The sequence below is a fragment of the Vigna umbellata genome, chromosome 1 (genome assembly GCF_029865625.1).
Source record: "Vigna umbellata cultivar VRB3 chromosome 1, Vumbellata_1.0, whole genome shotgun sequence".
NCBI lineage: Eukaryota > Viridiplantae > Streptophyta > Magnoliopsida > Fabales > Fabaceae > Vigna > Vigna umbellata.
This window is the reverse complement of record NC_142165.1, coordinates 93,711,032-93,783,120: the sequence shown is the minus strand read 5'-3', so window position 1 is coordinate 93,783,120 and position 72,089 is coordinate 93,711,032. Positions and strand designations below refer to the sequence as shown.

The following is a 72,089-nucleotide window of genomic DNA, read 5'->3' as shown; positions in this document are numbered from 1 at the left end:
GAGTAACTAAGGATGTTAGTAAATGTTTGAGGGTTTTTTGTTTCTTTTAGTTTTGAGAATGAAAATTATTCAAATACCCTTGACCTTAAAACTTATAATCCATAATATATCAGAGTATTTTTGTCTACTAAAATTCAGTACACATTGTTAAAATGTATCAATATATATATAAAGATTAAATAATTGATTTAAATAAATTTATTTCCATAGAAATTCTACCTAACGAGTTAATTTAACTATTGGAATTTAAACATTGGAATTTAAACAAAACAGTAAAGTTACGAGAATGAGATAAAACAAAAATGTAAAACAACAATTCACAAAAGTCCTTACATATATTATAACAAAGTTAGCGAGACAAGGATATTAATGTTTTTATCATCAAATATTTTTTGTGCTAATCTTATTGAAAGTTTTAAATCAATATAAAATAAAATTCATAAATATTTAAATTGAAAAAATTCACTAGTAATATAAAATATATATATTTGTAACATTTGCATCTCTTCATGTGGAAGAACAAGAATGGGTGATGGGACAAAAGATGTGTTTTGAAAGATGTTTGTTTGCACCCTTTCAAATAATTTATACAGTGAAACAAGTTGTTCCAGAGTTTGGGAAGAAGGAGCCAAAGAACATCAGATTCAAACATGGCTACTTTGTGATGATTTGATTTGATTTATGTTTTGACATGAGAGTAATAATTGAAGGGTCGCAGGTACTCGTAAAGTTTATTTAGTCAGAAAAAAAAATGGAGACAAAGAAGAAAGTGACCCACAGCTGAAATGAAATGAATCTATAATTTGCTAATGAGATTAGTGAATATCCCTTTTCAACTTTCATCATCATTAAATTACCACTTTCTCCAAGTTAAGAATAGACATCTCTTTGTTTTTGCATACAAAATAATCATGTCTCTTTCTTTTCTTTTTCTTTTTTCATTTCAAAATTATTTAGCCCCTTTTTTCTGTCACAATAAATTAAAAAACCAAAAATATTACAAAAATAATTCAGCTAGACCCAACCCACTCCCTCACCCTGCAAGCACATAAAAAACAACAACCATAGAATATATTAAATTGAATTCAAATTACGTTTATGTTTATAAATACTTTATATACTGCATGGTCACTCGATCAACTAAGTCTGAGTGGTTAACTATCCAACGAGAAAATAAGTAATCTGAAAATTATTCTAAACAATAATAATCATTAATAAACAGTTAATGAAAATAATATTTATTTATTAATAATTAATAAAAATAAAATCATTTATTAGTAATATATGCAGGTAATTTTAAATTATGATTATTCATTTTTATTATAAATTTTTTTGAATAAATTATTTATTTGAACGTCTTGTCCTCCGGGACTTAAATAACAAAGAGAAGAGAAAAAAATAAGATAACTTGAAAAATCATAAAGAAACCTATCCAGTTTATAGAACAATTTCCTATCTAAAATACTTTATACATGATAATATAATATTGTAAATGAAACAAAATATAATTCATGCATTTAAAAATAATTACATGTATCCATCCCAATAAAAAGAACATCATAATGTACACTGACACTCTTTTTCATCCACTCCGTTATTTTCATCACCCATTTTCACTAACACTCGCTCATGTTTCAACTCCATCACTGCCCAACTTCATCACCATCACCAAAAATCCAATGAACATACACAATCGGATTACCCATTCACACGTCTACGAGCCACACTATTCTTTTCCATTTTCCCTCTGGAGAGGAAGAACAGAGTCAAACGACCAGTGAAAATCACGAACAGAAACAAAGAGAGAGGTTAAAAGCTTGGTCCGTGGCCGTGAGAGGAGGCTTGCGATTTGAGCCTGGAGGAAGGTGGACCCGAGCAGCGACGACGGAGGAGGTCGTGACGACCCTGGCATGGTCACGGCGGCGTCTCCGAGCTTCGAGTTGCGAGTGCGCAATGGTGTTTTGATGGTGTTGCGAGGGTGTTCAATCTAGGTTTTTCAAGAGGAAAAAATGAAGGATGGAAGGTGGATTGTGGTCGACTTCGTCCATAATATACCCACAAAGGTTACATATCCATAAAACATCACACGTTTCAGAAGAATCATCCATAATATCTCAATTAATTGAGAAATATACTTTTAAAGTAAAAAAAATTGTCTTTATTCCTCTCTTTTTCTTAGACTACAAGCTTTCACTTGAATTAAATTCCATCACTTAAACATCAAAGTTGTCACCTGAACTATAATAAATGATGAATGTAATTATCACATATAACTTGATCAGTGATTCACTGCTCAATATCTTTTATACATCTAAATAATTAGAATGATTTTTATATTTATTTAATGAAAAGCATAACAATAAAATAATTATAAAAATATGTTTTTATAAAAAAGAATAGTACTAAACAAAAATATAAAAATTTAAATATGTGAAAGAATATTTTCAAAAAATTAACTCATAAATAGATTGAAACATTAACTCTACTTATTCTTTGAGAGTCACAACCAATTTCTTTAAGTTTCCAAAAACCAAATCTTACACCGTCAACATTCACTCCTAATCAACCACACCACAAGAAAAATAAACTAATACAATTTTTAGCAAGAAATGATACAGTTGCACCCAAAAACTAAATATTGATTTGCCTATCTACTCTAGACGTAAAAAGAGTTAGAGAGAAAAAGGGCTTAAAAAATAAATTATGAAATAAAATATATAATAAACATTTATTTTCCATCTATTAAATTTCTATTTTTTATCTATTAACAATTTATTTATATTATCAGTATAGTATAATAGAAAAATAATCATTCAGCAAGTTTATAAAAATAAAATATTTGTCAACTGTTAATTAATATAATACTGTAAATTATTTATTTAAATTATCTTGTCATTTCATTGTATATGCTTCAATATTATATCTTTTTGTATACTATTGTTCAAGATAATATTAACTTATTTAAGTGAAAAATAATTTGAATTATTTAGACAATATTAATATATATAGATCAATTGTAACATATTAAAAAGAACATTACATTCATGATTTAGGTTAAGCATCATAATAGCCACAAAAAATGTAGGTTGTAATGTCTCTGTTATTAGGGACTTAGAAGGATAAACATGTAACATTGCTAAAAAAAAGGCATTACATGATTGTTGTACATAGGCTAAACATATAGGCTGTAATGTCTCCATTGTTAGGCTTAGATGAGCACCTTCTAGTATCTTGTCTGAATGTGTTCTCTTCCAATTTTTCATTTTGTCAACAAACATCGCATTATTTGAATCACTAAATTTACCTTAAATTTATGTAGTGACATAGAAGCACGTAAAATTTTGGCACCACCTTATTTTTCAGAGGTTTATGAATTCAAAGAAATATTGTTATAAATTTAAGTATGAAGTTAATATCTTATATTGACTGAGTGGGATAAATAATGTATGAGAAAAATAGACACATAAACATATTGTTTTAAATTTTTTGAAAAAATGGTGTCATATCTTTTATATGAAATAATTCATTACTTTATCCATTTTTTTTCAATAATATACCAATTATCTCCGGTGTGTATTTTGAGACAATTTTTTTATAAATAATTTTTTTAAAACGATTAATAAAAATATAAAATAAAATATCTCATAAATTAAAAATAGTTTAAACATACTAATAACAAAAAATTTATGCACAAAACTAATATATAAAAACTCATTATGTAACTTCCTAAATTACTATTTTTATCTTCTATATATAAGTTATTAACTTACTGAAAAAATTATATATTTATGTGTTTATTTTTCTTTTCAAGTATTTCTGAAAAAAGAAAAAAAATCCTTCTCTGCATAGAACATAAAACTAAATAAATACGCTTTTTTTGACCTTGAATTCCTTTTCAAAATTGATACACTAATTTATAATATTTTGAAATTAGAAAAAGTAAAAGCTCTTGTTCTATAAATAAAGAAAAAAAGAATACTAGAGTCTTCTTAATTCTCCTCCATTCATTTGAGGATTTTAAGAAGTTTTTATACCCTGCCCACTGGGTTACTATGTTTTGTCATACATCAACATTTTGGAGGCAAAGGCGTTTATGGTCTGACGCCAATTAAGTAAAACAATTTATTAAGAGTGTCTAATAATGCCTTAATTTTGTTTAGAAAAACTATAAGAATAGACCAACTAAAATAAAGGAAATCAATAAGCCGTATTGAAGTAATTTCTTAATATTCTTTCTAGAAAATAAAAACACACAGTATCAATTATAATATAATGATATAACTAAAAGTCATATATTCATTTATATTTATCTTCATTTATATATTAGAATTATTTATTTATTCATTTATATTTATTATTTACACATTAGTCTTATTTATTTATTTTTAATTGTATACTGGTACTATTTATTTATTCTTTTATATTCATAATCAGTTACTAGTTTTATTTATTTATTTAGTAATATTTATCTATAGTTAACTATGGATCATAAATATTATTGATTTCTAATTACGTACTATTTATTTATTTCAATTACACGCTAATCCTATTATTTATAGTTACATACTGAATTTATATAGTTACACTTAGTTATGCATTAATTGGTTCTAAATTAAATGTTAACTTTCATCTATCTTCGTTTATGTATTGGTCTCTGTCAATAATATATATATATAAATAAGTGATTTTACGGAATGTTTGTCTCACTTCTTTTGATTTATTGTTTGCATATAAAAAATAAAATCCGAAAATCTCAATGTAAATAAATGGATGCACTTACTGTGTGGAACCCTTTTTCAGTGGACATCATGGTTGTCTTCTGATAATCTAGAAAACAAATATTGTTAACAATTTGATCAAATTTCAAGAAACAAATTTTACACTTATCTTCGTTTCTAACTTTAGACCCACCCATCATTTTCGAAGGGTCAATTGTGATCATTTTCTATATGTCAAACTCTGTTATCAACTTATTTCCACCAACTATATGAAGAGCCGATAATATTAAATAAAGATAGAAGAGTGAACAAATAATATTGTTATATTCTTTCTTCTTTTCCTAATTAGGATTGTAAAATATACGATGTAAAATTTGTAATATATATATATATATATATATATATATATATATATAGAATATATGTATGTATATACATACACATATACTACAATAAAATACTTAAATAATAACAAATTAATCAATCAGTAACCAATTTAGAGACTAGTTATTTTGATAGTAAAAATTCAGGTAACTAAGATTATAAATCCATTTAGTGACAGAATCACAACTCAATTATGTTTTTTTATTATTTAAAATGAAAACTATTTTAGACACTAAAAACTTTTAGTTTATAAATTGATATTTAAATTAGTTATTATAGTAGTTAATTATTTTTTTAAAAAATTGGTTGCTATTTATACATTTTCTTGTAATGATATATATTTAAGATTATATCTCTGTTATCAAATTCAAATATAATGTAATTATCTCCTAAATAATAATTAAATAAAAAAAGACTATCACATTTGTAAATGGATTTCACCTGTTTTCAAAAATCAAAACAATTAGGAAATTAATAAGCTTTCAAAAAATAATTTCAAAAATACTTTAGTAATACAACTTCAGAGTAATTCAAATAATAATTTGAAATAATGATTTGATCAAACATCATCATTTGCTTATTTCAATCTAACTTTCATTATTCAAAGTCATTATGTACTTGGGGGTGTGTTTGAGAGAGAAAGAGAGAGAAAAGGAGTAACTAACACTAAATTGAGAACTTACAATAAAATTTCATTAATTAAACTATACAAATACTATCTCAAACATTAAAAATATGTTCAAAAAATACAAAACCATGCACAAAATTCCACATATTATGAGCTTCACATCCAAATCATTTATTCTAAGATATTATTAATAATATTTCTTAAGTAAACAACAAAATATAATCCATATCAAAATATTGAAGTCAAGACTTAGAGATTTATAACAAAATATTCAAATATAATATAATTTTAGTATGTGAAGCAAGTCAAGAAAATCATTTTTCTAACTGATTCCACCAAGATTGGTAATAAATTACAAGAAAAATAAGGGAAAAAAATCTAAAGGTTAAATAGAAACTTATTTTGCTTAAAAATTTGATTAAGTATAAATGTTTTTTAACTCCTCAACTATTGTATGTTACGATCAAATTTTGAAAAAGAAAATATTGGACATGAAAATTTGAAGGTAAACAAAGGAGGAAAAAGAATGCAAATTAAGAAAGGAGAAAAAGAAAGTGAGGTGAGTCTAACACAAATGATTGATGGACTTTAGGATATTAATATAACTAAGATATCAAAATTTATAATGATACTATGAATTTATTTGAAAAGAAATAGTCTTACAAAACATATTTTGAAAATTTAAAGTGAATTCCTAAAATGTATTTATTATAATTAACTAGGATTAATTTTTTCAATATGGTAAGATTTATCATAACACTCAGGTGTATTATGATACACCAAAATTATTTTCTAATATGAATTTAACACGTGGATGACTTATAACAAATGTTTTATGATGAAATATTTATTAATTATACAAAAGTTAATATTTAGTGAATATTTTTAGATTTTATACACAATACGTTGTTATAAAGTATTTTTACAACATGTGATAAAAAAATCGATTAACTGTAACATCCCAAATTTCTCACATTGGATAATTCATAATTTATATATTGTAACATTACATTTACGGTAACATCCCGTAATCTCACACTTAAAATTCACCGTTGATATATTTTAAACTCAGATTTCAACTATAAACTCCTAAATATAACTTGAATTCTTCTAACTTATTCTTCGATCTCTTTCTTCCTTGGTATTGTTTCAGACGACATTCCTTCATCTGCTCCCGTATAACGAATTATACGATCATCGCCCATACCCAAACACAAACAAGTAGGGTGAGCTAACATGCAACAAATCATTTATAAAACATATATAATTACCTTGATATAAACATCATATAATAATTATGTTCGACACTCTCATACCACAATTCCTATTAGACACTCGTCTCACAATACCCAATAGACACCACAATACCCAATAGACACTCATCCGGATGAAGTTGATGAGCAGTCACGGGAGGTTATGCACTTGTAATGACTTCTACTTCTTTTTACAAATACACTTTCAAAATACTTCATACCATTCACAAGGTTAATCCCCTCACTATGTCCAAAACCGGCACATAGACCAGGACCTCCTGCTCCTCTCACCACATAATTCATCCCTCTCTACTTGAGACTAGATGATTATTAGAGTATCAGGATAACCTCCAACTACGGGACCCTCAACATCAACATATACACAAATACCATAATATTACTGAATCTCTCCACGAGACTCATGCCATACTCATATTCCTCAACTCACATTATACCCCTACAAAATCTCCCCATAATACTCATAACATGTTCAGATGCATAAATTCAAATGCAATATAATAAAATACAATCATCGCATAAATCACACAAACTCAATATATTGCATAATAATTTAACAGTACTCAATCTGTTCAATAGGATTTAAGTTAAAAACTTGTCGAGTAGACTTCCAGGAAAGAGAGGTGCGTCACAATGGACAACTTAAGTACCAAGTCTTTCCTTAGCCAAAGTGTTCCTCAACTAGTTTTTAACAAATTTCTTATTTACAGATTCAAAACAACAGCATATAATATTAACACTGAATTTCAATATAGATTAACATACAGTAAGCATTAACAGTATTCACACAGCAGAATTTCAATATATGAATAGTAATAAAACAATCATAATATAAAAGCATAGAACTATTAAATCATAATATAAAAACATATAAAGGTTAGCTCCCCTACCTCTATTCCAGACTTAATCTCCTGCTCGAATTTGTTTCCCTGAAACCTTCAGAACCTCTACTCTTCTTGCAACTAAAAATTTCTCCTAACTCTTTCTTCTCTATTTCTCAGCTCTCACTTGATTCTTTTTCTTGGTGCAAAATACCCTTCCCTCCCATGGCTATTTATAGTAAAAAAAATTTACTATTCATTAATATTTTAATATTATTTATTATTTTAATATTATTTAAAAATAATATTTCAATCATTTTCTCACCAAATCTGATCCTAATTTCTACCTACTACTTTCTTCCATGCTAAGGAATCTTAATGCTGAAAATTTATTTTTACTATTACTTTTTACTATTTACTATTTACTTTTTACTATTCCATTTAAAAAATTTTACTAAATAAGTTACCAAAAATTTGAACCTCTCCTTCTAAAATTACTATAATTTTATATCCAAAATTTACAATTTTCTATCCATTAAAATTATTATTACTAATAAAATACTAAAATTTACTACTATAAATATATATATATATATATATATATATATATATATTTTTTTTTTATGGGTCTTACATTCTCCCCAACACAAAAAAATTTTCGTCCTCGAAAATTCAAAAATTCGAAATAAAGTTATGATTATTTCACCTTATCTCCTAGTTTCCTTGTAAATTCATTTACTCTACTTATTTTGTGCATCAAATTTCTAGCATGTCAAATTTGAAATGTATTCACGAAAAAATTAAAATCATAAACCTTCAAAACACTTTTACTTGACACTTTTAGCCCCATGAAAACCACCATTAAACATACCTCACTAGTCTCAAAATAATTCATTAATGTTTTAAAAGAACTCATCACTCATAAACTATTAATCACAAGATTTCATAAAACTTTTCATTCCTACTATAACAAGAAAGTAATTCTCCTTATAGATCCCTATTTAAGACTTCCATGACCCCATTAAACTCTAAGAATCATTTTTTTTTTTCCGTAACAACTTTCCATTATTTAATACAGTTTCTACTCCTAGAAATCGTACGCCTCCAAAAGCCACTTATGTTTACCAAAATTTTATACTAGATTGCTCCACCTTACCCTATACTTCTATTTTCCGTAAAATTTCTAATTACTCTGATGATTACACGGAGTCCAAAACACTATTACTAAACAATTCATCCTTATGTTTTCTTTTCTATACCCATTTAACAAGGACTTGTCCAAAAATAATACTTATATTGAGTATGCTTTATAACATCCATAGAAACTCTTCCACACTTAAGATTATGCATCATTTCCTTCACTCGTCCTTGATGAACTTATCTGATTCTCGATAATATTGCATTCACCCTTAACTACACTTAATGTTCAACAATCAACTCACAATTCTTGAAGACCATAAACTTCTAAAAACATATTGTAACATGACCAAACTATCCTTTCGATCATACCCTAGACTGCAATATCTATCCTTCACTTGCATTGGTCAGACATCCCTAAAATACTCATCCTCATCCTTTACATCACCATTGAGGTTTGAATACTACCACATAACTATACCTGATGAAATTTCTCCAATCACAACCTACAACTTCTTAATTATTCCAAATTCCCTAATCACATTGCAACCCTCCTTTTTATCTATTTCCAAACTCTTCTTCTTCCTTATCTTGTCATGTTCATAATAATATCAATTCAACCTACACTACCTCAACTAACTTTAATATTCCAAAATCAATAAAATTTACAACCATAAATCATGACATTTTAATCCTATCATAAAAATACCAAATATTTGCATAAGCCGAAAGCCAAAATTTTCGTACCTGGATTTTCTCCACTACTCCTCATACCAAATTCACATATTCTCAAATCTTATCTCTAATGCATTTACTGAAAAAATCTAACCATCTCCTTTTAATCATCCATTTAGCTTAGAATCCTTCCAATACTTCATTCTTCTCTAAAGACTCGTGTTCTCTTAACTTATAAATTTCTCCTCCTATTAAACTTTCTCTCAATCCTCTTTATGCCTTATACAACTTCTTATTTACTCTTCTTCGTCTAATATTTGATTTATTCTTAATCTACTTCAGTATTCCTATCCCTTTTTATTTTAAACTTTATCTTCAAATCTTCCACCATTTTCTTTCTTCAGATTCCAATCATCGCTGATACATCAATCCATGTTACCAATCTCACACAATGCCACTCTGTTTCTCATCAATACTTCCTTCTCTTCTGACTTCTAACGTTACTGATATACTAAACCAAACTGATTTCTCAAACCTTGCTACATTCATGCTTATCCAAAGCTCTCTTAATCTAGCCTTTGAACTCAACTCCTTTTTGTGAAACGTAAGATATCTCATCTATTAATTTGTTCTAGAAACTTCTAAAAAATTTACTTCTAAACACCAACATCTTCACTCATCCTTTGAAACTTAAACTCTAGTATTATATCTCCTATCAAGGCTTTAACTAATTCTAATATCTTTCCTAAACCCTCAGAATTAAGAAAGGAAAATCATCTATGGTAAAAGTCATGGTAGTTAGACACAATACTCTACTATCTAGATTTGGAGGAAATGGTAAATTATACCATTTAGACTCAATTCTTCACAGAGAAGACACGGAAGACCCACAACACAGAGGTCATCCTAAGGACGAACTGCTCTGATACCATTAATGTAACATCCCAATCTCACATGGATAATTCATAATTTATATATTGTAACATTACATTTACGGTAATATCCCGTAATCTCACACTTATAAATTCACCGTTGATATATTTTAAACTCAGATTTCAACTATAAACTCTAAATATAATTGAATTCTTCTAACTTATTCTTCGTCTTTCTTCCTTGGTATTGTTTCAGACGACATTCCTTCATCTGCTCCCGTATAACGAATTATACGATCATCGCCATACCCAAACACAAACAAGTAGGGTGAGCTAACATGCAACAAATCATTTATAAAACATATAATTACCTTGATATAAACATCATATAATAATTATGTTCGACACTCTCATACCACAATTCCTATTAGACACTCGTCTCACAATACCCAATAGACACCACAATACCCAATAGACACTCATCCGGATGATAGTTGATGAGCGGTCACGGGAGGTTATGCACTTGTAATGACTTCTACTTCTTTTTACAAATACACTTTCAAAATACTTCATACCATTCACAAGGTTAATCCCCTCACTATGTCCAAAACCGGCACATAGACCAGGACCTCCTGCTCCTCTCACCACATAATTCATCCCTCTCTACTTGAGACTAGATGATTATTAGAGTATCAGGATAACCTCCAACTACGGGACCCTCAACATCAACATATACACAAATACCATAATATTACTGAATCTCTCCACGAGACTCATGCCATACTCATATTCCTCAACTCACATTATACCCCTACAAAATCTCCCATAATACTCATAACATGTTCAGATGCATAAATTCAAATGCAATATAATAAAATACAATCATCGCATAAATCACACAAACTCAATATATTGCATAATAATTTAACAGTACTCAATCTGTTCAATAGGATTTAAGTTAAAAACTTGTCGAGTAGACTTCCAGGAAAGAGAGGTGCGTCACAATGGACAACTTAAGTACCAAGTCTTTCCTTAGCCAAAGTGTTCCTCAACTAGTTTTTAACAAATTTCTTATTTACAGATTCAAAACAACAGCATATAATATTAACACTGAATTTCAATATAGATTAACATACAGTAAGCATTAACAGTATTCACACAGCAGAATTTCAATATATGAATAGTAATAAAACCATCATAATATAAAAGCATAGAACTATTAAATCATAATATAAAAACATATAAAGGTTAGCTCCCCTACCTCTATTCCAGACTTAATCTCCTGCTCCGAATTTGTTTCCCTGAAACCTTCAGAACCTCTACTCTTCTTGCAACTAAAAATTTCTCCCTAACTCTTTCTTCTCTATTTCTCAAGCTCTCACTTGATTCCTCTTTTCTTGGTGCAAAATACCCTTCCCTCCCATGGCTATTTATAGTAAAAAAATTTACTATTCATTAATATTTTAATATTATTTATTATTTTAATATTATTTAAAAATAATATTTCAATCATTTTCTCACCAAATCTGATCCTAATTTCTACCTACTACTTTCTTCCATGCTAAGGAATCTTAATGCTGAAAATTTATTTTTACTATTTACTTTTTACTATTTACTATTTACTTTTTACTATTCCATTTAAAAAATTTTACTAAATAAGTTACCAAAATTTGAATCTCTCCTTCTAAAATTACTATAATTTTATATCCAAAATTTACAATTTTCTATCCATTAAAATTATTATTACTAATAAAATACTAAAATTTACTACTATAAAATATATATATATATATATATATATATATATATATTTTTTTTATGGGTCTTACATTAACAATTTATGATTTAACATTATAAATAATTAATATAATGATTGTATCTCACTTTAAACACCGTTTATAAATACTCCCCAAATATATATTTATAAATTATGAAACATTCTAAATTTCACAAGGAATTTGAGTTTTCTGTTAAATTTTTCTATACTATTATTTCACGACACACCTTTTGTGTACAAACGACAAAAGTATTCTGCAGTAGGGGTAGACAGTACTGCTTATTAAAGTGTGTTAACGGACTTTGAACAACCGTTCAACCCAACAAAATTTGAAGGGTGGTTTGGTTTACTTTTGTCAGATGCTATCGTGGTTGGGTTTAACTATGTAAATAATCTCTCAAACAACCTCGGTGATGCAAGACAAGGAAGCAGACGTCAGTTGACACAAACATATACTTTGTTACAATCTAAAAAGGTTTTTGTTTTGTTTTTTTCCCATTATTATGCCCAAACCTTGAATAACTTTTTGGTTATGATGGTTGGAACTTGGCAAAGGAGAGATAAAGAAGTTTTTGTATGGGGAAGTTAGAAAATAATAGTTTTATCTTTGAACTATTGTTGATGATGAAAAGACTCATAGTTCAATTTTCAGAGCATTGCCTAGGATACTTCCATGAGAGCAACAACGGTCAAGTTCATGAGAAATAACGTGTTTCTACTTTCATTGTTGCTTATTGGTTCGTGCCTGCAAATGAGATATTTGGTATCTTTCTACAACGATTGTGGGGACAACATATGTATCAAACTGTAGACAGTGAACCAATAATTGGCACCGTTTTTAAATACCATTTTCCTTCTTTCCCAATCTATCACTATGGGCTTTTTGGTCAATATAAGTCAACAGTGGACACGTGTCAGCACCACCATCTTTGGGAATTGCCCAAAACCTCATGCGGCAAATTTCTCCCTCTTCAGTACAAAAAAATATATTAATTGTTATAAATACGAAAGTGATGTTAACATTGACAGGAGTCCTGGGTTATATTCACATTCATTTTCATGATTTTATATTTATAAATATTTCAATCGGTCCCTCGTTTCTTGTGATGTGAGGTAGTCTTACACTAAGAAGAATTATTCCCAGTCGTTATAGTCTTTTCTAATATTAACATAAGTAATTAAATTTAACTAGTTCTTTTTCATAATTATAAAATTTTAAGATTTTTTATACTTGTAAGCATTGGCTGGATCCATGAACAAATAATAGTTATCCCGAACTTCAAACCGTACGCTACACGTACCAAAACCAGTACAATAATTTTTTTCGTTTGAGTGATTCACATATAAATTATGGCACACTCCTATCTGAGAAAAAAATTACTTTGGTAAAAGTGAGAATGGTGTTTCTCAACGTCTTTTTCTTTTCTACTATTTCAGTGTTTTGCAAAAAAAAAGTGATAATAAGAGAAACTTTTTTAAGGTTTTTTTTCATTGTTGTTTTATTTTTCAAGAAGATCTTAAAAAAAAGTACATTCATTAACCATTTTTCTAAAATTTAGGGAACCACTTTCTATTTTACAAATATTATCAGTTCCAAGAAGAAGAAAAAAAATCTATTATACAAGTAACATACATTAATCACTGAAATAAATGAGAGAAATATCTAGATTATATACAATTACATATATTACAAAAAGTCAAATACTAAAACACTGGATGATAACTCACTTTTATAAATAAACTTTAACTATTATATACGGAAATATCTAATATGATTAAATATATTTAAATGCTCTGGTCAACTTATTCTATAGATTTTAACTAGAATATGAAACATATTAAATTTCTTACACATTATAAATATAAAGAATTTTTAGTATAATAGTAGATCTCAGTAATATTTTATTCTATTCTAGGAATGTAAGCGTCTGAGCGTGCTATATAACTTAATTCATATGAATATTTTTTGTACAGAAACGACAAAATGAAAAGTTTGGCAATTGATTACAAGTGGAACAAAATGTATGTTAATGCTTTAAAATAATTATAAGAAAGTATACAGTGTTAGTTTTGATATTGGTAGTGTGAATTTACTTCACATCAATAAAATCATATACACCTTAATTTACTTTGCATGTCTAAGTTATAAATTGACTTGAAGTCAAGTCTTTTCAGATGAAATAAAAAGAATTAAAAGAAGAGACTTCCTTAAAAACAATTTATCAGTTTCTCTGCAAACATCTGACAAGACAGTGACCGAGATTTTTTTACTTTTACTGAGAAAACTCTTTCGAACCATTAAATTAAGCAAGTAATACTGAAGCATGTGCTTTTTCTTTAATTTTTTTGAAGGATGAATGTAACCCATTTTGCAAGAAATGGTAGATATGCTTTATGTGTGCGTTATCACAGTGGTAGCAACTTGACCTGTGTCATAGGTATCTTTATTCTGGTTGAAAGAAAAAGTTATATATTCTGCATGCCAAACCATGCTTCTTCGTGAGCAACATTAACTTGGGTCAATACAAGTATGTGTAACAAAGGAAAAGGAAAAGTAAAAGGTTAAATTTTAAGAAGCAAGTTGGCATAATATTATATCATCGTCTCATGATGTGCCTCTTCTGCCACTCCCAGTTCTATAAAGCAGGTGAACTGAATTGCAAATAAATAAACATTAAATCTAGAAAGGGTGCCACAAAATTAGGACATAGAGACAAAAAGGGTAGTCAATAAAAAACCATAAAATATACATAAAAAAAAAATAATACCCAGCTGAACTTTATTCCACATTCACCCATACATGATTGAACTAAAATTAGACAAACAGGAGAAAAAGATATACAGATGACAGGTGAAGGAAATTTACGACAAATTGAGGAATACGAACGTAGCTTAGCTACCTCCTCTGAAAATGAAAGATGGGTTTTTAAGTATTTACAGAAATTCTTGCATAAAAACCTTTGGAGTGGGTTTATTGAAACTTGATTATTTACTGAAGTTTGACACCCCCACGTCATGCTGCCATATTCGACGGATACTTCAATCCATTCTTTCAAGGATGTAGTAGCAAGTAGCCCAAAAGCGAAAGGAACAAAGGAAAAAAGAGAAAGAAACATCAAAAGAAAGAAAATTGGCCTACTTGTCTTCTGTAACGTAACTTAATATGATTCCCAAAGAAAAGGCTCTTCAAGCCGAAACCCCAGTTCGCTTCCGGCTACGAGCCAAGCCGAGGAATAATGAAACTTATCAACTCCATGGCTCAAGTCCAGAGAGAGATCGGGGAGGTCCATGAATGTGTCATCCTCACTCTTCAACGAAGAATTCGACGAAGAATTGGAAATGGAGCCGCCTCGGCTCAGCTCGGACTCGGCTTCATGGCTTCGAGGGCGGAAATCCAAGGCGGCGGCTTTGGCGGCGGCCACTTGGATATCCTTGGGGGAGTTCGTGGTCGGGCGGGGCAGCTCGGCGGCTAATTCGGGGAAATTGAGGAAGGCGGAGCTGCCTTTGATGGTGAGAGCCGCCACGTCGTGGGCTCGCGCCGCCATGTCCGGCGTGGGAAAAGTTCCGAGCCAAATTCTTGACTTCTTCCTGGGCTCTCTGATTTCGGAGACCCATTTGCCCCATTGGCGCATGCGCACTCCTCTGTACGTGGGGTGGTTGCCATGATTGGTGTTAACGTTGGTTTTCTTGGTTTTTTTGTCCTTGGTGTTTGAGGGTTGTTGGTCTACGGAGGAAGAGGAGGAGGAGGTGGAGGTGGAGGCAGTAATGGAGAAAGAGGATGATGAAGAGGTTGGTTGAAGTTGTGTTTCCATAGGGTTTGATTCTTCCATGTCCATTGGGGAAGAGAAATTATTGTTGATGGAGTGTTTGAAGAGAAAATGTGATGAATTGAGAGGTTTGAAATAGAGGTGGGTTGAGCTGTGAACTACTAAGTACTTATAATTCTTTCCCATATTAAAGAAATGGGTCCAAGTGAAAAAGATAAACAGTTGCATTGCATTGTTTGCACTTTTCATTATCTTCTTCTACCTCTCTCTCTCTCTCTCTCTCTTTCTTTCTTTCTCGCATTTTCGCGCAATACAGGCAGTAGAATTATACATGGTTAAGTCCAATCATAGTCTTTTGCGCCACTCTCGTAACCCTAAGTATCGTTCTATTAATTATTATTATTTGGTTTTGTTTTTAACCCTGTTTTATCTGATGCTAATTATTAAAGCTACTTTTTGTGGAATGATTTAATTTTAATTAATTTGCTGGCGGAATGTCATTTCACGCTAATCGAACGGCTGGATCGATGAGGGGGCGATTTTAATCCCCGAATGGTGGGCTCTTGGATCATAAGTGGCATGTTTATGCATCATCATCATCATCATAACATAATTGATCATTATGTGGAGATTAGGTGTCACTCTGTCCGCATCTGTGTAGTTATCTTTAATCCAAAATCAAAAAGTGGAGAAAAATATATAATAAAAAATGGACCGCAATGGTCCTAATATATTCAATTCAATTTAACCACATTTTGTTTTCACTCACAAAAGACGATATTTTTGGTACGTACCAAAGTTGGTGGACCCATCTAATTTTGTTCTTCGCAAAAACAGACCATGTCCTCAAGCTTATAATGTCCTTTATACGAGCCAAACCCTTTTCAAATCAACCCAGAACAAAAACAAAGAATTCAACCAGGTCTCATTTTTATTTCAACGGCAACTTTTTAATTCATTATAGATCATTAACCAGATTATAATATTTTTTATAAACTAATCATCGAAAAAGTTAATAAGAAGAAAAAACACTGAATTATATATGTTTTAGTTGCCTTCGTTACTTCGTTTTTCACATTCCTCCTGTAATGGTGAAGCAGGTGGACGTGTGTGTCAGTGGTGACTGCAAATGACGACATCATTCAATTTCATATTCTTCCACGATGTCTCTGCTTGTAGAACATTCTCTTGCTTTTTTGTTGCTTTTTCATTTTTAATCTTTATGGGCTTTTTATTATTTTTAATCTGGTGGTGGTGTGTTAAATAAGCGTAGCAGGCAAGTATGCAGTCCAATTTGTTTTTTTAATCATTTTCATAGTTAAAATTGTACTTAAATAAATTAATAGCTAGGTTAAAATCTAAGTGATATTAAGGATGTGCTTAAATATGTCTTTCACGTATCTCTATTTGAATCTAAAATGACCCTACATCATTTAATCTTATAGATTATGTGGCACTTACATGACAATACTTCCAAATTTATTGTCTAAAATAGCAATCGATTATATTTTTTTATTGTTGTATGTATACTGAATTTATTTATCTTGTATAATAAAAATGTTAGCTATTTATTTTAAACAATGTATTAAAAAATGTATATAGTTATAGGTAATTGTTATTAAAATATGGATAATTTAGATTACATTTTTAAAATTATTGGTAATTTAAACAATATATTTAAAAGTATGGATAATTTAGATCATACATTAAAAATTGTTGATCATTTAACTTTAAATATTTTGGATTACCATCACGTGATCCAATAATAATTAAAATTTTACATAATGCCTCAATTATTTCATGACAAAAGTTATATGAATCAAGTCATAATTAATTCATGATATTTGACTAAGTAAAGAAGTTACACTCTAAATATCAATTATAACTTTTGGTCTGACAATAAACAATCAATTCCATAATTAGTACCAAAACCATGGTTTATAAATTTGATTTTCAATAGAACAAATATTCAGGAAAAGATTATTATGGGTTGTATAATTATTCCGACAATCTAAAATTCTGTAATGTGAGTTCAATATTTTCCTTATTATATTGTTTTGTTTGAAAAAATATTTCACATTTTTCAGTTAAATCTCGTTATTTAAAAGTAACCTTTTGGTCCAATTGAGTTATGGCATTTGTTAAATATGTATTATTCTTGCAACTTTGTCGTCTGATAAATTTGGTTAATCATGCGGTATTAATTTAATATATTCATTATATGATAACTGATTAATCCACCATTAAATAAATAGCACATGGTGATATTTTTCCCGATTATATAATGTTTATGTTTTCCTCTATTAATTAAAGTCTAATGTATATGTTTTGAAAGACTTTGGATGAATTGGAGGAGGGTATTGCTTTATCTTATAAATATATTGTTGGCGTATATATATCACAGCATGATATGTAATGAAATCACTCAACGTATACATAATAAATCGTTAAATATAATAGCTTATAAATCCAATTTACAATTCCAATAACTTAAACAGCACCTAATTCCTACGTCAATTTACTTGGTTAAAATGAATTATTAATGGCCATTAAAAAAATAATTTTTCAATTCAAAAGATATTTTTATTAGAAAACTAATCATATCCATTTAAGCTTCATTTAAGTCATATCTTTCACTGACTCGAGATCCCAAAATTTTGTATTTAATTTTATGTGTGAACACAACACAATGTATTTAGGTTTGCTTTAATTAAATTAGTTCATTAACTATTTAATTAAATATTTTTTAATTTAAAAAATAACATTTATCTTATATCTATTTGATACTAATATTTAATCTATACAAGAAATTATATTTATCTCGTATTAATATTTATATATATATATCATATTATTATCATTTTGATATCTCTTTTTGTAAGTGAACTTTTATTTAATGTCCAAATATAACACCTACTATAATTCATTAAAAAAATTCATTACTTTTAAAGAATGTTTTACTCTTTTTAATAATGTATTAGAAAATGTTTTATATTTTATCAAGAATATTTGACGTGCACAATGAATTATATAATATTTCTTAAACCACGTGAATTAGGAGTCCACGCTCTAAAATCCATCTTATAATGAATCTTTTATATAGTTCTCTCTTCTCAACAAATATTTTTTTTTCTAGTTCATGTCTATATGCATAAAGTATTTCACATTCTACATAAAAACAACGTCATGATGCCAAATGAATTTTGATTCATGATTTTCAAGAAAAATATTAAAAATAATTGTTGGTTATAAAAGTTGGAGTTATCTAGTGGCTGCTTAAATCAATATATATATATATATATATATATAATTATATATATATATTATATATATCTATATATATATATATAATATATATATATATAATACAAGATAAAATGTCACACTCACCACCAATTATTAAATTTGTTTACATATATTCGATTTAAATTTATAATTATAAACTTAACATTTGAAGAAAATTGAATTATATATTCTCTAGTTTTAGTGACTATCGTGTGATCCAATTTTAATTATGCCGATGATATAAGGGCCACTCCACAATAATACATTCTCTTTGAGACAGTTTTAAAATATTCTTATTATTAAATAAATAATCTTCACGACTGTACTTGATTGTCATTCGTCAATTTCCTGCAATGATTAGGTGAATTGCATCAGTCATTCTTCTATTTTATCTTTATTGATGCTTTGGTTTATAAATGAATATTCTATTCATAAGAAAATTAATTAATTTTTTAATTTATATTTCATTCTCTTATTCTAATAAATTAAAAGAGGTAGAGATATAATATACTTCCTTTATCTCTTTCTGGATGTCATCTTGTGTGAAAAACGTATGTGGTTTTAATAAACAATATCTAAAATTGGTCAACATTAGAACATCACTTGTATGGTCGGAAACCTAACACAACTTTTGTGACATTGATTCTAAGCATTTGGAATTCACCATTCAATAAGACAATGGAAAATGGTCAATCTTTAATAAAAAAAGGTAAAAAAATAATTGTTAATTTAACTATGAAAATTCTATGTCCTCACATCATACTCTTAATAATTCTAATATAATACTTTCTGTTTAAGATTTCTTTTTTTCTTATCACTAACAATGTAAAGATACTATCTAATTATACATTTGTTAATCTGTGAATCTTCGTAAAAAAAGGTTTATAAAAGCAATATGAATGAAATTTACTAGACATAGTTTAGGTAAAGTTTAAAATGATGCATATTGCTTTGATATAAAAGAAGGAGCATTAATTTCAAGTGACTTTGTTTGCTTTTGAAAAAACAAAATATGCTTAGCCTATAAAGTGTTCCTTTGTATAAAGATATTCCTGATGAAGGCCTTTGGTAGGTAGGAATAATGTATTTAATTGCTCAAGAACTGGAGGTTGAGAAAGAATACTTATCACGTTTAATTTGTCCATTAAAAACTGATTTAGGAAATCATATTTTCCGAAATCTATTTTTAGCAAAGTTTTCAAAAACATTGCTATAAGTAAAAGTCGTTATTTTTAATAACAACTATCCTATTATCTTTATTTAAATTATTTAATGACGTAACAAATTAAACATTTTAATAAAAATACTCAATTTGTAGTTCATAAATAATTGCAATCTCAAAGTTTATATTATAAATATTGAGAAATGTTAAGATACAAATAAAAGTCTATAAAAAAAAGATTGAACATGTGTTTATATATACACATAAGATACATTTATTGGTAAGAAGTCTTTTAGAATGATACGAAACATAAATTTGTGAAAATTTGATCTAGAGCGGACAATATCTTAACATTGTGAAAATCCATGTGTTATCTTTTACAATTGGTATGGTTTAGACAAGTACATTCCTCCATAAAAGAGACAATATATACCATAAATTTAAGTAAAGATTGGTTGTCCTCTTTTTTATTACTCTCTAAAATTTTGTAAGTAAACCTCATAAATTACTCGACTTAATTTATTATGAATATGATATGGTATAAAAAATTCTCTTACAAATCATACTTTTCAACTAATGTTTTAATCTCAAGTCATAGGTTTTGAGCTCAACTTAGTGTTGTATTTTGAACATCTTCATATTTTTTTTGTTATTTTCCTTTATCTTGAGACATTCGTTATTTTTAAATTGCCATGTCTTTTTGAAAATTGAAAAACTTTATTATTTTAATCACTTAATTATGAAAATGTCATCTTACATTTTCTTTCGTTTGATTTTTTATATATTACACGTAAATAGAGTGTGTAATAAGTATATTTTATGTTAATGTGCATATGCATTTATGCTTTATTTGCATTTTCCTAACAAGAGCTTTAGGTTGATGATAGTGGGTTATCTCTCCATCTTATTGGTAGAAGAGTGTGACATATCTGACTTCTAGTCAAAATCATGAATCCATAATGCTTGTGATTAGTGTTAAATATTCTTATTAAAAGAAAGGGTAATGATGGAATAGAGATCTAAATTTGAATAGCATTCAATGTTTAAATTAATGAATAAACAATTATAAGTATTGAGGTGTTAAATTGACATAAAACATTCTTATACAGTATTGTATATCCTTATTTTTAATTTTCTTTTCATGTTTTATGATAGAATTGTGACCAAATTGAAGATATAAAAGAAACAGACAACAATTGGGTCATTAATTCATAAAGCTAAAGTCATCATGATACTAGATTTGAAAAATATAAGCATGTGGTTTAATTAAAAATAGTGTATTCCAAAAAAATTGTATTTAAGCATGAGTTCAAATTCAATATATTAAAGTTGAAGACTGGAAAATACATATGGGTCTTTTAAAAATATTGTTTAGATAAATTATACTTGACCCAGAGGCCTTCTTATATTTTCTTATTTGAAGTTAATGTTGTCAGCACTATTTTCAGCAAAAATATGATTTTCACTTGAATTCTTCTAATACTAGCCTAAATAATTAAAAAAGACGTTTTTGTTTTGTTCAAAGATCCACTTATTATTATATAACGTAATCTCCAACTACCCACTAGTAAAATATTTTGTGTCCCACATGAATGAGTATATGGTCTTATTCAAATTATTTTATCTGATTGATGACTGGAACAGTGGACGACAATCAGTTAATCACAGGATTCTATAGTAATAATCATGCTAAACCTTTTATTTAGTATTCTATATAACAATAGTAATATAAACACGTAGGTTACTACTAATAGATAATTCACAAAGTGGACGTCGCTCACCTTCTAATCTATAACCACTTTTGCTTGTCTTTTATGGAAACCACTAGGCTTAAACTAAACTTTTTCTCAAAATTTAAATATAAAATCATAGAAGCTTTTTAATTTAAACTATATTTTAAAATTAAATAATATGAATTAACTTATCATCATGACCGAATTAAAGTTAAATTGGATTAATAGATAATATCAATTTTCAAGTGTGTAGATATTCAACAAAATCCTGTATTTAATGTGAACGAGGAAGAATTAGAATATTATTATAAAAGTGAATAGTGGATTTGAATGTTTACAACTTAATAAGTTGTTTGGGTATGAAAAATTTAGAGGGTTATACGAGCTGTGAAAACGAGTAACTCGGCTCACCACGGATTGGTCATTTAGTGAGTCAACTCAACTCGACTAACTTATTAGCAAGCTGAAACAATTCAAATCCGACTTGACTCACCACGGGTTGGTTCACTGACTCATTTAGTTATAAGTTTTTTTTAAATAAAAATTATAATTTTTTTAATTCAAATCTAAATAAACGTCACACTAATGATGTTAAACTCCAAAGACAATTCAAAATAAAAAAAAAGTATCATACAATCCAATCCAAGCGTAATCCAAAAACATGTACAAAAGGCGAACAAATAAGTTTTAAATATTGATAATTTTTATATCACTTGTCCATTTATAATACTAGAGTCTTGAATAGATAAATCTATAATATTTTTCTTTCTTGAAACATCTTTTTTATCACCATCTATAATATAATAAAAAAATGCTAACTTATAATATTGAAACACAAAATAATAAATAATTAAATTAAATTAGGTGGGTTGGTGAGCCAACCCGGCTCAAACTCGCGGTGAGCCGGGTTGGTGAGCCAACCCGGCTCAAACTCACGGTGAGCCGGGTTGGCTTGCGTGTTACAACTAATTTTGACAGCACTATCATCGAAGATTTTCTTTCAGATGAATTGTATTAGAAAGTTTGTAATTTTCGTTAGAAATGGTATTTTTTATCATCAAAATGCATATTGAATAATAATACCTTTGTTCAATATTTGTAAATATAGACTTATGAAGTGTTAAATTATGTTAAATATATTATGTGTTTTTATTTACATTTTTTGTTCTTGTTTGTATATATTAGCAAAAAAATATAGATTTTAACTCACATTTAACATCGATTTCGTTGCAACCGAAACATAAAACGACACAATAATATTTTTGTAATTATTGCAAATATATATGTCTCAGTTCACAAATAATTGAAACTTAAAGGTATCTATTGTTGGAGTGCAAACAAAGTCCCACATTGAGTGAAATAAGGACTGATCAAGGGTTTATATACACATAGATATCTCCAATGATAAGAGGCCTTTTGGAGTGGTACCAAAAGCAAACCCGTGAGGGCTTGGCCCAAAGCGGACAATATCTTATCATGTGTGGAGTTCTATGTGTGTGTCGAACCCCCCCCCAACAGTGGTATTAAAGCCCATTGTTCGGGTCTGGACCGGGCTCAGACGAGTACGCCCCCCCCATGATCAGGTGAGCCAGGCAGGAGGCCAGTGACGGATCACCAGATGAATCTTGAGAGGCGGGGAGAGCAAGAGAAATGTCGAACCTCCCCCAACATCTATGACCTTGGTTGTTTAGAGAACTGAAGCCATAGAGTAAACATTCAAATTTAGTTCAGAATTCAATCCACTCAAAAATATCAAGCACACTCGAAACATTCATTATTAATTTGCGTTTTCCATTCTTTATCATTCCTAGTGTAAATATATAATGATTGCAAAACAATGTTAAAAATATATGAGCATTTCTATTAAATATCAACATTTAATTTGAACATAATTTATAACAATATTAAATATAAAAAATTTCATTGCATAATTATATGAAAACAAAAACTTGGACCCCTTTATTGTCCTAAAATCCTACACTATCCCACTAACTAGGTCCAGGACTGGATGATGTCACTGAACATTATAAAACGTCAACTTTTGAAAATTGTATCGTAGCTTGAATGGAGAATAAGAAATCTCATAAATAAATCTTTAACTCTTCTATCTCCATCAGTTGAAACATCTTTCACCAACACAAGCCTAAATAAGAAGCACAATTGTGGTAAAAGCTTTATATTCTGTATATCGGGAAATGCTTATAGTTATATCTTTTTAATTTTTTAAATAAATCATGGATTGACATAATATTTTGAAGAGACAATATTGAAGATTATAATAATGTTGTTTCTATAAGGTCAAATGCACTTTAAAGAACTATTAATATTTTGTTTTTAATTCTTTCAATTCTTATCATTCGTTCTTGTCTTTATAAGATAATGGTTTATTCAATGATATTTGCAGCAATTTCAACATTGTGATTATAGAATTTTCTTACAAGTTAAATGTTAGTAGAGAAGTTAAACTTAGAATCTCTTCTATTTTTAATATCAAGTTTTACCATTAGATAAATTTTATAGTTTCTTTGTAATTCATTAAATAATTTACATTTTGACAAAATTTTCCCAAAACTTTTGTTTAAATGAAGAAAAGAAAAGAAAAGAAATGAGCATACTCATAATTAAGTTAAGTAAAACTGTAAATATTATATAGATATAAATGTAAAATTAATTTAATGTAAAAAAATTTTCTCTCTTAATTTAAAATTAATTTAAATGTAAAATTAATTTAATGAAAAGAAATTTTTTTCTCTCTTTAAGGTTTTGCTCAATTGAATGGATTTGGGGGAGAGTGATTGAATGAATTTGAGAGGATTTGAAGGTAAATTTTTCGTTGTTTATGAGTGAAGTTGGAGGTAACTGAGAGTGGATTTAAAAGTAAAGTTTTTGATAATTAGTGTATGATTTGATTGATGACAGATTACAAAAAAATTACTTTCAAATCCACTCTCACTTACCTCCAAATCTACTCAAATAAATAACAAAAAATTTAAAAGTGGTTAAAGAGAAAGTTAGTTGTAGTTGATGTGATCTAATATACCTACTAATTAATAAAATAATATTCATGTTTTATAATTTCATATATTTGTTATTTTTGTTATATATAATTTTACTAACTATCAATTAATCCATAAAATACATAAATAGTTGTAATAAATATGGAGTTGTTTTTAACCTAAGTGTTGTCACCCCCAATAAATAGAAAGAAAGAAGAAAACAAAAAAACGCAAACTTTATCAAAAGAAAAAGCCTTCAATAGACCTGGAATGACACGTCGTACGCCCAACACACGGTGTCCATACACATGTCTATCCCAATATGATATTTCATATTTATTCCAACTTCAAAATAGATTTATTACTGATCAATTGAATTATAGTAAACAGGATGTGATACAAGAGTATATGTAACTTTTGAGTAATGAATTACATGTATATGAAGATATAATAATAATAACAATAATAATAATAACAACATAATAATAATAATAATAATAATATAATAATAATAACAACAACATAATAATAATAATAATAATAATAATAATAATAATAATAATAATGTTTAAGAGTTGGGAGTTTATTTGGTTATACTAGTATAAGAAAGACATTTTGTGTAAAAAAACTATAATAGTTGTTACTAGGTATAAGAGAATAACTGTTTTTAATGTAATCGTAAGTAGAATTAATTTTTTCTTACTTTTGATAGGAGAGACAACTTCACATTTTGCATACCACTTTTAAAAAAATGAGGAATCTACTTACAATATAACTCAAGTAAATTTTTGAGCTAGATTTCCAACCAAATTCTATTTGTTTATTTCTAGAATGAAAATAAATAAAAAATGCTTAAAATACTCATAGTTTATAAAGATAGAAGTGTAACAATATATACTAAAAATGTGTTCCATAAATAAATATTAGAAAATCTTTAAAACCAAATATTTATTATTCCTTCAAAGATTTTATATCAGAGTATTTTTTTTCAAAAAAAAAAATCTATTAAGAAAAAAGTTATAAAATGAACAATTAAAATCATTCAATTATTGTAATTATTTATTCATATACTAAAGATGAATTTTTTTTTTCTTCTAGCAGATTCTTTCCACCACTAAATCCACATATATTTTATTTCCTTAACTAGATTCTTTTACTATAGATATATAGAATTATAGAAATTTTATTTAGAAAAAATATATAAAAATAAAAAATAACAAAATATCAAATTTTTTAATTGAAATTTAAAAAAATTAAAATAGAAAACGTATTAAAATTTATTAATTATTTAGGAAAAATTAAAAAATTAAAATTAAAAAATATAGCAAAATATAGAATTTTTAACTGAAATTCATAAAATTTTGAAAATAGAAAAAGTATAGAAATTTATTTTAGAAGAAATATAAAAATAAAAAATTAAAAATGTAGCAATTTAAGATATTTCAAATAAATTTAATCATTTGGATTGTATTTTCTTTGAATTTTTTTCTGCAGTTTCTTATATATATATATATATATATATATATATATATATATATATATATATATATATATATATATATATATATATATATATATATATATATATATATATATATATATATATATATATATAGAGAGAGAGAGAGAGAGAGAGAGAGAGAGAGAGAGAGAACATTTGGAGTTTTTTTTCAACATGACACAATATGTATAAGATGACATGACTTTATTTCTATATCAGAATTTGGTATTTTGAGTCAAATTCTTACTTTATTGTGATCATTCTGCACCAAAGAATCAGTCAAAATTTTGGTTCTCAAATATCCAAATTTTAAGAGGGATTTTTAAATGTTGTTTTGTTGTTCAAATTATTTAAAAAAAAAAGAAAGACAAATTTTATAATACTTAAACTTCTTAAAATTAGAGATATAATAAAAAAATGATAAAAGTTAGAGATATAATAGAAAAAAGAATAAAAGTTAGAGATATGGTAAAAAAGGTAAAAGGTAAAGATATGATAATAATAATAAAATAAAAGAAAAGATAGATGAAAGATGGAGACACCATGAAAGACTAACATGTGTTGGTCAAAGGATTATATATTTATATAGCAGATTTGGATTCATTGTTAAAAAAAATTAAAAAAATTATCATGGGAAGTGATTTTTGCTTTGACTCTTTCACCAACCTATTAATAAGTGAGAGAATGAAGGGTTAAAAACTTAAAGGAATGTTCATCATTGAAGTAGTGATCATTGTGAATTTAATTTAATTATATCTTGTTTTTTTATAGATTTGAGGGCATGAATTTGAGAGGATTTGAAAATAATTTTTTTTGTCTTTTTTTTTTAGCGAATTTAGAGATAAATGAGAGTAAATTTAAAAATAAAATTTATGAAAATTAGTATAAAATTGTATTGACGTGATAAATTAAAAAAATTATTTTCAAATTCACTCTCATTTATCTCTTAAATCCACCCCTCAAATCCACTAAAAAATTAAGGCAAACATGCAATCAGCCATATCATAGATTTGAAAGATTAGAGTGTCTAATTGTACCACATAATGCAAAATATTCAGACCCCACAAACAAATTATTCTCTTTGCGTATTGCTTGTGAATTGTGACAACCAGAAACAAAAATAATTATTTTCCTGTCGATCTATGTACTAAAACTCCTTTTTTTTGCTGCTTAGTTGTCTTTATTAATTTCTTTCTTGTTGGAGAGTTAATTAGGTGGTCACTGTGGCCAAAGATACCACAATATAAATAAATTTACATAATTATTTAATATTTGTTATTTTATTTTTTTCACAATTACAAAAATAATTTATTTTTAATAATTATATTAGCCTTATAATCATGTTCTAAAGTGGTTGCATTTTTTTTTGTCAACTCTAAAGTGGTTGTATGATTTTTCCCTGTAACAAATAACGTACCAATTAATTGTGTTGTCGAAGATTGGGTCTAGAGTCCCTACCTATCAAACCAAAATGTACTTATATGACTATTTATCAATTATTATCAATATCACAACAAAATGAGTTAAAATGGGGATTGCCGCCAAAAAATGTTTTTTCTTCAGGAACTTATTAAATGTTGGAATCGATTACACGTAAAACAGTTGAACAATTTTGATCAAGTTTTACAATTTTAATAAAAAAAATTGAAAGTAAAAATAATGAATATATAAAATATATTATCTTCTACATAAAAATAATATTATATAAGAAAAAGGTTTTTCTCACATCTTAGGTACTTTAAATTACTGTATATATATAGTGTCCTTTCATTTTTAACAATTTATATCTTTTTATCGATAATCAAGCTATGGCAAAAATATCTATTTACTTTATTATTTTTTCAATTTATAAAACAATTCACATGAGGTATTTTCTATATTAAAAAATGTAATTTATATTCCTTAAATTTCTGTGTCATTGTCAAACATCTTATATTTAATTTTACTCTAATAAAAAGTTGTAAAAACTCAAAAGAATTACAGTTTTACATTTTCTTAATCTAGACTTCATATTTTATATGATAACATTTATCATTTTAATAATTAAAATATTTTTTTTATTTTTAAAATTGAGTTGTTTAAAGTTACTTTAAAATACTAAAAAATATTCTAGTAATTTCAGAGACCACCCTACTAAAAAGTAGGAGTTTCAAAATACTCAAAATAACCACAAAGCATTTTACACTTGATGCTTTCTTTGGTTATCTGCAATCAATGAGCTATCGATGTACTTGCTTTGAAAATTGTCTCGCGCATGGAAAAAGTTGGCTGCTGAAAAACGTGTGTACGTTTTCTCATCTTGCTTTGACAAAATTCATCTGTATTTATGAAGTGTTCATATTTCCTTTACTTTGTGTAATTTTACTTTGATTTTATTTTGTTCAATTTACATTTTCATTTCCAATTATTAAGTTTGTGATTCAAACTTTACATTATCATAAATGTGTATCAATTGTTCCCTGATCATTAAATCATGTTTGAACTGGTACTTTTTTTTTTTTTATTAAAAAGAACTGTATTCTAACTATGAGCTATTTATATCAAAACTAAGATCAGGACTTTAAACACCATTTTAATCCAAATTGAAAAATTAGAGTTTTCATAATAAAGCAATTAATAGTAAAATGTATACAGATTTTACATTTAGACCAAATAAAGCGAGATAACCAATGAGTATGTAATCAACTTTAAGCTGCACAAAATACTAAGTTGTAGAGATTTTGTCTTTCATAAAAGGTAATAATAGTTTGAATAAATATTCTTTTATATTGGTTATATTACAAAATAGTTTATATTTAATTTTATCCTATAATTAGTTTACAAAGTGAGAACGTCTTCATTTGTATAACATATATTATCAATAAATTTTTCAATTTTTTACAACACATTTATTATTTCACTGGTGAAAAATAGATTTTTTTTTTTGCATTATATGATTTATATCATGACATTATTGTAGATAAGAACAATTTTTTTTATATGAGATTTTGATGTAAAAAGTTTGTTATAAGATCTATTTACATTAGATGTTATAAGATTTAATGTAAATGAATTTTTTTACATTTGACAATAAGAAATTCAAATAAAGGAGATTTTAAAATTTTGTGTATAATCTTTTTTTTTTTCATTTTTTTTTCTTCTAAGAAAATCTATGAATGTGATTTCTCTCTTTTTCAGTCCACTTTGTGTACGGTGGAGGCTTCATTGGTAACCATTATAGTTTTTTTCTTCATCTTTTCTCTATAATGGTTTCTTGTGGAAGACAATTCTATCTAATTGCATTTGTGTATTGATGTTAGCTTTCAAAATTCTATTTTGTTCATATTGAAAGCATTTTTGAAAAACACAATAATGTTTTCTTTTATTGTTATTGGAGTTTTGAAGGTAATTATGGGTGTTTCGTGGTGGTTCCGATTACATTAGTGTTTCTGTAGGTCAAATGCTTTATTGAGACCTGTTGTATATCTTCATTTTATGTTTCATATTGTTTGTTGTGATTATCTCTATTATATATATATATATATATATATATATATATATATATATATATATATATATATATATATATATATATATATATATATATATATATATATATATATGGTATTAAAGGTTTGACATAAATTTACGTGTCTTGTGTAGATATAAAATTAACTGTAAAATGATTTGGGTTGAAGATGACATTGGTGTCAATTGTATATTATATTTTAATATTATTTTTTAACATAATAATTGTAATGAATTAAAATGATAATTTATTATTTTATAAAAGAAAGCCTTAAATACTGTGTTTTTCTTATTTTTTTGTCAAGTTTGTTTAATATTCAATTTTCGTCAATTTTGATAAATTTGATCTCTTTGTATAACGATGTTTAAATAGTTGATGAAGTGTGAAAAGTATATGTTACGTTCGTGATTTTTTTTATTTTTTTTATCTTTTTATTTTTTTATTTTAAAAATTAGGGTTAGAGTTTATTTAAAAATAATGAAATTTTTTCCTTATAATAATTAACTTCAACCATATTTTTTTATCCAAATCTAACCCTATTTTAAAATTAACTTTAACCCTATTTTTTAACTGTAACAAAAATCAAATATAAATATAATAATTATATTATAATAATATAATATAGTTAGAGTTAGTTTAAAAATAATAAAAGAAATATTTAATAAAAATGTGAATTTTAATAAAAAATTTAATATAACATTTATATAAAAATTAAGGTTAAATATGTTAGTGGTATCTTAATTTCTACTTAAATTTAGAATTAGTTTCTCCTTAATAATTTTATCTAATTTAATTCCTTAACTTTAGAAATGTATATATTTAATCATTTTAAATAGATTTTTTAAGTTTATTTTAGGTTTCAAATGTCATAAAATGCTTCTAAAACTTCAAACAAACCTAACAAATTTTAGTTAAAAAGATTAAATTCACGTAATTCTAAATATTAAAGACTAAATTAGTTTAAAATTTTAAAGAAAAACTAGTTTCAATTTTGAGTAGGGATAAAAAACATATTTAACTAAAAAATTAAATTTGATCTTAATTTAAGGATGGACAAAATTGTTCCATTTTAAAAAATATTAAACAAAATTAATAAAATTTAAAACTAAATATAAAATATTGGTACAGTCACACACAAACAATTTTTGATAAATTAAAAAAATTAAAAAAAAAACAAAAAAAAAGATAAAGACATAAGATTCATAGTTCACATACTATTAACGATTTAAATATTATTAAAAAAATTAAATTAAACAAAATTTACAAAAGTTAAAACTTAATTAAACAAGTATAAAACAAAGAATAGCATTTAATAAGTTTTATAAAATTAGGATCAAAGTAATGTTTAAATCTAAAAAAATATTCATAAAAAGAAGTATGTAGTGTACAAGTTTAAAACACTCTTTTGTTCTGATTCAAACTAGTACAGGGTGGGGCTCTTGGTCCAAAGCATCTAAAAGAACATAAAATTTGTTTGCTATATTATTTTCTTTTTATTTTTAATAAAGTGCTATTTTATTTGATTTTTCTGTATTATTACTGCAAAGGAATCATTGGTACTGTATAAAATGTGGTACAACTACGACGTGGTATCTTTGGCATGGCTTTTGGTTTTGTTTTGTTGTTTTGTCATATTTATTTTCTGGGATGAGCTTAGAGTACACACCGTCCCTTGATTAGCACATGTAAGCCCTAGGTAGATGGTCCACACGTACTCTACGAATCTAAACTTTTCCCTAATTTTTACGAAATTCATCTCATCTAATTTCGTTTATCTTGTTATTCATAATAAATTGCTGATTTTAACAATATTCTTCTACAAAATCATATATATTATTTTTTCTAATTGGTTAATAAAGTAAAATTTTTATCTCGTGTAGAAATTAAACATTTCTTTTGGGATTATAAATGATTTAAAAGTCTTAATTAAATAATTTTAATCTTTTACTGTATTTTAATTATTTACTAAAAAGTATTGCATGTAAAGACTTGATTCGGTACCTTCAAAAATATTAAAAATGAGTATGAAAATAAAGAGTAGGAAAAGTAAAAGAAAGATTAAACATTATTATTATTATTATTAGATAAGAAAGTTAGAAGATAAAGAGATTAAAGTTGATTGAATAAATACTAAAATAAAGAGTGAATGCGCACTTTTTGTTTACGAAATTATAGGTGGTGTCAATCTAGGTTTTGAAATTTGTAAAATGTACGTTAATCTATGAAATTGCGGTACGTGGATCACTTTTATCCACGACGTTAATGATTGTGAATGATAAAATTGATTTAATAATTTATGATAATGTATATAGAAAATACTTTATCAAAGAAATAAAATCGGTTTAGATAATATTCTAATTTATTAGAAGGATTAAACTTAATTTAATAAAAATTATATATTTTTTTTTGCGAGATGTTCTTGATGCAAAATTAAATGCGAAATGGAGGTAGGGTGGATTCAAAACGAGGTCGTTTGGGTGTCTTGTTGTTGAGCCATACGCATCTCAACCAACAAAGCGTAGCAATAATAAATGTTCTTCCCAACCTCATTTATGGGTTGTGGCACGTGTGAACTTCAATTTCATGTTATTTCATCTAAAACCAAATTTTTAGTGTTGTCAAAACAGTGAATCATTCTTTCAACTTCAAAAAATCAGAATGAAAGAAACAACTTTCTTTTATCTTAGTTGTAACCGTCCTTGTTTGTGGCTTTATGTCGGAAAAAAAAAATTAAAGATCTTTGTATTGTATTATATACATATCATTAATATTATAAACAACTATAACAAATTAATAATTACGAATATTTATGTTAATCATTAAGGTAGGGGATTTAATATTAATTCAAATTATAAAATTGATTTAGTAAAGTAAGGTTTATTTTGCTGATTTTATTTTTAATTAATGTAAAATATCTAACCCATTCCCATATTTTAGGATATAAAGTGTGAAATTCGAAGAATTCTAATAACACGTAATAATATTGCTAATTATATCTCCGATATATCACATCAAAATAATGAGTTAAAGCCAAACTGAAATTTGTCTTACTTATATATAATTATTTTATGTCTGTTCAAAGCTTTGTTGTAAAGAAACAAACTTTAAAGCATAATAGTTAGAGATCAAGTTTTCATGCAAATTAAATAAGAAATTGAAAATAAAAAGACCATGACAGTTAAGTAAGTAAATCTTATACTTTACGTTTTTATGAAGGCATTACATATATTTTGACTTCAGATGTAGACGAAATAAAGAAAGTTCATATATATTTAGTTAGAAATACTTTTACTTCTGAATTATTTTTCTTGTCTATTTTCAGTGTTATTGAAAAAATAGTACAAAAACCTAAAAAGACTATTTTAAAAAATAAAACATGATTTTAGAAAGGTTTTGGGTGTTAAAAGCAACAAAAAAAAATCAAAATAACTACATATTAAATTGACTCCTAAAAGATGAGTGCACTTAATAATATATTTCCTATTAAAAATTTTATGTAAATTGGTTATTAAAAAATTAATTTTCTCACATAGTATCAACTATAAAGAAAAGCATGCGATCGTTTATCAAATATCCTAAAAAATGTATACACAAACAAATAAAATTCTCATGAAGTTTTTAATTACATAAAAATACAAGCCAACACATTCATTTTCTATACCAATTTAACTGTTTAATCAAATTAAAACATTAAAATGGTTATTTCTTGTTATTAACAGAGATTAAAAATGTAACATCCAATTCTTTTTATAATAAAATATTATTAAAATGGAATATTACATATATGATGAAACTACTATAAGATAACAAACCTACAAAAGACAAAATCTACATCTATAAAATCATTTGATTTTCCATCTACTTCCCCCTCACCTCTTATTGAAACAATCGAAAAGACTCTACCCCTAAGCTTACATCATATTAAGGTGATCATCGCAAAGAGAAAAAACACACAACAAACAACACAAAAGTAAAAGTAAGCTAGTGGTAAAACAATTCATCATAATTATAATAAAAATTCAATAATACATTATATTAAACACATGATAAAACATACATCCTAAATCATATCACAACCTTAAACTTGACTCATCCATATATAGTATGAATGTCGAACTATGGTGGTTCCTATACTTGTGGTGGTCTCTACTACTCTATAGAGCCTTTGTCAATGAGTTTCACCCTACTAGTCACAAGGTTAGTCATCAAACGCTCTTTTGGTAACTCGAGAAAGGCCCCTCAGGCTAAGAGTTCCTTCTACTTTCCATGACATAACCATCCATCTCTACATGAGTTAGAGTTATTGAGAGTGTGGGGGATAAAGATATATTCATACAATACCACAGGACACCACCATGCATCCTCTCCACGAGAATCATGGATTTACGTCCATCAACCATTTACTTAATCGACCACATATTCATCATCATAATAATCATCACACACACATATACTTCACACAAGTATTGCATGGTATCACATGAAACCTTTGATTATATATTAAACAACCAGAAACATCCTTACAACTCATCAGAAGTCACAAATAACACAATTTTCTTGAAGGCATCTTGATACCCACATTTCGGTAAGGAAAACAGCTTGGAAACCCTCACCAACAGTTCCGAAAGGGTCTAAAACCCTTCAGAATGACCTAAAGAACGTTCAAAACTGATATCCAGAATCTTGACAACTTCTTAAAACTATTTCAATGGCGCCTTGGCGCCCAAGGTTTGGCACTCAGGGCTGACGACTTTGAAAACAGGCGCTCAAGTGCTATCAGCACATACAACACTTATTTTTCTCACTTTACACACTTTACCCCAACTTCTAAGATCCATGAGACTCTTCAAACCTTGAGAAAACCCTAAAAACACTACTACAACACAATATGACCCATTAAAACCCAATTTCACTTACCTAAGCTACCCAAACTCAATTCCACCTTTTCTAACTCCCATATCAGCAAACCATCATCATGTACAAGTCATAATACACCAAATAACTCACTCAAACATCCCAATTTACTCCTAAACTTGCTGTTTCAAAATCTCACCATACAAAACCTCATTTTTAACCAAAAACACCTAATATCTTCAACAATGGACCACGCCCTTTCTCCACATCAGTTTTCAATCATATAATATCTCTAACAAGTCTCAAATTACTGCATAATAGTCCTAGAAGATTTGTTCTCTCCCACCAACCCCTATTTCTCAACTTCATCTATTAAAACCCCCTTTTTTAGGCTTAGAAACTCAAGTAAAAGACCCTTCCTCCATACCATAACAAATTGGACAACATTAAACATCTCACAACAACATTCCAAACCAGATTAAGTTCCAAATTAACTAGCAAATCATACCAACGTCATCCAATCAAGAATCCACATTCCAAAACACTTTAAATTCATAAATACCACTTTCACGAAACAAATCAACCACATGCATTTATTTCATAAACAATTAAACATCCTTTCATACTCAAACATTAAATTCTAAAAACATTACTAGCTTCCCTTACCTAAAAAACAAATTGCCCCAATTCTCCAAATGTCATGCTAATTGCTTTAAACACAAGGAAATTCTAAACGAACTTACGAAACACCGAATGATGGTCGAATAGAGTTCTTAGGACCTCAATTTAACCAATAATCAAGGGGAAAACATTTTTGACATATGCAAACAAATTTCCTTACATTATCAAGAACCAAGAATAGAAGGAGAAAAATGGTAGAAACTTACTTGCTCTATGACAGAAAGTGATTGACTAACAATATAGACCTTATCGTCGTGATCGATTAGACACCTCTTGATCGTCAAAGAGATGACTCAGTAGTCAGAACTCTTAGAGAGAAGGTAGATAACTCTAGAAAAGTGGTTTCTAGAGAGATAATACATTTTAAAATAATGAAAATCATTCATAACAAAACTATTTATAAATAAACAATCTAATATTAAAATAATTGAGTCTCCCAATTTTTAAACTACATCATTTCTAAAGTATAATTTTCTAGCGTTTTACAAAAAAAAGTTTAAATACATTTTTAATTTATACATATATTTTGACGTTTTGTTTAGTCTAAAAGGGCAAGAAGTGATGACTAATTTCATTATCTTATATCAATACTCAAAGTAAAAATTTATTATCATTCTTGTATCATAACCGTCCGAATTATCTTTAACCGCTCAGTCAATGTTTCTAAGAACACTGAAAGGTCACTTTTAACCCCAAGTTTACATAAACAGGACAAGTTCGGAAACTTAAGACGACATTAAAGATCATAGAAAAATATGAAGGAATAATCATTGACCCACATCCGAAACAATTTTCTTCTCATCTCCACATCCAATAATTATAAGATTTTTATCATATCGCGAACTCCATCTATACTCATATATTCTTATATCCATTTTTTTTCTATTTTAATACCAAATACTTATTTTTTTATATAAAGGAAAAAAAATAGACATAATGTTATAAAATATTCAATATTGAAAGGAGGTATTTTCATTTATTTTAGTGTTAAATATTTAGAAAAAAGTTATAATTATATAAAATTTTAAATCAAAATATCAAATAACAATAGCAAACAAATTATATAAAATATTTTATAATTATAGGTAAATAAAATTTCCTAACAATCAAAATATCTATTAGTTTTGCAAACATTAATGAAACAAAGTTGATAAAGTTAAAAAATATTTTAAAAAAACAAATATTTAAATTTAAAAATATTTCAAATGTATTTTTGCTTTCTTTTTCTAAATTCTAATAGAATATTATGGAACGAAATCATACTAAATAAAAGTATTAAACTAATAATAATTCAAATTTAAGCATAAATTTCTTATTTTTTGAACTTCAATATATAATGATAATAAAAGAAAATGACAATAATAATAAATTATTATATTATAAATGAAACATCTTTATAAAATTGTAGTATTATATTAAATTAGAAAATAAAAAAATGTTAAACATATTTTAAAGTATATTGTAATAATATTAAATGTAATTTATTTATTTAGTTAAAATTTAGTCTAAATATAATTTTTTGTAAGAATCAGATTGGACCAGTTAGTTAAATCGGTCTAATTAAAAGTTAATGTCATCCGATTCAAAAAGTTAATATAAAATGTGTTAAATACTAAAAGACGCAGTTAATATGTTTTACTGATATGACCACGTTAAAACAATTATTATTAATTTTTTATAAAATATACAGTTCAGTCATTTATGTTAATTTCTTATCATAGCTGATAGCATTATATTTTATTAAACATAAATCACTGAAGTAGATTTTTATGTCTGACATAAATGTTAAGATCTATTAAATAATGTTTTATTTTAGATTTATGTCAAAGTTATAATATTGTATTTACTTGATACTAATTACTTCCGGATGGGGCTATTGATATAATTTTTTATCCACAAAAAAGTAAAAAATAAGTGTAGGTAATGTATTTTTTTATCCATAAAAAAAATTTAAAATATATATATATATATATATATATATATATATATTGACAATTTGATTGGTGTAAGGTCTGTATGGGCTAGGGAGCCCTATTTTCTGAGGCAGTCAGGCCCAAAGGGCCATAGACACCATGACATTGGAAGGGGTTCCTTCATTTTTCCAACTCTGAACCAATTTCCAGTTCCCCTTTCTCTCTCTAAGCTCATCTCCATTTTCTTCTTCCTGCTCTAACTTCTCTCTACCTTTCCAGCGTTGGAATTTCAAATAGGTGGGGTACTTTCGTTCACGGAGTTGAGAGTTTCCTATTCATCCGATTGAAATTCTGATTTGGACGGGTAAGTCGATTTTTCCATTTTCTTGAATCTAGGGCATGCAACTTTACTGGTTGCATGCAGCCGGATAGTATTTCCTTTTGATTCTCTGTCGGTTCTAGCTCTAAGAGTTGTTTTCATCACCATTTAGGTGATTGTAGGGCACTGTTTGGATTTTCGCTGTGAAGGCACTGTTTGGATTTTCGCTGAATATACTGTTTGACTTCCAGGTAAGGGGAGCTAATTATTTTTGTATGAATTTATTTTATAAAAATATATGCATATGAATGTTGAACTGGTGTGTTCTTGTGAAACTGTTTTATAACTTTTATTGTATTGGGTGTTATAAATGAAACTGTGAAATTGTGAATGTTGTGATGTGATGAATTCAATTTGTTTTGAATGAGTTTGTTGGCTGAGATTGATCTTGTTGGAAGGTCGGGAGTAAGGGTTCTGTAATAGCATGTATATGGGTATTAAATAGATGTACAGGTACTGTTTGAGGTTGGTGTGAGAGGAAGTGAAAATATTAAAATTAGGCATTTCAGATTTAGAGCATAAGAGAACATGGTAGATAATTTAAATAAATAAATTGTTAATTATTGAGAGTCTTTCTTTGTTGGTAGGATAGAGGAACCTTAAAAACCTGAGTTGACACATTCCTGATCATAGAACAGCCCTGGTCCAGTCAGTGACGAGTCATATGTGCTGGCGTCGAAGGTGAGTTTGATGCGTTCAAACATTTGGGTCCTCTCCGGTGACCAGGGTAAAGAAAGATCTCTACTAGGATGAAAATAAAATAAAACAAGTTGATTGTAGATGCATAAATTTATCATGTGTTAATTTCTAGTCAATTATAATTTTAGAAAACCAGTCACTGTGTGTTTGGAATTCAAAGTAAGGATCCATATATAAATATATAAATATATATATATATATATATATATATATATATATATATATATATATATATATATATATATATAATAAAGTAAGGATAGTTGTTTCTCATATTGAAATGTGAATGTTAATCAATAATTATATTACTTGTAGGTATGTATAAATTGATGCATTTTATGAGCTGTTATGGGTTAGTTGGAGTTGTTTGGTTCTTGGTATTGATTAACTTAGATTCAATTCTGGAGATGTTATTTTTATAATTTGAGTGGTGAGTAATGTATATTGTTGAGATTGTGTATATGTTGATTGTGGCACAAAGTATATGATTACAAAGTGATGAAAGTATGATCCAAGTTGTAAATCAAGTTCCATCTGTGTAGGATCTCTTGGTGAGATCCTTAGTGTAGAATGATTGCATGGTAGCTCAGTCTTGGGGGTTTTCCTGACGCTCCAATGGTCTTTCATTCTCAAGTAGAGAGGATTGATCCATGTGGTGAGGAGTAGCAGGAGGTCCTAGTCTTGGAGGCTTCCAGTATGCTCCAGGGCGCGGAACGAATTAACCTCGTGAGTGTGGTAGGGTGGAACCCATTGGCAACGGCTTTGCAAAGCTGTAGAGGCCACCACGAGTGCATAACCCGTCATAGCTCGGCTGCCGCCATAGCTCTGGTCCGGACGAGTCGGTCTATAAAACAATGAGTCTTGTGATGTCAATGTATCATGTTTGAGTGGTTTTTACATGTCGTGTGTGATTAAATAACATGATTTTTATATCTAGCTCACCTTTGTTTGTATTGCTTGTGTATGTTTCTTTTTTCGATGATCATCCTTTTGGAATGGCAGCAGATGGCGAGGAGGTTCCTTTGGAAACAGCTTTGGAAGTTGAAGACAATGCTGCTGCCTTATCTCCTAGGATGTTATTAGTTTGATTTTGTACTCTAAAATACTACTTCCCTTTCAGCTTACATTTTAGATCTCTTTGGAGTTTAAGCTTATATTCTGAAGTTACTTTGAGGATGACTGTAATCCTATTTACTCTCAACTGCTTTCCTATATTATGCATGTGGACGTCTTTATTATATATGCTGTCTATATAATTGGAATGTCCCAATTAGTGTATATTTATTTTTCCTTCCATAAACTTCATTATTGTCTTTAAATTAAGTTTAAAATACAGTACTTTATCCGGTAAGGGTACAATCATGAAAGGTTTCATAGTCTAGCATTTCGAAGTTGTTGCTTTAGCATTGGTCGAATATATTCTTGAAAACCGTCCGGCACAACTGAATCATTCAATGGATCCTTCCATGCCTCCTCGTACAGCTTTGGGTACACATCTCCATCATAGCGCCCAAGAACCGAACCAAGGTAGTGATCAGTGTAGTTAAACGCATCAACAAGTCCAATTGCATTCGGACGAACCTAACCAAACATACAATCAATCAGTTTCGTAAAATAAAAACCTACCAAAGCGATGCAATCTTTTGGGACAAACCTCTGAATACAAGGACCTCAGCAGATCATTTGCAAGGGAACCCTGTTTGGGAGTGATGCAGCCAGTTGAAAGAAAATCACCCAAATGCTTATGAAGAAGAGACAAAGCATAAATGCTACAAAGAAGTTGTATTTGATGTTTCACTCCCTTTCCAGTTATATCTTGCTGCAACTTCTCAATAAATCTGAAAAGCACAAGGTTGGTCAACTTCAACGAAGAATATCGAAGCAAATACTAGAATCAACTGTGTCATTGATTTCAATATTTTATATGGGTTCATCCACTAAGGGCTATTGACCCAAAGGACAATGCATCATATTACACAGATGAAATATATACGTGAACCAGTAAAAACGAGAAGCTCACTTGGAAACAACAATTAACTGACAATGAGCAACAGCTGTCTCAACTAGATCGGCAGATAGTTCTTGGAAACCTGCCATCGAAGAATTTATCAGCATTCATGATGATCATATCTAATTACGACATACACATTTGCACTCAAACATAAGACGAACTAGCCAAGGTAACGACTACCCAACAACAGTCTCCCAACCACACCAAGAAAGCAAATCAAACACAAGATATGATCATATGAGCATAGCTGTGAATTTAAGCGTTAAATCATTTACCTTCTTCCGGATTGGTAAACTTGCTAAGATTTTGAGCACAAGCAACCAACTTCTTAGCAGCCCTGGCTTCAAATGCTCCCAGCACTTCATTAGGCTTCAACCAATCCTCCGCTGCAAAAATCAATTTAATCGTATTAACTTCTGAATTCTACAGAGCATCTGGTTAGGATAAATTATGCGTCTAGACAATCCACTGTTAGTTTAGTAGTGTTGGTATGATTTGCAATGATTATAGTTATGCAGATAAACAATCCTAAATTAGTCCCTAAGATTACTGATGCTACCATAACATACATTATAAGCTTACCAGAAATATAAAAGATATTCTTGGGAATACAAGGGGAGGTAAAACACTGGAGGGAAGATTCCATTAATGGACCATGAGAAAATCACATATAAACTTAACATCATATTCAACGGATCCAAAACCTTATGGCATTTGTTTCAAGGTGTAAAATTGAGTATTAAATTACATTCCCATAAATATTATGCATAGGAATATTATTTTCATCATAACCATATCTGGTTGCCATTTAGTAATTTCAGAAAATATTATTTAGTTAAAAACTAAAAGTGAAGGCAGAATTGTCAAGTGGAGTGAAAATAGGTCGTCATTGTAGATAATAACTTCTATTTCCATATAAATACATGATATCCACCTTTCTCCTTGGAAATGAGAAGGAATACAATTGAGTACTTGATTTCCTTCGGAACCAACAATTCGTGGGAAGGCTTTTACTAAAACTTGTACGAAATATGGGAAAGTGATATTCACAAGTTCACTTCCCTAGAAATCTCTCCTGATGCCCTGAAACGAGCTCTACCTAAGATATTAGATTTATGGGCCTTTTCACTTATAGATTTCTTAACTTGTCCATTTCTATAATGTGAAGCTTCTTCGCTCACTTGTCACTAACAATTGTAGCCTTAATTAAATTCACTCATGGCGCTTTAATTCCGATCAATTAGAGCAAGAGGCCAATGTCCTGCAGAGCGCTATCTTTGGAGGGACTAACTACAAAGGTTGAGTGAAGTATCATAGTACTATTAGCTTGGGTAATCCTCACATTGTCACAAGCCCAAAAGCTTAGCTCAAGGGATGAGGGTTCCCTTCCCTCCCGAGTATTTCTATGCATTACTAATCTCCAACAAAATCAGAATGAACAGGGTCAGAAAAGCCTGATACATCAAAATTATTGCCTTCCGTTGTTATTAAGATTAATCAACGAGATCACCAAAAATCAGAGCTATATACAGAGTGTGTAAAAAGAGGATGCGGTACGTATGGGCACGCTGACACACAATGAACTGCCCAAAGTATACCAAAATCATGGGATGTAAGACCCGAAACAACCGTGAAATGGCCAAGATGGTAGCTGAAAGGACAAGGAATGTCTCCTGCAAGTGGCTTCACTAAGAGTCTGGCGGAGCACTGCTAGAAAAGTGATCACACTCCCTCAATAGGTAGCAAAAGTTTTCAAGTACAGATGGCATCAAGTGATTCTTGCCAGGTAACACATGGAAAAGCAGATGGAAGCAAAACTTCAGGGCCTGGGTAGTCTGGATTGGGCACTTCAGATCTCATTAGGCAATCAATTGGCAAACTTCGTAGTAATTGTTTTGGCAAGGAGAATCACAAATATACGGGAAGAATTTACTGATGAGCAGTAGGCGGTTAAGTACAGTGGATTTAGAGTTTGATTGGGAAAGACAGATTGAAACCTGGCCTCATCAATTTTAAGAATCGTGGAAGTGGGAAAGACTTCTTTTGAAGGATACAACTATGTCTAGATAGTTCATACAGTCTCCACAAATACTACGATTATTTCCGTTAATTATAATGAGTCAATTCTAATTATCGAGAGTAGAGAAAAAAAAGGCACCGTGCTTGCATATTTTATTGAAAGAAAGAACAATAAATTATTCTCATACAAGTTGTGTTTACATGTAGGGTATTTTTCGGGTTACGTGCAGCAATCTTTGTGCACATGTAGTTATTAGAGGTATAATGGGACAGAAGAATGTGGAAACCAAATGTAGTTAGCCCATTTATTATTAAGTAAAAGAGGGAACACCAAATTCTTCTTATACCAGTTTCTGTTCACGGGTAGGCCTTTTTGTGCGCAGTTATTTGAATGTACATGCACTTATTAGGAGTAAAATGGGATAGGAGAATGTAGGCAACAAATGGAGTTTATAGAAAGTATAAATAAACAACCCCCTAAATTAGTTAATAAGATTTCCACAAATTGATCATAACATATATACAATCACAATATCATAAAAATCTACGATATGTTAACACATTATAACTCCTGCAAAACAAGCATATTAATAATGTTATCTCAATTTCTCTTAATATTTGGGACATCAATAGATTGAGCAGGTTAGAATTTGCATATTCTCAACTAAATCCAATTTCATTATACAGGTATACCTTTCTGAACATCAGAATGATATAGCATCAGCTGCTCCACTCGTCCAATATAAGATGTTGTACCAACAGGCTTTTTTCCGGAGCCCAACTTAGAAATAGTCTTGATGAGATGCCTTGCCACCTACAATGGATTTGCTAGAAGTTATAAACAAAACCTCGACAATTTTCAATTAATAATATCTGATAAACCACACAACAAATCAAACAGCACTAGGATGTATTAAGAGCATAAATCTCAAGGGGCCACATGAGAATAATTGCACAAAGAATGAAGATACAGCACTACTATGTAAATAAGAATAATAAACGCTGATTATTTTAATTATTTCTATTCTTTGTGACTTTCTCTCGTTCCAAATACCATAAATTTGATACACCCAAAATCTTAAACTGAAATAACGGATCAGTATAAGAGTATTTTCTTTGATATAAAAATCTGCAAAATATGAGAACACAATAAATACAAGCCAATTAGATACCAGCCCTAAAAAAAAAAGCAAGCTATCATGCTAAATCCTACTTACAGATAGAAATTTCATTGAAAAATATATCAACAAATAACACAATGTGATGGTAAAAGCCGTATTTAACATTTACAAAACCTGTAATAGCAGCACAATGTTATCTCCTTCATATGTGCAGGTAGGAATATAGACTGCAAATAACTCAGGGAGACCGCTACTACAAAGGTAGCCATGGCCACCACATAGTTTGCGGCATTCTTCAATTCCATCCTACAATTTGAAGTAAATTAATTTAATCCGGACTTCAAAGAATTAAAAGATTTTACAAAGTGAAAACCATATAATAGGACACTAATATTAATAAAAGCACATCTATAACATCAAAGTATTGTATTTTTTTTGTCTATTATGCTTCCGCCATAACCCATTATGACTTGACATATTTCTAATAAAAAAATTTGGATTGTTGATATTTTCCATTATCCCAAATCAATAGCACTTCGTGGTGGCATGAATAAATGCCAGCAGATTGTAAGTACTACAATGCAAAAGTGCACGAACAACACAAATCAACAAAACAGCATATTGCAAATAACAAAACAAAATGCCTGAACAAGAAATGTAGACCATAGTCATAAATCTGATTCAGTAAGGGGTACTCGTTACAGAATAGGAGAAAGTGATCTTCAACTTCAACATACGAAGAGACGTAAAGAATTGAGGGACTAAATGATAATAAATTATCGCAGGAAATCAGGGAAAGTGTCAAGCCAGTGTTACCAATGAGAATACAAAAATCTATTCTATAACATAATCTAATGCAAGAAAAATCTGCAAAATAAATAAGTGCATATTTTACACTACATATCAAGATGCTTAATAATCAATTAAACTCAGCAACTAAAACATTAGTGTAATGAGCATTAGTAATGAGTAATCAATAACATACTGCAGTTACTGAAGTAGTCAAGGACTTCAACCCTGCTGTGCATGCATGAGCCTCAGGTAATGTTGAAAAATCATTGGCTTGCAATCGTTTCATCACATCCATATAAAGCCATTTCAACCATTCACCAACAAATCTGAAAGCATAGGCTGAAGCTAACAAAGGGAAGAGCCTAGCTTGCTGCGTTTTATAATCAAGCACCTAGGCCAAAAAAAATTGCAGAAAGTGAGACACGTTAAAAAATAGACAGGAGAGGTATAGCACAATAGACGGAAAACACATTGACACATCAACCCATCAATTTAGTGTTCATAAAACATTTATGAAGACATGTTGCAAGCCTTGCCAACCAATTATTGTCTCTAAAGATACATGTCAATACTACTTTTCATGTCCAAGATGTATGTAGGAAACTCGTCAACTTTCCCATAATAAATTATTAGGAGTATAGAACCGAATATATTTTAGGAAGTTTTAGATGTTTTTCCTATTGTATCTTGCTTTATTACTAGCATAACAATCCCACAATCTCAGGGATTTGTTCCTTATAATAGGTTATTCTTATTTCCAAAAATATCCAAGAAATGTATGTATATATATTGGATGTATGCAAGGAAATATAATAAGAAATCAATTCTTCTAAGCTTGAGAGAAAGCATAGCAGCTTTGAATAAAGACAATCAATTAAAATTTCAGCATTAACTCGTGTTTGATGAAATTTTGTTTCCCCATAAGCATTCACTATTTTTTAAAAGCTTTCTTAGGAACTTAAAAAAAATGACCTTAAATATATTAATCTATGTACATGGTACTAAACCAAACTAGTTTGTTTTCAAATAGTTTTATCTTCCACATATTCATTTTTATGAAAAGAGAAGATCGAAAATTCCCTGAAGCATTTACTGATAAAATAAGCATGCTGAAGTAGCAAACTGCATATGGGCAAATACAAATGCCTGTTACAACTAACCTGTGTCTCAAGACTTCCTTTATTCGACCCAAACTGCCTTCGAACAGCACTGTATCTTGTAGCAATGCAAACTGCTCGTGCCAAAGCTGATGATGCATCACGTACAATTGTTTGTCTTACATACACCATAGTACCATAAACTAATTGTCGTGGGACACTAGATTGTGCATATTTTCCCTCTCTAGTTACCTGTGAAACCCTGGTAAATTAAAGAGTCACCCCCCAAAACAAAAACAGTTCAATTTATGAGCGGAAAATAAACAGTCAGGCTACTATATGTTCAGTTTGCCACATACCTTCCCTTGCAGGTGACTTTCTTGATACTTAATCAATCCATCTTCCAATAGAGGACTTGTGTAAGAAAATGACTAGAATCTATTCTAGGGGACCTGACTAAAGCATTCAAGTGCTTATTCTTAGATGCTAACTTTGACACAAAGTAGAGGAGACTTAGGTTGCTTTATAATATCATACATAAAAACTGTTGTACTCATTTCCAACCATAAAAAACCTCATTCATATGTTCACAAAAACTTCTTTAGGTTAATATCATATCTCCTATTCGAAATGAACATGATTCCCTAATAAGTTCTTTCTGAGAACCTAACATCCTAATGGCTTGGGTCAAATAAGAGCACAGCATTTGTGTCAAAGTGAAAAGGTGACCTCATGACAGTGATCCAACATGACATGTAGTTGTCACAATGCTCGAGTTGGATTCTTGAATAAAGCCAATATAGCACAGCCCAGGATTATAAGGCAGTGAGCAAAGTCCAAAGGGGAAGGTCATCAATTAGGATTAATGCTTCGTTTGATTGGTCAACAATGAGATGTTTGTGTTTCAATTTAAAGTTGCCTCAATGCAGCTGTTTTTGAGATGCCAAATTGTTGTCATTAACTGTACACCTGAATACACTTTCTCTTGCGCCTATTGGGTTACATAAGCTCTCTGTCTTGCTTCCTTACTTTTTTGTCACTGGTCATTCATGATCTATTTTAAAATGTTGTCATCTTCATTTGGGTGGGTAGGAAAAAGTTTATCTACCACGATGAATGCCAAAATGTTCTAATTAAAATCTCCCGTGGTTTCAACTAAATCATTCAAGTCTTTATTCTCATATGTTACCTTTATGACACGAAATGGAAGAGACTTAGGTCACACTATGACATCATACATAAAAATTAATGTACTCATCTCTGACAACACAAGAATCTTGTTCATACACTCACAAAAAGTTCTTAGGTTAGAATCATGCCTTGAACTCAAAATGAACATGATTGTTGCCCTACTGAAGTCCTTTTGGGAACCTAACATCTTCCAAATGGCTTGTGTTTACCCTAGGTCAAAAGGATGAGAGCAACAACATTTCTGTCAAAGTGATAAAGAGACCACATGGCAACAATCCTATGTAGTTATCATAATCCTTTTGAGTTGGGTTCTTGAACAAAGCCAATATAACAACTTATAATCAACGGGCAATGAGCAAAGTCCAAAGGGGTAGCTCATGAATTAGGATTAATGAATCATCAGCTTGGTTAGGAGTTTGTATGTTTGTGTTTCAATTCAAAGTTGCATTATTGCTGGGAGGTCAAAGTTTGGGCTGAAGGAAGACGGTATAGATAGGACATGGGCACATTGTTGTTTGCTGTAAAAAATTGCAAACCTCAACAAGCACCAACTGCAGCAGTGCCAATCTCGAATCTTACTCCTACAAACAAGGCTCTGTCTAGAATTGTAGGCTTAAATGGCTAATGTCAGGTCATGAGAATCCCAATCAATTAGAAATGGTGCATCATTAGAGGTGTCTGTGTGCACAATTTTAAGCCTTATTTTTCCATATATTTGGCCTAGAGCATTAAATTGGGTTATTCAAGGTGTCACAACATGACACTTATGTTTTAGCTTTCAGGTCAACCTATTAAACAATTTGAGGTGGATAGTTTGTGACAACAAGCAATGGTGTGCCCATGTCCTATCTATGTTGTCTTTATTCAGCCCACAATTTGACATCCCAACTACAGTTGCATTGAGGTAACTTTAAATTGAAACAAACATGTTGTCCATGATGCATTAATCCTAACTAATGAGAAACCCCTGTGGACTTTTCTGATTGCCTAATAAAATTTTGAGAACTAGATGTCAAATAGAATCACTTCCATGAGGTATCTTTTTCACTATGACACAAATGTTGTTGCTCTCATCCTTTTGACCTATGGCAAGCACAAGCAATTAGGATGATGTTAGGTTCTCAAAAGGACTTTAGTAGGGAAACAATCATGTTCATTTTGAGTAAGAGACATGTTCCTAACCTACGAACTTTTGTAACTACATGAATAGGATTATAATTTAGTCAAAGATGAGTACAATAGTTTTCATGTATGATGTCACAAGGCAACCCAAGTCTTTTCCATTCCATGACATAGAGTTAGCATATGAGAATATACACTCAAATGTTTCAGTCAAGTCCCTTGTAGAGATTTCGACTAGAACATTTTGATACCCAGTACAACAAGTAAACTTTATCCTATCTCTACATATCTTTAAACAGCGAGGAAACAACGAAATGCCATCCAACCGAAGGAAAGATGACGACACCCCTAACATACAACAAAAAGTAAATAGCATTAATGACTTGCAACAACATAACCAAGAAGCAAGGCAAAGACCATATGCAGTCCACCAGTCACAATAGATACTTTCTGTCAAGGAAAAAGACTCCTGCTTCCATGTCAAATAAACCTTGAGAGCCCAATAATAGCTCCATGCAAAAATGAAGAATTGTAGCAAGCTCTGAAGGCCCAAATAACCCACCAAAGGAGGCCCAACTCTAATGTTGCCCTACAACAAGATTTCCAATCTTTATACCAAGAGATCATGGATAAACCATGTTTGCAACATCAATTTGTAGAATTAGGCAATCCTACGAATTATCTCAAGGCCTTTCGTGCATAGATATTGATTGATCTTGGGCATATTGGATGTCGTGAGATGCAAAATGTTTGTAGGAATGCTTTCCAACAATGTGATGGATTGGTTCAGTGATTTTCCTTATCAAAGCATATCATCATTTCCAGAGTTCTCCAACTTATTTCTCACTCAGTTTGCCAAAAATTATTAAGTTAAACATCCAAAGATAAGAGACTTGTTCGATGTTAAACATCAAACCAACGAAGCATTTAAAGACTTCATGGACAAATTTTGCAGCATTACAATTAAAATTCCTTAGCCTAACAAGGAGATGTTCATGTCGTCTTTGTAAAGGGGCTCTGAACAAACCCATTCAATGAATCCCTTATATCGCATTAAGCAAACACAATGGCAAAAGTACGATCTTGAGCTCCCTCTCAAATTGAAGTCACCCTCGCAAGAAAGATAACAAGCAACTCAAGCACACACCGTAAAAAAAAAGGCCCTTGTCTTTTCAAGAATGACTAGGACCCTTGAAAAAAGGAGACTCCCTACTAGAAGCAACCTAATAGAAAATATCAACCCTACACAATACAACAACCAATTTTGGATTTTCATCATACCCTACTAAATGTTTTAAAATGGGTGATTTTGGAAGATATCAACACCATAAGTTATTGATTTTTCCTACAAAAACAAACAAAATGCTTAATTTTGAGCTCAATGCATGTGAATTTCATCACATATACAACCATGACCTAGTGAAATTAATCAAGGATACCCAAATCACTATAAAAAAAAGGCAATTAGATAATGTTGCCCCAAAGTTGACATTTGAGAGAACATCCAAATGAAGATCATGAAACTCTCATTTTAGGGTTAACATTATCGTAGGAGAATCAACTAGTTCAGGTCACGAAATATACACCAAGTCAATCTTATCCCATCTTCCATCGATGACAGGCAACTAAAAACACACCTTATGTTTTCATATGTGAACTTAGAATGAAGATGACCCATTTGTCATCTCGATGGTGATGATGGGTTGCAATGCCCATCGAGTGTTAGTAGACCAAGGAAGCCCAACAAAAGTAATGTTTTGGGACACATTCTTGAGCCCACAAATCCAGCATGACCACCAAGGCCTTATGATGGAGTATTACTCGACTTCTCAGGGGAAAAAGTTTAAGTTAGATGGTACATAGAGCTTAGAATGTTTCTAGAAGAAAGTGCAACAAGCACAGTGTTGATCAAGTACATGAGAATGCCCCATCCTCATACAACTTTTTACTAGGAAGACGATCATTGAACAAGCTAAGGGCAATGGTCTCTATTATTCACTTAAAGGTCGAATTTGCTGCCAATAACACACAAGTTAGCATGTTAAGAGTTGACCAAAAGTTAGCTAGGGAATGTTACAAGGGAAGCCCACACAAATGACATCAAATGTATGTTGATCACCAACTTGGTCAAGTCAACATCTTACCTTCATCCTCAATTGGTCTTTGAAAAATGAAGACCCCAACCTATCGGGGAGGTGAAGGAGGTCAAGATACTTGAGGAGAAAATAGTCAAGGTGAGAACAAAATTAGATGACGCATTAGAAAAACACCTTATACAATTGTTGAAAGTAAATGTTCACAAGTTTGAAAGGTTGGCATTCGACATGCTAGGCTATCTTGATTTTTTATGCCATAGATTAACTATTGATACTCATTCTAAACCAATAATCCAAAAGAGAAGAGTGTTTGGAAAAGAAAACAGAAGATTTGTGGTTGACAAGACCAAGTAGTTGATTTCCCTTCCCATGTTTGGGAGATACAACATCCAACGTGGTTGACGAATGTAATGATGGTTAAAAAGCCTAACGCAAAGTGGTGAATGCTCATAGATCTCACTGATTTGAACAAAACCTATCCAAAGGACATGTATCCATTACCAAACTAGACAATCTTGTAGATGGAGTGTCTAGATGCTAACTCATGAGTTTCATGAATGCTTTAGTCTAGTCTCCTAGAGATTTTGACTAGAACAGAACCATTTTTGTTATTGTGATTATTATCATAATTATGTGTGGATAATGGATGGACAAGACTAGTCATTCATCATGGAGCACACATGAATTGAATACCATAAAACTCCAAGTTTATTGAATTTTCCCCATGAGAGTAGGAAAAATTTTGTAAAATGAAACTAACCTCATTAACATTTGATTTCTTGGAATCCGTACATGGTCAAACCTTAAAACCCCATTATCCATAGAGTTATATGCTCCATTTCCAAATTTCATTCCAATATCACCAACAGTTATGCCGGGAAGAGGTAAGTGGTCATCTAAGCTCCGCAGCTGGACAATGAAACCTACAAATTGGGGCACACTGTTAATCGATTATGTCTTAATAATAGCATAAATTTGGGTGTTTGATGCATGTAACTACCATGCACTCCATGATCTTGACCATCAGTAATTAGCCTGGCATAAACTACTGCGTGCGTTGACACTTTACCCAGTCCACCAGGCCACCACTGTTTAGTTCAGCATGAGAAGAGTTACAATAATATCCAATAATTGGAGATATCTTGTTAGCCAGATACCCATTAAGATGCAAATACAAAAAATAACTAATAAATGGTACAAGCCATTTTTCCCTGATTATTCGTGTGAAAGAATGAATAAGTGAATGCAATTAGATATTCCACAATCTCATATCATGATAACGGCCATATTAAAGGGCCGGTAAATTCTTCCATTAGCCATCTCTCATTGAACTCACTTTGCTGGAAGTTAATGTGGGGCTATGAATTACAAACTCGTCTGTTTTGGGATCAAAGGTTGCAGTTGTTTCTAGCCCTTGAACATTAGATCCATGGCCCAGTTCAGTTTGGGCATAGCATCCAATTATTTGCATCCTTTGAGCCAAAGGCAACCACTTTTGCTGCTGTTCCTCGGTTCCTTGTCCTTTGATAGCAGGAATAAACATTCCCTGCAAAAGAATTCATGAGCTAGATATCTGATGCGAAATTCCATCCGCACGTCTTTATAGGAATATATGAAATATATGAATGACATTACGACAATTAATTGAATCGTACCCAATGTAGATCCGTAAAAGCAGGTTGGTCCACAAAAGTTCTGAGCATAGCAGCTTCCTCTTCTGTAAAAATATACAGAAACCTCTCATTTAAGACAATAACAAGATACCAATTGCAAGCTAAACAAAGAATAGAAGACAGACAAACCAGTAAGACGGAGCTCGATAATCCTTTTCCACGCATAAACTGCTTTTTTCAAAGTGTTCTTAAATAACTCCTTCCTACCAAGCATGGGTCTATCATCCTTTCTGAACGCCTGCATTTCGAAAGTCAAAATCACATTTCTCACGAAACTACAATACAAGAAAAGCTGCACGCAACTTTACATATTGGGATTTTAAGTTCATAAGTGAAACATGAACTGCCAATCTAATTCCCAAACTGAATAGCATAATAATCGAATTCTCACTGGCAAACAATTCCCGAGCAAATCCAATTTTCAAATTCTTTTACACAGTCTCTTCACAATTCAAAACTATTTTCTTAAGGAAGTTTAACAATTAAAATACCGTTAATCATTTTTCTCTAAAACAAAAGAAAGAAGCAAATAGTTACTTTGTCAATGAATAAGTTTGCACGAAATTGAAAAATTATTCGAACCCCAGTATACACATACAGTACATAACACCACAGCAAACATCAAGAGTAAAGAGCAACAAATACATAATCAATAGAACAACAACGATTAAAATATGCAAGAATAATAAGAACAGTGACAGTGATATAATGTTGTTAGTCTCTGTTCAAATCTGCAGACACGTTCTACGTTCTGCTCAAGCATTAAAAAAGGTAAAAAACATTAACGAAACAGAAGAACGAACGAAGAATTAACCGGATCGCTGGCAACGAGACGAGCCATTTTATCGGAGACTTCAAGAGCGTGGCGAGAACCAGCCCAAACGATCTTCATTTCTTCGACATCGAATTGCGTCTTGTTCCGCTCGAAAGCCAAGTGATCAACGACGCCTTCCATTTTCTTCTTCTTCTTTTCTCTCCCGATGAGAAAACCTAAATCAGTCTCTTCCTTTCGATTTCAAATCACGGTGGTTGCGTTTGTTTAAATCGCTAATGAAAGTAACCTACTTTCTTCGTGTTAGTTTGGAGAGTGAATGATATTATTATGATTGAAACATTTACTCCTCTGATTGCACTTTATCGGCCCCAACAGCCAAATGTCACGAATAACGTTTCTTCCTAATTTTCTCTCTGGAAGATAAAAAATTTAAATTTAAATAAATTATTGAATTAATACGCACGTGGTTGGTAACACGCTGCACTTCCACTGATTCAAGACGCTGTTGGATCAAATTTCTAGCTTTTTTTATTTATTTTATTTTATTTCACTTTCTCTCTCTTTTATTGGATGGAGTGTTTCTAAGGATGTATTTAAATGGTTCTATTCCCTCCTATTTTTTGTTACAGCTATCGATAGGGGGCTTTCGCTTCCACCCAGCTATTCATGTATGTGTTGCTTTGTTGCATGATTTAATCAGATTCATTTATTAGCTTAGTCTAAAAACACTTGCTGTATTGGCTGAGTCCTAAAAAAATTATGTATTATGGTTTGATAAGTTAAATGGTTGATTCACCTACTTTCTGTATTTAATTTACCTTTTTAATATTATAATTGAAATCAAATTTCAAGAGAAATAGACATGAAAAAAAGAAGTAAGTTTAATAGTTTTTTTTTATAACTTTTGTCAAAATTATTAATAGATCCTTCAAATCAATGTTAAAAAAAATAAGTTTAATAGTTTTATTTTTGTTAAAAAAATCAATGTGAGCAATGGTTGGAGAGTGTTTCACCCTACACCTTCGAATATTTTCACAATGACGATTTTATCTATACTTTATTAAAATTTAATAAATTAAATTATCACAGATTTTGTAAGATGTGAGTTATTATTTAGAAGATATTTTCCTTCAAGTATATATATATATATATATATATATATATATGTATGTATGTATGCACATTTTGAACAATCTCGTATCTCACTTTCTCTGGCTCTCTTTTATTCTTCCCTCTCCTTGGTTGCACGCAGCACACTCCAACCACATGCAGAAGGGATCTTTGAGGGTTTAGGAACTCCCAAAGCAGCCTGTGCAACAGAAAATGAAGATATTGCACTCTCTGCAATCATCATTCGGAATCAATTCCACAAAAAAGTACAATGAAAGAGAAGAAAGAAGATGGGCACCTGAAAAAAAGAGGAGGGTTGGCCACCAAAGACACAATTATAAGTATGAATTTTGGAGAGAATCTGAGCAGCTTCAAGGTCGTGACGCTGGCTGAGAGAGTAAGAGAGTGATGGGTCAGCGACAAAGAGGGCATTTTCAAGAGCTTGTTCCTTATGCGTGCTGTCACACGAGTATGATGCAATTTGCTGCAAAATGAAAAGGTTGCAAATTGATGGATGAAAGATTGAAGGGTGAAAAAAGAGAGCGAAGGAGAGGGTTTTGATACCACAAAAACAAAACTCCAATTCCACTCCTTCATTCGTTGTGTTTCTTACTCTCCACCTTTTCTTCTGTTCTTACTTTGCTTCCCCCACATACATCTATCACAATAGATATATATTTAGCACACAACATAAATATCGGCTCTCCATATCCGATCCCTCGTCTATCGGATATTGATATCTGATAACCCTCTTCTCGGATTTTCATATCCAATAATATTTTCACAATTTTATTCTTTCTAATATATTTATATTAAATTTAAAAAAATCATAAAAATTATTTTTTAACAATTAAAAATTATCTAATTAAATTATAAATTCATAAAAATTTATACATAAATTTAAATATAATTATAAACTAATAAAATAATTAATTAAGTAATATAATTAAATATTTTTAAAACAAAATCTTTATCACAATGGATATATACTTAGCACACAACATAAATATCGGATCTCCATATCCGATCTCTCATCTATCGGATATTGACATCCCATACCTCCTTCTCGAATTTCCATATCCGATAATATTTTCATAATTTTATTTTTTCTAAAATATTTATATTAAATTTAAAAAATTCATAAAAAATATTTTTTAACATTGAAAAAGTTTGTAATTAAATTTAAATTCATACAAATTGATACATAATTTTAAAAGTAATTATAAACAAATAAAAATAATTAAATAACTAATATAATTAAATTTTATATAACATATCAAATATAAATTGAACATTCGAAAATCAAAACATCGGATCTCCACATCCTATATAATTAGAATCGGATTTTTACCTCTGATATACACATGTTAAGTTTTTTTTTATTCTAAAATAGTTTTATTAATTTTAATAAATTCATACAAATTAATTTATATCAATTAAAAATTATGTAATTGCATTATAAACTCATACAAATTCATACTTAAAAATTTAAAAATATTAAGTACGACAATAAATTATCACAGGTCCAATGGAGTTCAATGGGATGTAAGGTTTCATTTTAATACATGAGAAATGGGGTGCATGAATGCATGACAAGAGTGCATGTTTCCTAGGAAGAAAACGAGGTGTAGTCAATGTTTGACACATAAATTATCAACAAACATAAAATTAATAAATAAAAAATTTATTAATTAAGAGTATTTTAGGAAATTGAAGGAGCATGAATATTTTATATAAGAGTGTTACTCTTTGCACCTTCTCACTTTTCTCCCTGCATTTCAACATTCCAAAAATACTCTTCTTCAACAGATTTCGAAATCCGTTGAAGCTTTTACAAAATCCTTTAACAAATTTTAAAATCTATTTAAAAAAAAATTCTTCACCAGATGTTGAAATCCGTTGAAGAAAAATTTCTTCAATAATAGATTTTGAAATTTTTTTCAAAAACTTCAACAAACTTCAAAATTTGTTAAAGATTTGAAAAATCCTCCAACAAATTTTAAAATTTGTTGAAAAATTTTCCTCAACAAATTTTGAAATTCATCAAAAGAAAAGAAGAGGGGTGTAGAGTTTTTTTTAAAATACATAGATAGTTTTGAAATTTTTAGAAAATATAGGAGTGCAAAAATAAACATGATGTGTATAGGGAATAAGAGTCTTTATATAATCCTAGAAATAAATTGTGCAAATTCTTCAAAGCATCACCTTTTCTGATTGTTGCATCTTTATATTGTCATTGTCACTATTGTTGATTTTTATGAAAATAGTTTTTTTATTATAAATAATTATTTAAATTTTAAAAAGTGGCTATAATAATAAAAGAATAAATAATTTTTTATAACGAATAATTATTTAAATTCAAAAAAGTAGTTAGTTAAATAATAAAATTGAAAAGTATTTTTTTTATGAATAATTATGTAAATTTAGAAAATAATAATTAAAAGGATAAAATAGAAAAAAACAAAAAGGACACCAAATAGGTGTATCCTTTTTTGTATAATTATAGGTCACTTTAATGAAAATTATAATCAAATATACTTCTCTAATAAACACTAATTTTATTTTTATATTATGAACTTTAACCACTTTATAAACTCTTGCAATTTTGATTTTAATGACAATTTGCTCCTCTGGTAAATACTAATTTGATTCTGATGTTACGAACTTTAACTACTTTATAAACTTTTGCTAGTTTTGTTATTATATCACGCATTACTATAATATAAAATTGTGACTTATAAATACATAATTGATTTTCTCGTGACAGGATATAATTCATTACTAACACAAAATAAATAATAATTTATACTAATAATAGTCATTCAAAACATAAATATTGCCTGTTTCTAAACCATTTTCATGTGGGCCGTTCGAATAGAACCTGCAACAGGGCTCTCCACCAACAATAAATCAGTTGAGTAAACATTTATTGTAACCTAATCTTATCCATTAATCAGTTTAAATCAAACTAGTTAAAAATTATTTAATTTATATGTAAAATTTTATATCATTTAAAAATCGTCTTAACATTTAACTTGGTGAATTATTTCAGCCAAGAATAATAATTTTATTCAATTACTTTTTTACAATAATGTTTTAATTTATTTATCTGGAAATATGTTTATTGACATTTTAAAATATTTAGCTCCAAAGCAAGCTCTAAATAAACTTAAAGGCAATGAAAAAAATACACATGAATGTTAAATGGGTTGTCCAACTTATCTTCAATAAAAATAAAAGTAAACACTCTTAACATAGATGATAGGTGCAATTATTTTATATCATTTAAGATGGTTGATTAACACACTAATAACACCAGTATGATTTAGTTATTTGACCCCACTTTTTAGTAAGTTAGACAACCCATATCAAATAGACCAGAGTCATGCATTAGATAATTTATATTTAAGGAACAAGTAAGCTTATTCAAAGTGAGTTTAACTTATCTCAACCCATTTCAAGCCCTACCAAGTAACTACAATTTGTGCTCTTCATTTTCTGTCTCACTCTGTTAATTCAGGAGAGACCGGTTTGATCAGGTAAAGCACTTCAAACATTCTAATCCAGCACTTGAAAACATTTAGCACAACTTGGTACATTGTCAAACTGCACAATCAAACCTTAACTTTACATAACCCTGACAAATGAAATCACTAAACAAACACAAAGTTTTAGTTTAGAACCCAAGTAACTCCTAGACCTGCCTATCAGCAAATAAAGAAACTAGGTTAATCATTGTGAATGGACAAAGAAAAAATTATTTAAGTTACCCCACAAACAGATGTATGATGAACACAAGACCACATTCATGAGGCCGGCATTGAACGGTAATGCTTACATAACAATCCTTTCCTCGGAAGACGAGGAACACCCTTAAACTGCATGGATGGCACTGCCATTCATATTTGAACTACCACATGTTGGTGTTGCATGGAAAGCTGACTGTCTCGAGGGTCCTTCTTCAAGAAGTTTAAGAGACAGGGAGGAGGGGCCTGAATCACCAATAGACTCCCCTAGACTCAGTTTTGAGATGCCAACCAGTTCATCAACATTGATTGGGCTTTTAGAATGTACTGCAGTTGGCTTCAGCACTTCATGCGTCTCCATCTTGGCGGGCTCTGGATTGTATCCTGACCAATAGGGCAGAGGAAATGGGAACACTGGAGAATAGTATGCAGGATATAAAACTGGATAAGATGATTGTGTGTTTTCAGGCTTTGATGGGGCAGGTTCTCCATCATTTGAGTTTGTGGAATCCATGGATTCACACTCTTCGTCGAGGGGAGGAGGCGCAGGCAAGGAGTTATTGCCTTCTGTTTCAACCGGTAACTGATTAGCTGACAAGAAGTCTTGCTGTACCATTGCAGTGTCAGCTGCCTGCAAAATCACAACAAAAAATACAAGAAACCTGGAAAAATTAGAAGTGTCCAAGGACAAAGGGAAATTACAGATTTCCAATACCAGAATTTGTAAAAGCATCCATGAGAAAATGCAATGTTTATCTCTAAACTACTCAAGGGCAATGTTTTGAAATATAATCTAAGCAGAGCTTGATAATCAATACTCGTAAGCTAGTCAAGATCCAAATTTGTCAAATCCACTGCAGAAGAAAGGAAATGAGAATTTTTCATACATTACAGACATCAATATATAGTTTGAGTTTAACTAACTTATTTGTCACAGGAGCCAGAACATATCAAACCATCTACAAAGAAAGAAACATATTTGGATAATCTAATATATGCCCATGAAGTAATGAACAGATTATGCAGCATCAATTTCTAGGTATGCATTTTGATGAATAAGGGTACAAACTTCATCTGCAACAATATCAAACAAGCTGGACCGTCTTTTCCGCCTGGACACATTGCTTTGCCTGATGAAATACTTTTGTGCATGACTAGCCACTTGAGTAGGTGTCCTTGATATAACATAGTTCCTTGCAATTCCACGCCAATCACCTTTGCCCAGCTTCTGCAATCCGAGTAAAAACATTCTATGTTCCTCCTCAGTCCACGGAACACCTGCACAAAAGAAATTGTACATTAAACCTTGACATAGCGACATAAAAAACTGGGCTTGGCCATAAATGGATCACAAATTAAAATCTTTAGACTCGTCAGAGCCAAGCTTACAACAATAAACAAAGACCCACTAGGGAGGTAAGGGGGCGGGTATTCAGTTAGATGATATCAAACGACACCATAATGTTCTATTGTGAATCATATCTATACACAAAGAATCGAACTCGAGTCAGTTTCAATGGTTTTCCCTACAACTTTTCTGGGTCTTCTTCTATTTCTAATCATAGGGCTACCCTCCATCCAATATACTTTTCATGGTAACGATTCCACAGGTCTTCTCTGTCCATGTAAAAACCACCTGAGGGATATTCTAATAGATTTTCTACCACAGGTGCTATCCCAAATCTCTCTCTAATTCATTCCTTCCAAATCCTATATTGTCTCTAGTATGTTAAAGATATCCACCGTCAAATTCTCATCTCAAATACATTGAGCTTATTTTTTTATTGATTTCTGATCACCTGAGTACATCTCACCTTCATTGAGCTTATAGTCGTGTAGGAAATTTTTCTTTTAGTTCGAATACCTTTTCGTAACAAAGAACACCTGAGGCACTCATCCATTTTATCCACCCTACTTGAATACCATGGTTGACATCGCCCACCACTTCTCCATTCTTTGTGTATGATGAATCCATAATACTTAAACCATGCGACTGGAAATAATAACATATGTTCTCCAAGTTCTCACCTCTAAGGTAGGAAAGATGTGCCTCTAGCTAGCCTTACATTTCATACACTCTTTTAATCCCTGCTTAAATCGAAGCCACAAGCTTCCAAAGCTAGTCTACACTCTATCCCATTTAATTTCTCTCTAAAATCTCCAACTAGGACTATATCATATGCAAAAATCATGCATGTGGCATCAACTATAGGATATGTTCAGTAAGCTCATCCCATTTAATTTCTAATACATCATTCAATGATATTTTATTCCATAGGCGCATGTTGCCTTTTTCATCCTTAACACATTTTACTCTGTCCAGGGATCTTTAGCAAGTGGGAAGTTAGAATCACAATAATGTGAAAGAAAATATATTGAAGATAGGACTATAGCTAAGCATAATGTGAAAATAAAATAAAAAACAAAAAAAAAATGTATAAATGCTCACACAGCATTAAAGGAGGAAATAAAGGTGACAAGTTATCATTATGATCTAATCATTAGAGCAATATGTAATATGGAAACGCTAAGAAACATAGCATCCTAGTTTATTAATTAGATGATGATGATGATGATGATAACAATAATAATATATATAATAAATATGACGAAATTACTATAATTAAATAAATGAGCTTAAGTCAAGTAAAAAAGAGATGGAATTTTAAAGAAAAGTAAGATTTATGAACCCTAAGTCATACCATATTCTCATAGAGCACAAATATTTGAGAAAGGAAGGAAGAGAGAAGTTAAGAATAGAGGAAAGAAGAATGGAAAATCTAAACACCCTGTTTTTAGAATTGTCAATTGTCCCAGGTAAGTGCAGCCCACTGTATGCTTCCCACTTCCCATATTGTATGAATAATTTCTTTCAATCGAGTATATGTTTCTTAAAATTCATGAATGAATGTGTTTAGAGTTCCATTAGGGTTTAGACAAATCAATACATTATTAGTGATTTTCTATGGGCTTTTATAATTATTAATTGACTAATATTATGTGTTTTTTTTTCATGATTGGAATGGTTTGGGTGACTACGAAATGCCCCTATTAATACTCTATATGAATGAATATCAATATTTTATTCCATACATGAATGATATGTTTACCTCCTAGTTGAAAGACGGATTGCATGTTTACCTCATACAATGACCAAGATATAATTGTTTATAAGAAAGCATGTATAAGTCTGTACACCCTCTTTGGCAAGACAAGGATAATAACTCCTTCAATCTCCAAATAGTGGTTGACACTCCTCAAACTAAGGAACATAAATATACGTAAAAATTTATGTTAAGGGAAAGAATATTATGCCAGAACGTTCCCTTTTACAAGAAAAGAATATTCATCTCCTTCGGTTGTCAAAAGATGGTCTCATCCTTCGGCTATCAAAGACTCCCTTTAGATTCTCTTTGACAAGGGAAGGATGTATGGAAAAAGCAAGGAAGACAATCCTCGAGATTATAAGCTCAAGTTTGACAGTAGGACAGAAAAGAAAAGCTAAAGTAATGAAAGCTAAGAAAGATTATAAAGCTATGAGAATGTTATAACAGTTTATGCAGAAAATATAAGATGTTATTCTGTCCTTAGGACGCTCAACTAAACCTTCGTTTTATTAGTTTAAATTAAAATGCTTTAGATTAAACAGGGCTTGCAGGAAAGCAGTGAATGTCATGCTTTTATTGAAGTCCTACTATGTGGAGCATTCATTAGTCTTTTTACTTTTAATTACAACATTATAAGGATTGATGATTAATAATTGTAATATACCTTTGGAATCCAAGATTGAGATGTTTATATTTTATTTTATAAGTTTTCTTTACTGTAATTCTGCATTATACATAGTACGACAATAACTGTGAATACAAGCTCGAAACTAACCAAGGGATTGTAAACGGCCCATGATAGATCATGAGACCTATTCCTCCCCCTACACTCAATGTACAACCCCAACATGAAGCCTAGATGTTACATAATGACTCAATCACCTTCAAGGATAAGCTGGAAAATGAAACTAAAGTACCTAAACCAATACCAGGTGTTTCCCTTGAAGTATCAAGGAGTCAATTAAGAAGAGGAATATGACTCCAGAACAAGAAGGTAACCCCCTCACAACCTTCTTCTAACAAGAGGTTCAAAAATATTTTATGGGTGGGTAGGTACGAGGCAAAGAGGGGACTAGGAACCTGACTTGGTCAATATATCAATCATGTTTACAGCGTGCATGAAACAAATAGAACTGTACTATCAAACTGGTGTTCTCAAACACCATTTTTTTATGAACAGGAGATATCCTATTTGCAATTAGTAGCAAAAAGTGTAAATGCCCTGTGACCTACAAGTGCACTTCTGTCACCCTATCATCTGATATATTTAGCATGAGCATCAGTCAGTGTAGAGCCTGCATCAATGCTTGTTAAACTTACATAAAGCTCTTCGAACTAGTTGGTTACCTTGTTTATTAAAAACAAAAATGTCCAGAAATTACAGCAGCAGTTTCCATGTAGCTGAAATAGAGAAATATATACACATAGCGTACCCCCATAGTTACGGAACACTTTCAAAGCAAACAAAAAGAAATCCAATAGAAAGCATAATGAACTTGTCTATAGGCACATAAGTTGTCTCTAGGCTAATCTGGCTCAAAACCTGGTCTTTTTCACAGGTCAACTAGCAAAAACTTAGACAGATAAGCTCCTCACCAATTAGAACCTTCAGTGAACCAAACAAGCCAGTTCTTCTCAAAGAACATGGTAATTACGGAATTGAAACACACCCAATCCATTTCTAAATATTTTCCAGATTCAAAATCTAGCCAGCCAAGCATAAATACATACTTCACACAAACACTCAAACTATTCAATCATGGAAAAAAGAACCCTTCATAAAGTTAACTAGTACTTTCTTGTCTAGTTATTCCCACAGTGACAACAGACAAAAACAGAAATATTTTTTTGACCAAGAATAGCTTTATCCAAACTAAAACAATCCACCACACAATTAACCCAATTTAATTCACTTCACCTAACTCAATCAACCAGTGTAAACACCACCGAAAAAAACATTCCAATTCCCAACCAATTTCCAAAAACCAGCATGCAATTCCACGAGTAACCTTCAAGTCCAGTAAAAAAAAAAAAGTAATATTGTTTTAGATAAGAAATCCAACCCTTCTTTCTTTCACGGGAGCTCGAAGAAGAACCGGGAACAAAGTCCTCGGAGGCGTAACCATCGGCCGCGGTAGCGTGATCGGGGGTTTCACCAGGAGAACCCGGATTGTTTGACCCCGCATGGAGAGGTCCGGACCCGGAACCAGCATAATGGGTGAGATTACCCATACTAGCACTCTTCCGGATCGACCCGTCGGTTAATCGGACTCCGAACAGCTTAACTCCACGATTGGGGCAGGTCCTGGAATTGTGCCCATTGTGGCTGCAATGGGAGCAACGTCGGGTCATGGCGCGTTCCCAACCGGATCGGCCGAAAGGAAAGTACGAGATTGTGGGAGCGGGTCTTGGGGGATCCGAATCACGGGATCCGAGACATGAAATGGGAGTTTTAAGGTTATTTAGGTGTGGTAAGAGGGAATAGGTATTGTGATGTGTTTGTTTTGGGTTATGTAATGTTTTTTGTTACGGTCTCCCTCGGCTTTCGCAGATGGGAGAGAAAGAGAGATGACCATCAGCACAACACTATCCATTTATCTTGTCCTGGATAAAGGGAATAATTACGATGCATCTCAGCTGTATTGGGAACCGTGGTCCTTCACTTTGGACTGTTCACTTAGTAGGTGGGATCTTACGTGGCACAGATTTGGAGACCTTTTACTTAGGATAGGGTGCGCTTTCCAATAGTTGCTTATCAAGTTAATCAGAGTATCAGATAGTTACGTGCCTCCTTGCACGTTACTTCAAATTAATTTTACGAGGTTGTGACGCGTGTTTTTATAAAAAAAAAGTTATAATTTAATTAAAAAAATATTTGTATTTTCTTATTGTAATATTTTTATATTATTATTAATTCTATACCGTCAAAATTAATCCATACAAACTTTTATCATCGGATGCGCGTGTTGTGGTTCTAGAAATTTTTATAAATTAATTTTTGTTAAGAAATTATTTGTATTTTTTAAATATTTTAATTACTCAGAGATAAAATATAACTTACATATTTCAAATATTTATTTATTATAAGTTAATCATGTAAAAGTTATGGATTGTTCAAACTAAAATAAAAGTTAATTGTAAATATAAATGTTCAATAATTATTAAAAATATACCCTTGTAATTTATAAGTAAATGAATAAAAAAAACTAGTCACTGTTCTGTTAAAATTAATTAAATGTAAAGTTTGATTTCTATATTTTCTAATTACAAATGCATAATTATAATAAAACTTTAATTATTTTTGTTAAATTTTAAAAGTATAAAAGTAATTATTGATTATATATATTTGATTATATTTAAAAAGTATTACATTAATTTATTTTCATATATTTATTTAAATTTTTTTCATATAAGTATAATTTATACGTCGTGTTTCTTGTAATATTTATTTATAAATAGTATAGATAATATTGAGGAAACTACCTTTAACATTGCTTATCAGACTTTGCTTTTGTCTTAAGTGTAACAGTAATCAGCTTTATCGGCTTATATTAATCAGTAATCAAAGAAGAATAAAATTCTGTTAACATTTATCTCCATATATATATATAACATTATTTTTATCTAATTATAGCTTATAAAAAAAATTAATATCTGAATCATATTAAAATTCATGATAAAAATATATTGTAATATAAAAATTATATTTTAAATATACATTGAATTATTGAAATTTCAATATAAAATACTTTTATTTGGTAGTTTTTTAATATTTAATTTAATTTTGAAATGTGAAAAAATTTTTATATGATTTAGTAACCGTTAAAGAAACTAATTCAAATGGGTATCAAATTGGAATAAATTGTATTAAAAGTTGAATTAATTAAAAAAATATTATAATTAAACTGAACTAAGTTGTAACTTATAAAACTCAGAATGTTTTAGAATAACATATTTATCTAAAATTATTTAAACAATTTATAACAATTTTGGTTCATTTCAGTTTTCATCAAACTTGAGATATAGTTTAATTTAATTTATTTACATAATTATATTGTTAATAACATTTAATTAACTATTAGTATAACAAGCACATTAAACTCAAAGGGAATATTAATATCTAAATAAATTTATTAAAACATTAAATTTTAGAGAATATATTTTTTAAATATGACATATTTATATTGTTTATTGAATATTTATTTTCTGAAGATGGGTTTAAACATCTACTTGCCAATTATATAAATAAAGAATCATTAGCTTTATAAAAGTAAAGGTATAAGCAAAAACACATATATAATTATCAGGTATATATAATACTTTGTTTGGAAATAAAAAAAGGTTACACTTCAAAACAAACAATGACAAACATTTGTTTGGCCCAAAAACTATCTTAAAATAGTATCCAATAAAATATTAAACCGATAATTATGCAGATTCATTTACTCCTTATCCAAACACTTTTGGCAAGTGGCATGTAATAAAATAATCACATATTCTACCTTATCTGTTTGAAAATAATCAATGTCTTTTGAATGCAACTAAAATATAATAACAATTTTATTTTTTAATTCTTATATTGTTTTTCAAGGAGTTTTAAGAAGTAACAAAATTCGGGTATGTCACTGTTATCTTGATATTAAGGAACGTTGGTATAAGAAATTTTCTTGTTTTCTAATAATATTATGATCAGAATGTTTGTCTTCGTAGATATTTAATTTACTTTTGCTATAAAATTATATTATCTAAAAAGTTGTTTGTAAGGATATTTTTATCTATACTTCTCTATTTAAGGTTTCAAAATAAAATATGAGAATTCAAGCTGTTGAAATAAAAAATGTTTATAAATACTATTAAATTAAATTAGTTAGATAGATAACGTTTTATACAACGTTAACGTTTAAAATAATTAAAATTTTGAATCAGTACAATTTTAACAAGTATTATATCATTTAATATAATAGTATAAATTTAATTAGTTTAACCTTAATTTACAATTACAAATTATAAAATATTGAAATGTTTATGCTTAACAGTTACGTTATTACTATCTTTTACATAAATATATCGTAGAATACATATACATGTATATTTAATATATAATTTATTTACTCATACACATTATAATTATCTTAAACATATGAAACGAAAGATAAAAAAACTATAAACAAAACATAAATTGATTTTTTCAAGAGTTTTAATTATTTTCTTTAAAGACAGTTTGAATCTTATTTCTTCACCTGCTCACATTATAAAAATAATCATTATAAAATAAGAGAAACAAGAGGAGAAAACACAACAAATAAAAGAAAAAGATATAATATACAAAAAGTTATCATATACTTATTAAACAAGTGAGATTGATAAGTCAAGTCAATAACATAATATTAGAATATCATTCACATAAAAAAAGTCTCTTATAGACTCAATCATTCGAATAAAGTGCATTAATGTTGAATACAAAGAAGTTTTAGCATTTGACATGATAACCTCCATCGACAAGGTTAATCCTATATAGGTCACTAGAACTTCAAAAAAGCTATTGATTAGGACTTCTTGTCACTCTCAACTCCTAGCCAATCCTCATCTACATGAGTTTGAATAACTAGTAGAGTATCAAGATAACTTCTTATTTGAGTCCCTACTTTAATGCACTTCTTAGAAACATACTTCACAAGAATTTTCCTTTCAAAATCTTATCATACTCATAATTCATATCTCATCATATTCCAACCATACATTTATATACTACCAACAATTCTTATATGTCTCAAATTCACAAAATACATTTATCATGGAAGTGACTGGACCACTTTGTTAGTTTTGCTCAACAAGATCATCAACTTGTTCAGCAAGTAGTGTCTAAACTCCACTCACTCGACAATTAGAAACTTCACCCAACGAGCTTAGTATATGCCCAATGAGAGCACCACTATAGCTCCCAAGATTTTTTATGCCAAAATTTGCCCAACGAAGTTTCAATGTGGTCACTAACAATCAAGTCAATGAACTCTCTCTAACTTTGGCATTACTAGCGATGCAGCCTTTCACCCAATGAGTGTGCATAATTGCATAAAACGAAATTCTACAGTTATGCAAATTTACACCTATCAAATTCCAATTCAATGCTTCAATCACACTACAAACATACCAATTTGATGTCTAATAGTGCAAGTCAATTCAAACTATCACATTCATTACATCATTCATCACATCCCGAAAATTCATTATACGACCTAAAATATGTATACTTAAGATTTTGCATTCTCTAATTCAACCGCTCATACTTATCAAAATTAATAATTTGTCATACCATCACAAATGAAATTACACATTGAGTCAATTGAACCAATTTAGAATTTATAATAGTTGTAATTAACTTCCCCTACCTTTGATAACAATGCAAATAACTCAGAATCATAAAATAACCTCTAACACACATGAAGCTCTATTCGTCCCTAAGAACAACACAAACATTATTAGGGTATACCATTAGAATCATTGACCAACAGAAGGTCTTATAGATAACTATAAAAAGAGATGTAAAATAGATAAGCCCACTTGCAAAAGAAGAACATATTGAATATAGAAAAGGGACAAAAATCCAACTTACTTAAATTGAGAAATTGATTAGTTGATCTTCAAAAACTCACTGCTAGAAGTAATTCTACGGTCTCAATTATTCAAACAGATAACCTAAGAGTGAGATAACTTAGATAGAATGAAGAAAACTCTAGAAAAGTGCTTTATAGAAAGATAGTGTGTTTTAAAATAATGAAACTCATTTATGAAATTTATTTTTATACCTAAGTCTTGTATTATTAAAATAATCAAGTCTCACCATTTTAACATACTATCAATTCTAAAATACCATTTTATAGGTTCTTATAGCAACAATTTTTATAAATTATATTGGAACATTTGACAACTAACTTCATGTTACATAATTTGGATTATTAAATATCTTATATTTATCTTTTATCTTTAGTTACTTATCTTCGGTTACTTTGTTATTACTTTTTAGTTTGTATTTCAGGCTTAGCCTATATTGTCTTCATTATAAATAAAGTACCATGCGTGTATTTTCTACACAAAGGAGATTAATATCATAGATAGTTTATACATATTCAATATGGTATCTTTTTGAAAAAAAAATTGTCCCCCCTTCCACTTCAATCGTCACCGTCATCAAGGCCGCAGTTGTCATCACCATCACTATTTGTCGCCATGATTGGACAAGATCTCCTTCTGATAAAAGATTTACTTTCGGATAGTGTTTCCATGGGAGGTAACTTGATTTGTTGGAAAAGTAAGAAACAAAGTGTTGTGGCAAGATCTAGTGCAAAAACATAATATAAAGTTATGACCTTAATCACTTGTTAATTTGTTTGGCTTAAGCAATTGCTTAAAGAGTTACAATATGGAGATGTCACTTAAATGAAACTTATATGGGACAATCAGGTTACTCTTCGTATTAGTACTAATCCTGTATTTCACGAAATGACTAAATACATTGAGATTGATTGTGATTTCATTTAAGAAAAAAATGTACCAAAGATCTCAACACTTAGTCCATTAACTAAAGTGATAAGTTAACATATACATTTACCAAGTCTTTACGGAGATCGAAAATTAATTATATTTGTAACAAACTTAATATACAATTTATATACACTGACTTGAGACGAAGTATCGGGTATGTTAAATTATTAGATTTTTATATTTATCTTTTATGTTTAGATATTTATATTATGTTATTTTGTTATTATTCTTTAGTTTGTATTTTAGACTTATTCTATATATCTTTCAATATAAATAAAATTCCTTATGTATTAAATAAAATTATTCTTTTACTATATTTAATACTTTTTATATATATTTTTTGTTTTATGTTTTTTTTATAAAAAATAAGAAACCAACAACTAAAGAGTAAGTGTCTAGAGTGTAGAATTATAATAGAATTTAAAAGCGGATTAATTAATACATTTTATTACGTTAATATATTAATAAACATTCTATTCATGGAAAAAGGGAATTTATATCCAATAAATTTTTGGAAAGTATTTTGCGAAAAACAACTTTTACTAAATTAAGGCAACTTCTTGACAAAGAGGACAATATTTTTAAGAAATTAATAATAATTAATCAAATAAATGGTAAAAAAAATATTGGATCAATTGTTACTTCTGTGATTACTGTTTATGAATTACCTATTACACAGAGAGTAACATTATAAGTAAAAATTAAACAAAATTAGTTTAACAAATCATAGTTTAAATAACTTTAAATATAATTAAATTACTCTCTTTACCTATTGGACCATCCGATATGTTGTTTAAACAACAGTGAAGAAGACAAAATATAATTAAAGAGAATTGCAAAAGTCGTATATATAAAGCATAAATCATTCTCTCCAATAATATTTTTCTCTCCAATTATATTTTTCATCTTCTTCGTTTAATTATATTTTTCACACTATTACGTGAATTTATGCTTATTTGGCAAATTTTATAGCTTAGTTGCCAATGGTGTGATGTATAGGTTAAAATATATCTTCTATATTTGATGTACTAATATTTTGGATGTAAATAAAAAAAACATGAGCAAATGAATTAGTTGACGAGGTAGTTCGTATATGATAAGTTAAATAAACTAGTTAATAACTAATAAGTTAGCTAGTTACTGAAGTTAATAATTCATAATTTATAATTTTGTTTTTATAAGTTTTCAACTAATTAAAATATATTATTAAATTAAGAATATTTGATAAATTAGTTAATAAACATAAAAAATATCTATATAAATTTTATTTTAAATGGAATTTGTACTTCTAAATAAAAACATATTATGTAATTTAATTTCATACGTTATTAAATAATTAAATTTTCTTAAACATTTTAGTATTTTTATTTTTTATATATTGTTTTAATTTAAATGAATTAATTTAATCAGTATTAATTAACTTTATTTTCCTATTAACAAAAACTTTTTTATTTTTAATTTAAACTATTTCTGTATTGAGGTTTTTTGTAATTTTTATTATATGCAATTTTGTGTGTTTTTGCGTAGTTTAATGTAGTAAACTATATGTTAATTATTTTATAGTATTATTTATTTAAAATTTAATCTGCTTAAAAAGCAACTCAATATTTACTAATTGCTTAATTGTTTTTTATAAATAATTTTTTGGAAAAATATTTTCAATGAGAAAAAGAAAATGAAAAACAAAATTGAAAAAAAGTTATGACATATGTAAGATTTTCTTTTCATTTTTTTTCTTTTCGTTTTTAATATATATATATATATATATATATATATATATATATATTTTTTTTATTGTGACATCCCAATTATATAGAAAAACATATAATAAACATGTCATCATGCATAATATAGGAAAGCAGTCAAGAATAATTAGGATTACAGTCATTCTCAAAATAGCTTTAGAATTTCAACTTTAATAAAAGAGGTCTAAACTGTAAACTTAAAAAGATGATCATATGACTAAGAAACCCCTAGGAAGCATAAACTGCAACATTGTCGTCTTCCTCCAAAGTTGTCTCCAAAGAAACCTCCTCATCATCTGCTCCCATCCAAGTGGATGATCATTGCAAAAGGAATCATACACAAACAACACAAACAAGCAAGGGTGAGCTAATTATATAAAAAGCATACAGTATGACAATATGCATGCAAGAGTTAACTTCAATCCAGCAGGGTAAACACGCATCCTAACATGTTGAGTACTAAACTTGACTCGTCCGGACTTAGAATGATTGTCGAGCTATGGCAGGTCTTGCACTCGTGGTGGCTTATGAAACTTGGGTTCCCCCACCCTACCACACTCATGAGGTTAGTCTGTTATCACTCACCTTGGGCCATACTGGAAGCACCCAAGACTAGGACTTCCTGCTACTCCTCATCACATGGTTCAATCCTCTCTACGTGAGAAGTAAGACCATTGGAGTTTCAGGATGACCCCCAAGACTGAGCTCTTACTTTCATTCTAAACAACTAAGGGCACCACCATGGATCTTCTCCTTGAAGATCATGGAATTACGTCCATCAACCATACTTGTTACACTCCACCACCAAACATGTGTCATACCATCACATACTATCAGTTCAATAACGTTACTACCATCATACTATTCATTTCAATCATTCCACACACTTGGTTCACCCAAAGCAAGAGCAAAAGAGAAGACTGGACCTAAAGGGTTTGCACAACGCACCCTATTTGCAAGGCGAGACAGGATGGTCTCGCACAGCGCACCCCCTAATTCGCTATGCGAATTAACTTGCAGCATGCATCAGACTTTCAACCTCTCGCATAGCGTACCCAGGTCGCTATGCGAGAGCCTAGACAGAGACCACACCCCCAAACCCCCTCGCTTTGCGTCCATCTTACTCTTTGAATTAAAAGGGAAGTGGTTCCAGACCACCACTAGTCGCATAGCGACAGGATTCGCCAAGCGAATCCACAAACAGAGAGCAATACCCTCTGGTAATTTGCACAGCGCACCAGCTCGCACGGCGAATTACCCAGGCAGTGAGCACCCTCTATAGAGTCTCGCTATGCGAGATAGCTCGCATAGCGACTCTGCATCATCTGTAGAACGCAAATTCTGCAGAACGCAAATTCTACAGAATCACACACTCACACCAATCCTTACCATTTCTAGGCCTCTTGGCCAACTTCTAAGACTTCCAATTCGAAGTATATGTTGAATTAAACATGTATAACTGATTCTAACCCTTTCTAACATCTTTTTAAAGTGTTTATGCATTGATTTATACTTGAAAACTTAAAATCTCTCAACCTAGGGGCCCAAATCTAATTCCACCAGTATTAACATGATCTAGTCCAGTTTTATGTTCCTAGCAAGTCAAAATTGACCTATATGAGCTACCCAAACAGCCCAATTGCACTCTAGACCTCCAATGCTCAAAATCGTTCCCTCACTCTCCAAATGAACTAAAATCCTGATAGAACACCAAGTCTCCCACTTATTCAATGTTACAACAGACCTCTTACCCCAAGGCACTTCAACATAGTAATTACATAAATTAAATACCCCCACACAGTATACAACCATCACACTCCAGTTACCCTCATACAGTATACAACTATCACACTCCAGTTCTACCGTTCCAAGATTCAACACATGCAACTACATCATTCCAAGTCAAAACACAATACCAACAGTAAAGCAGTTCAAAACTCAGCATACATCACATGTAAACAATATAAAAATGAATCCTAGCTCCCCTTACCTGGGTTTCTCCAAGCACAACTAATTGAAACTGCCCTAACAGTACCCTTCACAGCACGAGAACTCAACCTAACCCTACAAACCACCAAAGTGGTGACAGCAACAACTCTTAGAGCTTGATTTGGCAGAAAATATGAAGACGAAACCACACTAGCAACATGCAACCAGTAACATTGCATGCCCTAGGCTCCA

The 72,089-nt window shown here is 29.8% G+C and overlaps 3 protein-coding genes across 3 annotated transcripts; all 3 read right to left on the bottom strand.

Annotated features, from left to right (window-relative positions):
• Nucleotides 1-15,030: 15,030 nt before the first annotated feature.
• On the bottom strand, nt 15,031-16,364 carry LOC124847320 (ethylene-responsive transcription factor ERF038-like). The gene has a single exon (XM_047324784.2). The coding sequence runs from the start codon at nt 16,297-16,299 to the stop codon at nt 15,442-15,444; it is 858 nt and encodes a 285-aa protein (XP_047180740.2). The 5' UTR covers nt 16,300-16,364; the 3' UTR covers nt 15,031-15,441.
• A 23,653-nt stretch (nt 16,365-40,017) lies between these two features.
• LOC124847494 (peroxisomal acyl-coenzyme A oxidase 1-like) lies at nt 40,018-53,047 on the bottom strand. The gene is made up of 14 exons (XM_047325003.2): nt 52,698-53,047; nt 52,013-52,121; nt 51,866-51,927; nt 51,547-51,756; nt 51,211-51,298; nt 50,971-51,133; nt 45,865-46,063; nt 44,898-45,095; nt 44,087-44,218; nt 43,485-43,605; nt 41,048-41,158; nt 40,782-40,851; nt 40,416-40,599; nt 40,018-40,342 (listed from the first exon to the last, which is right to left on the bottom strand). The coding sequence occupies exons 1-14, from the start codon at nt 52,836-52,838 to the stop codon at nt 40,133-40,135; spliced, it is 1,998 nt and encodes a 665-aa protein (XP_047180959.1). The 5' UTR covers nt 52,839-53,047; the 3' UTR covers nt 40,018-40,132.
• A 4,269-nt stretch (nt 53,048-57,316) lies between these two features.
• On the bottom strand, nt 57,317-63,188 carry LOC124847483 (myb-like transcription factor family protein). Its single transcript, XM_047324995.2, has 3 exons — nt 62,685-63,188; nt 58,584-58,792; nt 57,317-58,145 (listed from the first exon to the last, which is right to left on the bottom strand). Exons 1-3 carry the CDS (start codon nt 62,971-62,973, stop codon nt 57,642-57,644), a joined length of 1,002 nt encoding a protein of 333 aa, XP_047180951.1. The 5' UTR covers nt 62,974-63,188; the 3' UTR covers nt 57,317-57,641.
• Between the last annotated feature and the right edge of the window lie 8,901 nt (nt 63,189-72,089).

What these genes read in the sequence shown, in the direction of transcription:
- LOC124847320 (XM_047324784.2), bottom strand. Translation starts at nt 16,299, where the DNA reads ATGAAAAGTGCAAACAATGCAATGCAACTGTTTATCTTTTTCACTTGG.
- LOC124847494 (XM_047325003.2), bottom strand. Translation starts at nt 52,838, where the DNA reads ATGGAAGGCGTCGTTGATCACTTGGCTTTCGAGCGGAACAAGACGCAA. An exon ending in GTCTCGTTGCCAGCGATCCG is followed by an intron (nt 52,122 to 52,697) that starts GTTAATTCTTCG and finishes TTCGAAATGCAG; the next exon opens with GCGTTCAGAAAGGATGATAG. An exon ending in TCATTCTGATGTTCAGAAAG is followed by an intron (nt 41,159 to 43,484) that starts GTATACCTGTAT and finishes TGATTTTTGCAG; the next exon opens with CGGAGGATTGGTTGAAGCCT.
- LOC124847483 (XM_047324995.2), bottom strand. Translation starts at nt 62,973, where the DNA reads ATGACCCGACGTTGCTCCCATTGCAGCCACAATGGGCACAATTCCAGG. An exon ending in CTCCCGTGAAAGAAAGAAGG is followed by an intron (nt 58,793 to 62,684) that starts GTTGGATTTCTT and finishes TCTTTTGTGCAG; the next exon opens with GTGTTCCGTGGACTGAGGAG. An exon ending in TTGATATTGTTGCAGATGAA is followed by an intron (nt 58,146 to 58,583) that starts GTTTGTACCCTT and finishes GTGATTTTGCAG; the next exon opens with GCAGCTGACACTGCAATGGT.